The sequence below is a fragment of the Anolis carolinensis genome, chromosome 2, assembly GCF_035594765.1.
Source record: "Anolis carolinensis isolate JA03-04 chromosome 2, rAnoCar3.1.pri, whole genome shotgun sequence".
NCBI lineage: Eukaryota > Metazoa > Chordata > Lepidosauria > Squamata > Dactyloidae > Anolis > Anolis carolinensis.
The window spans coordinates 300,481,078-300,553,166 of NC_085842.1; the positions used below are offsets into that span (position 1 = coordinate 300,481,078).

At 39.6% G+C, this 72,089-nt stretch overlaps 2 protein-coding genes and 1 long non-coding RNA gene across 4 annotated transcripts; 2 read left to right on the top strand and 1 right to left on the bottom strand.

Moving 5' to 3' along the window:
• Nucleotides 1–548: 548 nt before the first annotated feature.
• Nucleotides 549–6,060, bottom strand: LOC134296756 (uncharacterized). Its single transcript, XR_010003606.1, has 2 exons — nucleotides 5,674–6,060; nucleotides 549–4,545 (listed from the first exon to the last, which is right to left on the bottom strand). It is a non-coding gene; the product is annotated as an uncharacterized LOC134296756 (long non-coding RNA).
• An 86-nt stretch (nucleotides 6,061–6,146) lies between these two features.
• On the top strand, nucleotides 6,147–30,816 carry paip1 (poly(A) binding protein interacting protein 1). Of its 2 annotated transcripts, none has more exons than XM_003216195.4 (11): nucleotides 6,147–6,520; nucleotides 13,302–13,450; nucleotides 14,481–14,669; nucleotides 20,299–20,411; nucleotides 20,988–21,099; nucleotides 22,399–22,524; nucleotides 24,395–24,501; nucleotides 26,866–26,983; nucleotides 27,078–27,132; nucleotides 27,711–27,804; nucleotides 29,312–30,816. In XM_003216195.4, exons 1-11 carry the CDS (start codon nucleotides 6,343–6,345, stop codon nucleotides 29,409–29,411), a joined length of 1,341 nt encoding a protein of 446 aa, XP_003216243.3. In that variant the 5' UTR covers nucleotides 6,147–6,342; the 3' UTR covers nucleotides 29,412–30,816. The 2 variants fall into 2 exon arrangements, with proteins under 2 accessions (XP_003216243.3, XP_062828500.1); XM_062972430.1 differs by having other exon boundaries at nucleotides 6,368–6,520; nucleotides 13,307–13,450.
• Nucleotides 30,817–32,533: 1,717 nt separating this feature from the next.
• c2h5orf34 (chromosome 2 C5orf34 homolog) lies at nucleotides 32,534–57,520 on the top strand. The gene is made up of 13 exons (XM_008102821.3): nucleotides 32,534–32,635; nucleotides 37,215–37,422; nucleotides 38,278–38,367; nucleotides 40,534–41,138; nucleotides 42,786–42,887; nucleotides 43,716–43,836; nucleotides 45,221–45,312; nucleotides 46,381–46,450; nucleotides 47,114–47,284; nucleotides 48,622–48,716; nucleotides 52,797–52,889; nucleotides 56,144–56,184; nucleotides 56,813–57,520. The coding sequence occupies exons 2-13, from the start codon at nucleotides 37,228–37,230 to the stop codon at nucleotides 57,052–57,054; spliced, it is 1,917 nt and encodes a 638-aa protein (XP_008101028.2). The 5' UTR covers nucleotides 32,534–32,635; nucleotides 37,215–37,227; the 3' UTR covers nucleotides 57,055–57,520.
• The last annotated feature ends 14,569 nt before the right edge of the window (nucleotides 57,521–72,089 follow it).

Genomic DNA, 72,089 nt, shown 5'->3' on the forward strand with positions numbered 1-72,089 from the left:
ATAAAGTTGTTTAAAATGTACAGTGAAAAAAGAAACAACAGGATCATATTGCCATTGCTAAAGTTATCATGCCATTGAAATTAAAGGGCAAGAAGTGTGAAACATCAAGCACCTCAAAAATGGCATAGATTTTTTCCTAACCACTCACTTTTTAAAAATGTCTTTTTATTGTTTATTTAATATATATATATTTGTGAGACCCTACATAGATGAGACAAAAGACAGAAATACTGAGATGGCCAATCCTGTTTTCACTCCACATGAAATATTTGTTGAAATGATTCACAAGATCGGGATGTATTTAGATAGAGGTAAAAAAAAAAAAACCTAGAGCTGCAAGACTATGATTACTTAGAATGAGACTAATTAAATCAGTCCTCACAGATAAATAATTAAATTAATTATTTTGATTAAATAAAGCATAAATAAGTCATATTATGATTCTAACTGTGTTGTGGTTAACAGGGACCACAGTTAACAAGGATCTGTGCCTGGAGAGCCGTATGCTAAAGCCAGATAGACCAGAACAGAGAAATCAACTCACTAAGTTGAAGACAAGTCATAGAGGTTTATTCAATTTGGCCAAAAGGGATGCAAGTACAGCAATTTGCTTCATAATAAACATACGGCGAAATACAAGATACCTTATACAGTTCTGATACAGGTATTCAGTCTTCCCGTCCCTCTTCTGGTTGGCCAGAAAAGAGGCTGGCTAGGATCCATGCCAGGATTGGCTGGGAGGGGGAATGGTAGCTGGGGATTGATCAGAGTGAAGGACCAATCAGCTGGGAGAGCACTCTCTGGGGAAAACAAATGATAAAGACATGGAGATGGGCCTCTGATAAGCTCAAAGTTCTGTGTCAAACAAAGATCGGAGCGTTAAACAAGGGTGTAAGACTCAAGGAACAAAGGTGCTGATCTTGGGCAATCAGGCTTGGCTGCTAATAAAGAGGTTTAACACATGCACATACTCTAAGCCTCTATTTTTGTGGACAGCAATCTCTCAGTTTCAAGTGAACCACATAGGGTCTATCTGGGCTGACAGGAAACCACCTCTCTCTGCATACACATGCAGAGATTAGGGTTAGTGTGCTTGTGAAAAGGCCCAGAGGGTTTGCCCATTCTTCTTGTCCAGGAAATCTTTCAGCAAGGAGGTGAATGTCTTTGGGCCTATCTGGTTATATTTTATTAAATAAGTTTATTCATGTATGTACATACACACACACACATATATATATGTTATTGAGCAATTTAGGGCAGTTCATGGCTAGTGAGATCTGGACCACGGATAGCGAGATGCAGTGCGCGAATAACAAGAGCTAGTACCAGGCTGCAGGGTTTGTGCCTTGCAAGACCTAAAGCTAAAACCCAATGTTCCCCAATCAAAGAAGTCTCACCACTTGAAGCAAAAGCCATGGAGGCAATTTATTTGATCCAGCCAGAAAGGATTACAGCCAGCGGTAAGCCACTCAAAGAAGCTGACGTGCCATGGTACAGATAAAACACACATTTTACACAGTTCAGTCTTTTGTCTTTCGCACTCATGCCCAGCTGGGGCCAGCCTTGCACTGATTGGTGAAGCTGACTCTGATGTCACAAGAAGCTGGGAGGATTCCCTCCACATGGAGGGGCTGCGGCACCCGGCAGCCAATCAGAGAGCTTTCCCCACTTCCGATGCCGATTATGATTCTCCAAAGACAGGCAGGGGGCAAGATGATCAGGAAAAACAAAGGACAATATAGTTTTATGAATGGGCTACAGTGTCTCAACCTCGAAACTAACAAAGCAGGATCATCAGGTCCCTGAGAATTATTGTTGTAGTGATTGTCTAGTGAATGACCCATCAGGTGGGTCTGGTGCCCACTGTGCCTATGTCCATTGTTGACCTTGCAACATGCTGTCCAGAGTGATGGGATTAAGAAATCCATTCCTGGGAAAGGGGTAAAGGGTAATCAGAAAAGCAGTGGCAAGACCTTCCAAACTCCAGGAAGGGTGCCAGATGATAATGAGCCCAATTCAGGGTCCGATCATCCTCTGTACAGCCAGTTCAAATGGGAATCAACATAAATGGATTGATTCCAAAGATGATGGGTGCTTGGGTCCTTTGTTGAGGTGAAGGCCAAGAAGACACAGGGGGAATTCCAGGGAAGGGAGTGCCGGTGAAAGGTCACCAAGGTCGTGGTGGCGGCTTTGTGGCTCCAAAAGCATTTTATAAAATAATAAAACATAAAATATTAAAGAATACATAAGTGATACTGGCATTGTCTTATCCGCAGATACCAGGGGCACTTAGTTCTGGATGCCGGGGTTTCTGGGTATGGAGGTAGACCAAGGATTGGGGAGCATACGGGGGGGGGGGGGGGGGGGCAGTGGTAATGGGAAGAGAAGGGAGAGAAACCCTCCCTTCTCTGAGGGACCACACAGTAATTGGGGCAGGCCATGAAAGTCAATAGAAAGACAAGGAGGAGATAATAAAGGTGTCTTATTAAGGAGTTATTTTGTAATTCATAAAGAGGGATTTGGAAACAATGTATCTTCTAGAGCTGGCAGCTGCCACAAGTCTTCTGGCAAGCCTTTGGGGCTCCCAGCCAGCCAGTTTTGAATCTCCCGCCAAGGTCCAAATGATTAATAGATTTGTTGAGTCTCAACAAATTTCCTGGTGGGCGGCCATTTTGATTTGACATGGCAAAAGCCAACAAGGAGTGCAGTGACATGTTGAAAGACTTAACAAGTCTCATTTCAAGTAAGTCTCCTTGAAGCATACTTCACTTCATTGTTCAAAGATAGGTCAGACTCTGGGTCCTTCCACACAGCCATATAACCCAGAATATAAAGGCAGATAATCCACAATATTTTCTTTGTACTAAGTTTTCTGAGTCCACACTGCCATATATCCTAGTTCAAAGAAGAAAATGTGGGATTTTATTCCGCTGTGTGGAAGGGCCCTGAGTGCCAGCGGATAAACTCTATCACTCCTTTCCACCTGCTACTAAGGAGGCTGTTCAGGTCCTGACCCAATGCTTGGCAGCTGTGACAGTGCGCATGAGGGCGAACAAATTGAATTTGAATGTAGGCAAGACATAAGTACTCCTGGTCAGGTGGAAGGATGAACAGGGTATAGGATTACAGCCTGTCCTGGATGGGTTTACACTCCCTCTGAAGGCGCAGGTTCACAGCTTGGGAGTGATGTTGGACTCATTGCTGAGCCTGGAACCCCAGGTTTCAGCGTTGGCCAGGGGAACTTTTACACAATTAAAACTTGTACGCCAGTTGCGCCTGTACCTTGAGAAGCCAGACCTGGCCATTGTGGTCCACACTCTTGTTACATCTTGAATAGATTACTGCAACACGCTCTATGTGGGACTACTGTTGAAGACTATTTGGAAGCTTCAAGTGAACCAACAGGCAGCAGCCAAGCTCCTTACTGGAGTGGAGTACATGGAGCATACAACCAGAGCCGGCCCTAGGTATTTTTCAAGTGTAGGCGAACAGAATTTTGGCGCCCCCAAACCAATCACTGAAAAATAAAAGCGTTGGATAAGCGAAAATGTTGGACAATAAGGAAGTATAAAGGAAAAGCCTATAAAACATCAAATTACATTATGATTTTAAAAATTAAGCCCCAAAACATCATGTTTTACAACAAATCAATAGAAAACGCAGTTCAATACATGGTAATGTTATGTAGGAATTACTATATTTGCAAATTTAGCACTAAACATTGAACAGGGATATAGGGCAGTGTGGACTTAGATAACCCAGATAGCCCTCAGTATTAAAAAAACCCCTCTAAAATCAGGACAATAAATAAAGAACAACACTCTGAAAACAGAAGAAATCCAGACAGTAAACAATCAGGGACAGCTAACTCCTCCCAAAAAAAGATTCTCCCAGGCAAGAAGAAGCCAGGCCTTGAAGCCACAGGGCCATTAAATGCTAATCAAGGTGATTAATTACAACATTCACACCTGCTTCAAAGAAAAGTTCTTTCTCCCACCCTGGACCTTCTACAGATATATAAACCCCACATACCTAGCTTCCAAGTTCCTACAGACCTCACAATCTCTGAAGGCCCCAAAGGTGGGCTTGCGTGGTGCGAAGGTGGGTCTGCGCTGGCCGGAAGGCCCAGTGCGGCCGCTGGAAGGCCCGAAAGAGAAGGAGGTGGAGAGTGGTGCCCTCCTCCCAGGACGATGGTGCCCCCGGGACGATGGCGCCACAGGCAAATGCCTATTTCGCCTTATGGTTGGACCACCTCTGCATACAACTCCCCTGTTATGTCAGCTCCACTGGTTGCCAGTTTGCTACTGAGCACAACGCTGGGCTTTAGCCCATAAAGCCCCAAACTGTCCCAGTCCAGCTTACCTTCTGAATATATCTCCCTCTATGAACCACCACAGAGGTTAAGATCTTCTGGAGAGGCCCTGCTCTTGGTTCCACCTCCTTTGCAAGTACAGTTGGTGGAGATAAGACAGGGCCTCCTCAGTGGTGGCTCCTCGGCTCTGGAACTCTATCCCCAATGAGATTGGATCAGTGCCCCCCCTTGACCTGCAGAAAGAAAACAAAGACATGGTTATGGGACCACACTTTTGTCCAGTAAAGTAATGCGGTGCAAGAAATAAATAGGGAATATGTGCAATTGACAATTGGAATGGCCCGGTCTATGATTTTGGATCATGTGATTTTAATGTTTATATTAGGTGTCTTAATTCTATGTTTTAATATCTAAATGTTTTATATATCTTATGTTTTGATGGTTTATTTGTTTTAATGCATAGTTATATATTTATTATTTAGCTATATGATTTGGTTTACATATATGTTTGGCATTGAATTTTGCCATGATGTTGTAAATCGCTCTGAGTCCTCCCAGGGGTAAGAAAGGTAGAGGTAAAGCTTTTTCCCTGACGTTAAGTCCAGTCATATCTGACTCTGGGGGTTGGTGCTCATCTCCATTTATTTTTCTTTTCTTTTCTTTTTACTTTCTTTTTTTATATATATAATGTTTATTTATTTTCATTCATTCAAATATATATACATTGCAGGTGTTTGTTGCATACAGTGCCATACTTTCATCTATTAGTCTTTCATAATCATTTCTCAGACAATATATTTTCAATAAGGGGTCACAGGCTTCTATTTGTATAGTACAAATAAAAAAATTTATACGTTCCAAATTTATATCCGTTTCCTCCTTGCCTTCAGTCTATTAGCTTCCTCTACGTACATTTTTAGATTAATTTTACATTGAAATATTGGATCGTTGGTGCCATTCATTAACAAAGTCCTCTAAAGGTTCTCCTCTTAAGTGCATCGTTATTTTGTCCATCATCAGCAACTCTATATTGTTCCAGTTCTGCTAAGGGAGGTACCTCTGAGGTTTTCCAATATCTAGCGTATACTATCCGAGCTGCCACTGTCACGTAAAACAAAATTCTTCCATATTTCCTTTCCAATTCTTCTTTGGGCATGTTCAAAAGGTACATTTGTGGTGTCATTTTAAAATTTGTATTTAATATCTTTTCTAGATGTACATGAATCTGTTTCTAATCTCATCTCCATTTCTAAGCCGAAAAGCCGGTGTTGTCCGTAGACACCTCCAAGGTCACGTGGCCGGCATGACTGCATGGAGCGCCGTTACCTTCCCGCTGGAGCGGTATCTATTGATTTACTCACATTGGCATGTTTTCGAACTGCTAGGTTGGCAGAAGCTGAAGCAACAGCGGGCGCTCACTCCGCTCCCGGGATTTGAACCTGGCACCTTTCAGTCTGCAAGTTCAGCAGGTCAGTGCTTTAACACACTTTGCCAGCGGTATACAAATACATTAAATAAATAATTGATAAATGAATGGGCATGAATCAAGACAGTTGCAGTGAAGGAGTCATGGATGTGTCTGCCCTTTCTGGAGAACATTTCAATGTCTCGAAAGCAGACGTGGGCCCACTGGGGCTCTCCCTCCAGGTGTTAGGAACTGTGGGAGTTGAAGTCCAAAACACCTGGAGGGAGAGCCCCAGTGGGCCCAGGCCTGAATTAGAGCCAGATTTAGTTGCTATGGCGACCCGGAAACGAGAGGAAGCCTCCTCGGCGGCAGGGGGCGCTGCGAGGGGAATTTGGGCGACGCAGCCAGTCGGGGAGGGAGGGCGAGAGAGCGAGCAAGGAGGCCGCCCTTCGTCGGTTTTTGTGCGAGGAATCGGGAAGAAGCGAAAGTGAAGCGGGTTCGCCTCGGGAGGCAGGCAGGAAGGAAGGGGCGGGCCTGGTGCGGAACCCGAGAGGCGGTCTCCTTCCCCGCCGCCGCCGCTACTGCTCATGAGGAGGAGGAAGCGGAGCAGCGCCTGAGGCCGAACATGTCTGGCAACGGCTTCGACCGCGCGCCCGGGGCGGGGCGGGGCCGAGGCGGAGGCGCCCCGCTGGCTCCGGAGAGCGGGCCCCGGATGGGAGGAGGAGGAGGGGCCGGCCACCACCAGGAGCCCCTGCGGCCCCCCAAGACCGCGCCCCCGCCAGCCCGCACCCCCGCCGCCTCAGGTAAGCGCCGCCATTCGTCCCAGGAAGGAGGACAGCCAGTCAGGATCAGAGCCAGAGAAAGGTCTTCTTCCCCAGACTATTCAGATCCAGTCATAATAATAAGGCCCAGAGTCACCTCAGGTGGATTGCGGGGAGTAATAACAATAATAATAATGAGGAAGACGACCCAATGTCACCTCAGGTGGATTGCAGTTCATAATAATAGTAAGACCCAGAGCTGCCTCGGTTGGATTGTCATTAATAGCCTCAGGTAGATTGCAGTTGATAATAATAGTAAGATCCAGTGTCACCCCAGGTGGATTGCAGGTAGCAATAACAAGAAGTAATAAGTAGTAATAAGAAGGAATAACAAAACCCGATGTCACGTCAAGTGGATTGCAATTACAGTAGTAAGAAGAAAAATAATACCCAGTGTCACCTCCAGTGGATTGCAATTCATAATACAGTAGAGTCTCACTTATCCAACACTCGCTTATCTAACGTTCTGGATTATCCAACACATTTTTGTAGTCAATGTTTTCAATATATTTTGGTGCTAAATTCGTAAATACAGTCATTATTACATAGCATTACTGCATACTGAACTACTTTTTCTGTCAAATATGTTGTATAACATGATGTTTTGGTGCTTAATTTGTAAAATCATAATGTAATTTGATGTTTAATAGGCTTTTCCTTAATCCTTCCTTATTATCCAACATATTCGCTTATCCAACGTTCTGCTGGCCTGTTTATGTTGGATAAGTGAGACTCTACTGTAATAGGAAGAAGAAGACTCAGACTCATCTCAGGTGGGTTGCAGTTCATAATAATAATAATAAATAGGAGGAAGAGGAACCAGTGTCAACTCAGGTGGGTTGCAGGTAGTAAGAAGAAGAATATGAGAAAGAAGAATACCCAGGGCTCACCACGTGGCCATATAACCCAGAATATAAAAGTAGAAAATCCCACAATATCTGCTTTGAATTGGGTTCTCTGAGTCCACACTGCCATATAACCCAGTTCAAAGCAGATAATGCAGAATTTTATTAAACTGTGTGAAAGGGGCCCCAGAGTCATCTAGGGTGGAATGCAATTAATAATATAATAAGAGGAAGAAGAAGACCCAGAGTCATCTCAGTGGATTGCAAATACTAACAACAACAACAACAACAACAACAACAACAACAACAACACATAAGAGGAGGAGGAAGACATCCGATGTCAACTCAGGAGAGTTGCAAATAATAAATAAGAGGAAGACAAAAAGCCAGAGTCACCTCTGGTGGATTGCAATTAGTAATTAGTAATGAATAATAATAAGACCCAGAACCGTCTCAGGTGGATTGTCATTAATAATAATGCTAAAATCCAGCATAGCCTCAGGTAGATTGCAGTTGATAATAATAGAAGATAAGGTAGATTGCAATTAGTAGTAATAATAATAATAAATAAGAGAAGGAAGAGGAACCAGTGTCGTCTCAGGTGGATTGCAATTAGTAATAATATAATAAATAAATAAGAGAAGGAAGAAGACCCAATATCAATTCAAGTAGATTGCAAAGAAGAAGAAGAAGAAAAAGAAGAAGAAAATAAGAGGAGGAAGAAGACCCAGCTCAGGTGGATTACAGTTAGTAGTAGTGATGATGATGATAATAATAATGATAATAATAATAATAATAATAATAATAATAATAAATAAATAAGAGGAGGAATAGGTAACAGTCTCCTCAAGTGGATTGCAATTAGTAATAATAATAGGAAGAAGAAAAGACAGTCATCTTGGGTGGATTACAATTAATAAGAAAAAGAAGAAAGAAAAACCAGAGTCATCTCAGGTGGAGAAAGAAGAAGATCCAGTGTTACCTGAGATGGATTCCAATTAGTAAATAACAACAACAACAACTGTAATAAGACCCAGAGTCACTTCAGGTGGATTGTTAATAATAATAATAATAAAAAAAAATAAGAAGAGAACCCAGAATCATCTCAGGTGAATTACAATTAATAATAATAATAATAATAATACCCAGAGCCGCCTCAAGTGGATTGTCAATAATAATGCTAAGATCCAGCATAGCCTCAGGTAGATTGCAGTTGATAATAATAGTAAGATCCAGTGTCACCTCAGGTGGATATTACCATTAGAATAATAATAAATAAGATTAACTATTGCCTCAGGTGGATCGTAGTTAGTCATGATAATAGTGAGAACGAAGCTCACTTCTGGCAAATGGGCACTAATAATAATACCAAGATCCAGTGTCACTTCTGGTAGATTGTGATTAGAAATAATAATAATAATAATAATGCCTCAGGTCAATTGCAGTTGATAATAATAGTAAGATTCTGTGTCACCTCAGGTAGATATTGCCATGAGAGATAATAATAAGATCCACATTGCTTCAGTTTGATTGCAATTAGTAATAATCATATTAAGTTCGAGCATCACTTCGGGAAGATTACAGTTAGAAATAATAAGACCTGATGTCACCTCAGGTGCATTGTAATTAGTAATAATAATAAGATCGAGCGTTGCCTCAGGTAGATTGCAAATAGTAATAATGATAATAAATAATAATAATTTGAAAAAGAGTAGGGTTGCTCCCAGTAGATTGCAGTTAGTCATAATAACAGTAAAATCCAGTATCACCTCAGGTTGATTGCAATTAGTAGTAGCAGTAATTGCAATTAATAATAAGATTCAGGGTTACCTATTTACTAATTTCAATTAGTAATAAGAAGCAGGGCTGCCTCCGATAAATTGCTATTAGTAATAGTAAGATCCAGTGTTGCCTCAGCTAAATTGCAATTAATAACAGCAACATCCACCATGCCTCAGGCAGATTACAATTAATAAAAGTAGTTTCCAAGGTCGCCTCAGCTAAATTGCTATTAATCTTAATAATATGATTCAGCACAGTCTCAGATAGATTGCCATTAGCCATAATGATAGTAAGATACAACATTGCCTCAAGTGGATTGCAATTAGTAATAATAATAATAAGCTCCACTATTGCCTTGGGTAGATTACAATTAATAATACTAGTAGGATACAGTGTCAAGTGAATTGTAAAGAATAATCTCGGTAATAATACGATTTGCACCACCTCGGGTAGATTGCTGTTAGCCACAATGATAGTAAAATACACCATCACCTTATATTGCGATTAGTAATAATAATAAGATCCAGGATTAACTCAGGTAAATTGCTATTATTATTGTTATTGTTATTGTTGTTGTTGTTATTATTATTATTATTATTATTATATAAAATGCAGCATCACCTCAGGTGGTCTGCAAATAAGATTCAGTGCAGTTAAAATTGCAGTTAATAATAATGATTCAGCATCACCTCAAGTAGATTGCAAATAATAATAACAGGTTCCAGGATTTCTCAGGTAGACTGTAATTAATTCGACAGAGAGAGAGAGAGAGAGAGAGTCACCTCAGGTAGATTGCTAAAAATAACAAGATTCACTGTGGCCCCAGGTAGATTGCAATCAATAATAATTATAAAATGCATTGTCTCTAGGAGATTGCAATAAATAATAGGATTCAGCATTACCTCAGGAAAGTTTCAGTTGGTAATAATTTGCATGGTACAACTTTATGTTCTTCCTGCTCTGCTTCACCCATCTGCTCTTATCTTTTCCCTCTCTTCCATCTGAGGCTCTTTATTTTAAAGGAGAAAAGGGTTGGCATGACCCCTTCACTCCACTTAATTGAACTTATCTGTATTGTAGAAGAGGCAGTCAATATGGCATGTTTTGCAAATGTAGGTAGAGTATTCCTTGAGATTAGAAGTGTTCTGTCCTTCAGGTTTTTAAATTTTGCATATACATGAGGAGATATCTTGGAAATGGGACCCAGGTCTAAACATAAAATTGATGTAACTTTGATTTACACTTTATACATCTAGCCAGTAGTTAATTTTATATGCAGTATATTGAACTATCAGAAAGCTGTCACTATCTCAGCCCCTCACCTGGACAATTTTGAAGTTTGAAGTATTTCAGATGTTCAAATTCTGGATAAGGGATACTAAGTCCAACTAAGATGGAATAGGGGCCAGGAAATTGGGGTGATAGAAAATATACATTAAATGCTGCAATAGACAGCTTTAATTTTTGCCCCAAAATTTGCTTTCTTTGAGCTTTTTTCTCCTTTAAAAACATGTAACTGGTAAAGACAAACACCTTACAAAGTAACTCAAAATACCTTTTGTTGAGTTTGAAATGCCATAGACTTATTGGAAAATTCAGCAGAATGTTGTATTTACATTGTCAAAATTATGCAGTTCCCCGTCACTTAACTGCCATGGTTTAATTCTGTAGAATCATGGGAACTGTAGTTTTGATGAAACACCAGCAGTATTGGCAGAGAAGGCTAAAGAACATATAAAACTGTAACTCCCATGATTCCATGGCCTTCAGTCATGACAGTTAAAGTATCAAACTGTATTAAGTTGATAGTGTAGATGCACCTGAAGAAGAAGGTTTAAATTGTTCCCCATCCTCTGCTAAGGCTGCTCTCCCCCAATTTGGGGTTGTGGAGGGCTACTAGTGAAATTCATCAACTGCATTTTCATTTTTTTTTCATGTCAGAAGCGACTTGAGAAATTGCAAGTTGCTTCTGGTGTGAGAAAATTGGCAGTCTGCAAGGATGTTACCCAGGGGACGCCCAGATGTTTGATGTTTTACCATCCTGTGGGGGGCTTCTCTCATGTCCCCGCGTGGGGAGCTGGAGTTGACAGAGGAAGCTCACCCGCTCTCCCCAGATTCAAACCGCCGACCTATCAGGCAGCAGTCCTGCTGGTACAAGGGTTTAACCCATTGCACCGCCAGGCATTTTGATGAGCCTCAGGAGCAGTCCATTACATTTTCCTTAGAAACTTTGGAAAGTTGTGTGGTTTACTTGCCTCTTAAAACATGGCTTTTTAAAAAAGCGAACAGGCATTGTATCAAACAGGTTTGATTGTTTTTTGTGGGAAGGGAGGTGGCTAGCTTGAATTCTCTTTCTTGCTGTGTTCCCTCAAGTTGTTTATGACTGATGGCAACCTATTATGTGGTTTTCTTGGCAAGATTTGTTCAGAGCAGATTTGCCATTGCCATCCTCAGAAGCTGAGAGTGTGACTTGTCCAAGCTCACCCAGTGGGTTTTAATGGCCAAATGGGGATTTAAATTCTGGTTTCCAGACTTGTAGTTAATTGCTCAAACCACTACTCTACCCTGACTTCTCTTGAATTCCTGTATCAGTAAAAAAAAGTAGTAATGGATGGGGGGAGTTCAAGCACATTTTACAATTAGTGAAGATTTTAAAATCCAGTTTGTTCAAATGTATGTCAGAATCAAATTGCAATATTTACTGAATCAGTTGGAGGGTGAATTCTTCAGCCTTCTGCAGGTCAGATGACATGGTGGGGAAAGGGTTGCTATATCCTAAGATTGCTATGCAATGTTCTCAATTACGCTCCTTTGTAAATAACTAACTAAAATCTAGACAATAGCAATCTGGTCTAGTGAGAGATTGGTACAAATCTCTATTTTAATACAGCCTTGATCATAACCAAGCCAGGGTGAATTCAGTGTTCATTGGCTGAATGACCACTTCTCAGGAGTGGTTTAGTTGTAGAGTTGGAATAGATGACCCTAGGGGTTTCCTTGAAGCGTATGATTAGATTTTTTTTTTATATTACACGTTCATTTGTCCTTCAAGTTACTTTGTAGACTCTCAGACTGTCAGTGATTGAGTTGATTTCTTTTGTGGATTGTTCTTGTTTTGTTATATTTGGAGATTAAGCCTTTCCTACAGTCATTCTTTTCTCTCTCTCATTTGTCTGTTGTGGTAAAATGCAAAATGCCCAAATTGATTGCTTATGTGTACAGATTCAAGTGAGTTTCATCTAAATAATCTAAATAATTAGAGATAGGAAATACAAGATGGAATGGAAGTGAATAAAACTAGATAAAATAAAGTAATCCTTTTTCTGGTGTAGAGTATTTCTTCAGAGAATTTTAGTCCTCTCCAGTGGAAAAACTGATTTTCACTGAATAGATACAGCCTGCTGACAATCAGAGCATGTCATTTCTGCTTTGCTGCATCATGGTTTGCTGAAGAACATAATGGAGCATTTTTATCCCATTACATTACATTGTCTAGGAGAAAGTTTTCCAGTGGCATAAAGAAATAGATTTGTTAGGGCACTTTTTAAATCCCAGTTTTTATTTGAAAGGAACATGTACTTAATAGATGAATTGATGTGGGATCTCTACATTGGAGATTGAACTCTGTGATATTCTGCTATAAAACGTGACACTGTGGATTGAAATATCATTTCCAAATATATGTGTTCAATCAAATGATATATTTTTCTGGTTTATTAATATTTTTAAAAAATATTTTATATTATTGTTGTGATCCTTCAAGTCATTTCTGATGTATGAGGATCCTAAAGCAGACTTATTACATAGTTATTTTGGCAAGATTTGTTTGGATAAGGTTGCCTTTCCTTCCCTTGGGGTTGAGTGTATGATCTGATTAAGGTGGGGAAGTAGGGCTTCAAACTTTGATCTCATAATTGTAGTGCAACGCTCAAACCACTGTACTATGCTGGCTCATAAAATTATATATTTGAGTTAAATTTACATGTATTTGTCTAGCTGGTGACTTTGAAATTCCATAATTCTATATTTTCTATCAGAATTTGTAAGTTATAAATATAATTTATTGTTCCTGGTTATTGTTTCCTTGCTTTATTGAAATACTCAACTATTTAATATGGTTTTAAACCATTTCTCAGAACAGGCAAGAGTTACATCTTTATCAGAAAATAATTGTTCAAGCTCTGCAATGACTAAACCTAAGGTGATTATGGCACCAACGTCAATATCAAAGCTGTCAGTGAATGCACCTGAATTTTATCCTTCCGGATATACTCCTGATTTTACTGTAAGTATTTAACATATTTTCTCGCACCTGTTTACAAGCAATTTAGGCAAATGTGGAAGAGATGTCATTGATCTTCAAAATCGTATTGATTTGTCCTAGAAATTTCCTTTGTTCCTGTGGAAATCTACCACCATTAGCTCAATTTTAAGATACAGTAGAATCTCACTTATCCAACCTTCACTTATCCAGTGTTCTATATTATCCAACAGGCTGCCTTTTAGTAGTCAATGTTTTTGTAGTCAGTGCGATGTTTTGGTGCTAAATTTGTAAATACAGTAATTACTACATAATGTTACCGTGTGTTGAACTACTTTTTCTGTTGATTTGTTGTAAAACATGATGTTTTGGTGCTTAATTTGTAAAACCATAACATAATTTGAATTTAATAGATTTTTCCTTAATCCCTCTTTATTATCTAACATTTTTGCTTATCCAACATTCTGCCAGCCCGTTTATGTTGGATAAGCGAGACTCTACTGTATTGCTTTCTCTTAGTCGCTTCAGAAGTGCTATTCTTCTGTAGTTTCCTTATAGAATCATACAGTCGTAGAGCTGGAAGTAACACCAACATTCATCTAGTCCAACCTCCTGCCAGAGCAGTAATCCATAGCAAAAAATCCCTGAAGGATGGTCATCCGACTTCTGTTTAAAAACTTCAAATGAATAGGAATCTAATCTTTTTACTGTGATACAGTTCTTCCACTCATGAAATGCTTCCTAATGTTTAAGTCTTGTAATTTGAATCCTGTTTATTTGGGACTTCCTCTATGGAGCAACAAAGGGGGCAGGTTGTTTTATGGTATCTTCCATGTTTATATTTCAGCTAAGCCACCTAGCCTGTTGAGGAATTGAATATCTGTTACTGCATAGAACTGTGCAGTTTTAAACCATGGGTATCTGGCATGTTTTGGTAAGAAAACAGCACTGTAGTGACATCTATTTTGGTTTGGCCCTCATGTTTCCTATATGTACAATATAAGACAAGTCACAAATGATGTTTTTTAAGCTTGTTGCCCTTATTTATTTTCAGGATTCTTCTTCGGAAGACGGGAGTGGTGGATATCCAACGCTCACAGAATATGTGCAGGACTTTCTAAACCACCTTGCAGAACAGCCAGCTTGTTTTGAAACTGAAATAGCACATTTTTCAGAAACTCTAAATGGTTCTGTTACTACAGATGAAGCATTGCAAGAACTAGTTGAACTCGTATACCAACAGGTAACTTCATGCATCTGTGCATGAGTGTAACTGACAAGTGAACATTACATTTATACAAAAACAGTAGTGACTTTCTAACACCTTAATGGAATTTAACAGTGCATTCCTTTAAATTGTATAGAAGACTGAACCAGTCAGAGAATTCAAAGAATGGGATGTTAATTGTTTGCACTGGGAATGTGGTGTTTCATATAACTTTAAAATAGTAATTAAAAAGCCTTTAAACACTAACCTGCAAAGCATTTGTGCTCACTTTATCTATCTTCAACTTCAAGTTAATTTAAGAACATCCTTTAGCAGGTTTTCCCTCCCTTCTCACTTGGAAAGGCAAGCATCCAAAACCAACCCAAATACTGCACACTAGCTCCTCCAAGAGGAAGCAGGACCCAGTACTAGTACTTGCATCCATTCCCAAGCAGATGATACTATGAGAGCTTAGGGGGGAAAGCTCTTTTTTGCTGTGCTAGCCTTCCATTCCCATTTCCCCCTCCCCTCCCCAGGTCCTTTCTACTATTGTTGCATCTCTTTTCCAACCCTTCAGGAATAAAAGCTTCCCTTACTTCTTTTTTACTCCCCCCCCCAACATCTGAACCCCTTTATTTCCTAAAACTATGTACAGAGAAATAGCCTAGGAATGTTGGGGGGTGGGCTCTGTGTTTTTTTACTTCAGCCCTTAGCAGGAAGGAGACCTGCTCTGTGATGGCAGAGCATGAAGAAGATACCTACTATGACTATATGACCTTTGGTCTCTCCCGATTCTATGTCCTACCACCAAAATTGTCATCTAGAAGCCATCATATAGGTCACAGTCTCCCTGCCCTCAAAGAAAGTGGAGAAAAAATAAGGCTGGCAGTCTGAAGGGTTTAGAAGTTTTCATTGTAGGACCTGCTTTTCCTAGCACATCTAAAGGGAATAAACAGCATCCTCTGAGCAAAATTCTACTTGTGCCCCTCCAGTAAGCCCTCCTATTATGTTTCTATACAAGAAGGAGATAAAGCCAGAAGAATAATGTGTGTAAGTAACATTATGATTTCAAAAGTTACTGATACATTCTTAGACACTAGTGCTGTGCAATCGATGAAAAAAATGCTTCAAAACTCATAAAATTAGAGGGTGCTGACATTTCTTTTCTAAAGTATTTCTAAAGTATTAGTGAATATTTTGTTACTTTTTCATTATAGTAATTGCACAAGTGGGGAAACGTCAAGGGCTCCTTTCTCCTTCATTTTTACAGATATTGGGTGAAACTTGCTACAGTGGTAGAACACATTTACCACTGTTAGCCCATCAAGTCTCAGAACGTTTCACTTTTCCATGGATTTTTGGGGAATTTTCAAAGTTTTTATAAATTCTCCTTGAGTTTTCTATACAGTGACACAAGATAATGGGATCATTCCCCCCAACTTTCAGAAATATTCTTGCATCTACTGATTTTAGGAAATTTTTAAAATTTTGACAAAAACATGTTTTAAAAAAAGCCACAACAGCTATCTCATTGAATGTCTCTCATATTAACCAATAGAACTTCCATTTAAGGATTTCTTCCCAGCCCAGCACAGAGATTTACTTACTTGAAGTATCAGTCAGTCCTCCTCTTTGCAGATTCAAAAATGTATTGAAACACTGGCTAGCTGCTGCTACAGAGGAACAAATCTTTCCCTTATCCTGGTTTGGACTTTCTGATGTTGAGCAAAATTTTGGGAAATGAAGATTCAGGCAGGGCCTTTTGTGTTCTCTGGCATAGGGCTCCTCAACGTCCCAAACGACATATCCCAGAACTCGTTGCTTTCTCAGTCTCTTTCCCAGTAAACTCTGCTTTCTCCATGCTGCTTTCCTCTCCTAATGATCAGAGGCCATTAATTTAAAGAGAAAAGGCAGCATTTTGGTTTTGCTTTGCTTGCTTGCATTGAAAATGAAACTGACTTTGGGAGGCTTCCAAGATTTACAAAATGCAAATGAAAAGTATTGGGCACGTTTAGATTCTTAAGTTTTTGGCATAGGCCATGCCTGAGTGTCAGATATTGCATTGTAAGTACGAATTTAACTAATTTGATACGACTAATGAAAAAATTGTACATCCCTATTAGACACCTTCAGTGATTTATAAATGTTTTACACGCTGCAAACCTTCCAGAGTCTTGAGATCCTCGTATCAGGATTTCTTTTGCTCCCACTGGTTGGATGAGAGAACTTTCTCTGTGCCTGCTCCCACCCTGTGGAATTCCCTTTATCAAGGGGCTAGGATAGAATTCCTTCTGTTCTATGGCTCAGATCCAGGCTATTTGGCAGATCATATCTCCTGGCATGAACCTGCCCGAATCATGAGATCCTTGGGAGAGGCATTCTCGTGGTGGGAACACAAGAGAGGGCCTAATTGATGGTTGGCCTGCAACTCTAGAACTTCCTGCCCAGGGAAGTCAGAATGCCCCCCTCCCTGCTGTACTTCCGGCAGCAGGCTAAAACCTTTTTATTCAGGAAAGCTTTTAAAGAATAAAGTTTTTAAGACCAAAATGGGCATGCTGTTTTACATAGTTTTAACAGGTTTTTACATTATTTATTTATTGGTTTTAACTGTATTCTTAATAAGTTCTGTGTTTGATATATTTTAATGTTCGTGCCTAGGGGATAAAAGCCTTGTGACTTGAAGGTTGGGTTGCTGACCTGAAGGCTGCCAGGTTCGAATCCCACCCGGGGAGAGCACAGATGAGCTCCCTCTATCAGCTCCAGCTCCATGTGGGGACATGAGAGAAGCCTCCCATAAGGATGGTAAAACATCAAAAAACATCCGGGCGTCCCCTGGGCAACGTCCTTGCAGATGGCCAATTCTCTCACTCCAGAAGCAACTCAGGTTGCTCCTGACATGAAGAAGAAAAAAACCACTTCGAATTTCCTTTCAGCAAGAAGAGGCAGGATATAGATGATGATCCACTTGAACATCAGGAAGAACTTCCTCACTGTGAGAGCTGTTCGACAGTGGAACTCTCTCCCCGGGGCTGTGGTGGAGGCTCCTTCTTTGGAGGCTTTTAAGCAGAGGCTGGATGGCCATCTGTCGGGGGTGCTTTGAATGCGATTTCCTGCTTCTTAGCAGGGGGTTGGACTGGATGGCCCATGTGGTCTCTTCCAACTCTACTATTCTATGATTCTATGATGATGATGATGATAATTCTATTTTCCTTAATAGGCAGAAAGTGTTATTATTCAAGTACATTTTTAAAAGTAATTGCTTGCTTATAAAGGGCCTTTTATGGCACATGTATGCTCCCTTGTAACTTGGTTATGATTTTATTCCTTTTCAAGATTTTAATGGTTTTACTGTGATTCAAATTGTGCGTTCATTTTACTTTTTAGGTTTTAAAATTATTATGTTTTTAACTTTGTGAGCTGCCTTGGTTCCCATGTTGGGGGAAAGGGCAGTGCCTAAATGGAATAAACAGTTAAGAATTATATCTGTGACTGTGTAACAATGAGACACATGTTTTGTCCTTTGGCTTCTTCAGATTACATTGGGCCCTTGGCATTCAGCGGAGTTTAATTCCACTATGCTCAGTGAATACGAAAATCTGCGAATTCTCAGGTCTCATTATATACAATGGCGTAGTACAATTGTGTCTTTCTGCAATATGGCAAAATCATGTTTTGCTTTATGGATTGCTGTTACTGAATATTTTCAAGCTGTGGGTGGTTGAACCTGTGGTTGCAGAATTTGTAGATATGGAAGTCCAACTGTATATTTTTAAAATACCCTTTCTAGTAAAGCATCCCATCATAAAAATTTGGTCAGTGATCAGAAGGGTATCACAGGATTACTGCTTACATAATGATTCCATCCTCCCATTTCCACCTTGTAACCAGAACTTGTTGTGATGCCCCAGATGGTGTTATTTCTTGATGGTTAGAACAACCTTTAAATGATTCATCTGATTATGTTTAGATCTGTGTGGAAGGAGGGAAACTGGAAGGGAAAAAAAAGCTGTATATGAGCCAATGACTTGTTTTATGGTATAGAATGGTTTAGGATTGGACTAATTTGAGCCACAATCATGCACACTTAAATCCTGCTGAAATAACAGTTTTGAGTTTCCATTCAAGGTTGTTTGAACTTAAAATGAGCAAGGAAGCTGCCATCTTCTTAAGGACACATGCTTGAAAGAATCTAAATCCACAATTTCCACTAACCATGGATCATCACTTTCCATATTCTATTTAAGTTTTTACAAAGTCTGTGAATAAACTGGGACCTAGGCATCCTCTTTGTGTCCTTTGTATCCTTCAGTAAAGATTTCCAGAAAAAACTGTCTCTGTATTCACTTTCATTTTCCTCTTTTCCATTCATGAAGGTTAGCACTGATGTGGTTTTGTGATTTGAGAAATAGAGATATTTTAGAGGCAAAATTATGCTCTAAATAACTTAAATAGAAGGAAAAGGATGCACACTTAATTAATGTGTTCACACAAAGGAATCTTAATCGTCTGAAGAAACTGTAGATCTTTTAATCAACAGGCTGGCACTGGAAAACAACAGTTGCATGTGCCATTTAAAAATAAATTAGATTTGTACTTTGTTTCTAGAAGAGAACTAGGCTTGTAGGAAAATAGCACAGAGATTCTATCTTGCAAGCTGTAACTCTCTTTCCAGGAAATAAACAGCTACAGCATGCAAGACAGAATCACTCTGCTATTTTCTTGACACTTGATATTCTTGACCTGATGTTGTGCCCATGAAATTATATCTATGGAAAAACTTGGAGGAGGCCTTAGGCATCTTTGTTCAATGCCTCTCCTTTCATAAGGAGATATGAATAGATAATAAACCCAGGGGTTCTCAAACTTTTAAAGCCACAGAGCCCTTTTTTGAAGGAAAAGTTTCTTGTGGAACTCCAAGAAACTTTTGAACACAGGGGCCACACTGCATTTTAAAATTTGATAGGTGAGCTGAACTAGTGGCAGATGGATGGAAAATATTTGTGTGAACTAATTGAAAAAAACGAACAATTCCTATGAACACTGCACATATCTTATTTGTAGTGCAAAAAATAGAAGAAAGAATTTTAATATTTAAAATTAAGAACAATTTTAACCAACATAAACTTAACAGTATTTCAGTGGAAGACCCCATGGTCCACTCAGTCCAACTTGTTCCTGCCATGCAGTAAAAGCACAAATGAAATCACCCCCAACAAATGACCATCCAGCCTTTGAAATAATAATAATAATAATAAGCATCATCATCATTGGAGCAACCCAGGGGTCACCCAGTCCAACCTGCTTCTGCTTTGCAGTAAAGGCGCATTATTTGATACCAGTGACATGAACATGCATGCTTCCGCCATGTAATAATATGGAATGTGATGACCCATGGTCAGTGGAAATTGTGGATATGGAGGGCCCACTGTATACATTAAAATAAGAGCTGGGTTTCTGACCCTTTAGTGAAGGGCTGGATGGTGGGCTGTTATGAGAGCCTTAAAAGCTAGTTAATGCACTGGATGTTATTCAGTTGAAATTCAGGTAGTGCATTCCAGGAGAATTTTTTTCCCCAGAAGAATGTTTCACATAAGTCCAAATCCTGTCTTCCCACAAAATCATCATGTTTTTTATTTTACAAATAAAATTGTTCTTTTGTTTTAAGGCTACATCTGTTCCAAATTTTTCATATATGGGTGCAAGGCTGTGCAATTACCTCTCTCATCATCTCACCATTAATCCACAATGTGGTAACTTCAGACAGTTATTACTTCTCAGGTGAGTATGTGTTGCACAGCATGCTCAAAATACTTTTTTGGAGGGGGGAATTGTGGCATTTGGTTAATTAGATGATTTCAAGAAAGATTGTCCAACAGGCATTCACAACAGTTTTTTATGTTCTCTAATTTCTGATCACTTTACATCCAAGGGCTTTTTTTTTGGAGACTGAAAAACTAATCAAACCTCTCCTTATTTCCACTTGTATTCAGGTGTTTTGTCTTGAATGTTATAGTAAATAACTTTCCCAAATTCCATTGGAAGAGACCCTGGTACTAATAGCAGTACAAGTGGTGTCAAATTGGGGCAGCCCTCTGCCATTCCACAGTTTTGCCCCCATAGCAAAACTCTGAATAGTTATTTAATAGACTAGATCATGAACAGCTGCATTCATGACATGAAACACACAGATATGTAATTAATTTTCCATAAATCAACCCATCTTTTTCCTTGGTATCTATTTATAACTTTATATTTTTACTCAGTATTTTTATCTTGATTATTGCTTTTAACAGCAAAAACTGAAAACATTAAATTATGGAAAAGCAAAACCATGATGCAAGTTTTCCTTTTTAGGTGCCACAAAGAGTTTGAAAATAGAAATGAAGCTGCAAAGGGAGATGAAGCTGCACGAAAAAGATTCCATGCATTTGTGCTATTTTTAGCTGAACTTTATTTAAATCTAGAGGTAAAAACATTTTTATCTTAGTTAGAAACATTTTTTTAATTCATAGCAATCAGAAATTTATTGAGGAAGGTGGCATCAAAGTACACTGTAACATGTATCCAACCCCAAGAATGTTTGGAGCATGACAGATTTCTAGGGGAAGAGCATTCAATGTAATAGGTGCCACCACATTAAATACCCTGCTCTGAACAGCTCCCAAGCAGACCGTAGGAGCTTGTAGCATTAACAGGAGGGTTTCTCCAGATGGCCTTAAATACTGAGTTGATCTGTAAAGAAGCCAATGACTTCTCAGATATCCTGGTTTGTGTCTTAACAAACAATAAAACATTAAGCCTGACTTGTTAGGAAATAGGCAGCCAGCATAATTCCCAGCTAGAGTAGTGTCATTGAATTGGTAAGGTTTATGTAAGTGATACATTGATATGCTTACTGATTTAGTCATGCTACTCCTTTATTCTGCCTTGGTCAGACCAAACCTGGAACACTGTGTCCAGTTCTGGGCACTGCAATTTAAAGAAGATGTTGACAAGCTGGAATGTCCAGAGGAGGGCGACTAAAATGATCAAGGGTCTGGAGCAAAAGTCCTATGAGGAATGGCTTAAAGAGCTGAGCATGTTTAGCCTGCAGAAGAGAAGGCTGAGAGGAGACATGATGGTCAAGTATCAATATGTGAGGGGAAGTCATAGGGAGGAGGGAGCAAGCTTGTTTTCTGCTGCCCTGGAGATTAGGATGCGGAACAACGGCTTCAAACTACAGGAAGGCGATTCCACCTGAACATTAGGAAGAACTTCCTCACTGTGTGAGCTGTTTGGCAGTGGAACTCTCTGTCCCGGAGTGTGGTGGAAGCTCCTTGGAGGCTTTTAAGCAGAGGCTGGATGGCCATCTGTTGGAGGTGCTTTGAATGCTATTTTTCTGCTTCTTGGCAGGGGGTTGGACTGTATGGCCCACGAGGTTTCTTCCAACTCTATGTTCTATTATTCTAGTGTGTTTGCTGTAATTGGAAATCATAATTAGACCAAGGCTTTATTCTTTTACTTTTTTCGTGTACAACTAAATTGCTGTAGTGAATTAAGAACTTTTTCTAAACAGAAATTCCTAAAACGCTTCCTTTTATATCCTATTAGATTGCAGACCAATATATTTTCTGTGTGCAGTTTGGTTAATATGGGGAACTACAATTCCAGATACATATTTTTTCATAATTTCCAATATTTTTAATTTGACAAGGCAGTGGTTTCTAAGATGACAAGACTAATCTTAACATCTTGTAACTGTTCACATTTTTTTATATATTTATAGATTAAAGGAACTAAAGGCCAGCTAACCCGAGCAGAGATTCTTCAGACTGGACTTCAAGAATTATTACATACTCTATTTTCTAATCCTGTGGACAACAATTTAACATGTGCAGTAAAGCTACTAAAAGTATGAGCTTTTTATTATTTGAGAATGTTGCTGGTTGCTTTACACAGACGTTTGATTTTTGCACACTTAGAAGAGTACTGTATACAAAAGGTGAATTTGATTGAGATCATCAGTCATTCATGAAGTTCATGTATAGATATGCCACAGTCTCTGAGTAAGCTACTTCATCTGATGGTTGTGAAGATGGAAAGGGTTGATCCATCATATACCATTCTCTACTTTTCTTAGAGAAAAGTGTAAAATAAAAACTGTGTTGTCAAAGGCTTTCATGGCCGGGATCACAGGGAAGTATTCTCTCCTGACGTTTCGCCCACATCTATGGCAGGCATCCTCACAACCTCTGAGGATGCCTGCCATAGATGTGGGCGAAACGTCAGGAGAGAAAACTTCTAGAACATGGCCATGCAGCCCGGAATACATACAACAACCCAAAATAAAAACTATTTATGCTATTCATATTGAACTTCAGCCATTCCATGAATGGAAGGCACTGATTTTTTTTTCTCATCCAATACCATGATACCTTCAAAAGGGAGTCAAATCTTGTCTATATTTATTAGGAAATAAACCTGAAAATTTAAAATGTGTCTAGTCATTATGCATAGTTGGCCACCACTTCAAAAAAATACAACAGTTTTCCAAGCCCTTCCCCCCCCCAAAAAAACCAGCATTTTAATCTAGTTCTTTGTGAATTTAGCATATCTGGCAAGCCATTGACAAATGTTATTGGAGTTCTTTATGGCATGATTATTCTTTTAAAAATATTAATTGTGAATGCTATATAGCTTTTCTGACTGCTATATATTATAATAATAATAATAATATATCCATGTGTAACCTATCTAATTGATATTTTTGCAAGTATTTCTTTAAAGATTTTTAGAAAAGAGTAAAAGGTTTTATACAGGGAATTGTTATCTGTAGTATGTGACATAAATTTTGCAAGTATATCTGAGCCACATTTACTTTTTGTGGATAAATAAAAATATATTATTAATAAAAATATGCTCTTTTCACATTTCACCACTTAGTTCACAGGATCTTGCAGACATTTTCACTCCTCATTGACTTTTCCACATTTTGATGAAATATAAACTGAAAAAGGTTTTAATTGGCATTGCTGTACACAATGTCCACAAGAAACCCAACACTGTTTTTTTTATCGTGCCAGAAGCTAATTGAGAAAATGCTGTAAGTCGCTTCTGGTGTGAGAGAATTGGCCATCCACAAAGACGTTACCCAGGGGATGCCTGGATGTGTTACCATCCTGTGGGAGGCTTCTCTCATGTCCCTGCATGGGATGCTGGGACTGACAGACAGGAGCTCACCCCGTCTTGTGGATTTAATCCACCGACCTTCAGGTTTTAAGGTCGGCAGTTCAGCTGTCACAAGGGTTTAACCCATTGTGCCACCATGGCTCCTACTCAACACTGTGAAAGTGCTACATACTTTTGTTGTGAAACAAAAGCTAAACACATAAACCAAACTGGTACTTCTTTGTTGCATAGTACTCTCACCCACTGAATCAATACTTGGAAGAACGTCGCAGTAAAGGGGGTGAATTCTTATTTAACCAATAATTGCAACAGTTTTTGGCTCCTGCACAGTGTTGAGTATCATATAAACATCAAGTGTTAACAATGCCAAATTCATCCATCTCAGTTCTGGGTTTACAAAAAAATGTGAAGAGTTTAAAGTATTGGGGAGGGGGTGTGAATATTTGTGCTTCATATTACAGAATTACATTTCTTTAGAGTTAGTGAGAAAATGCTTTTGAAACAGGTTGAGCACACAATCAATGATGTAGAAATTTTACTGATTTTTGAAATCACTTTTGAAAATGCCTTTGCTAATGGCATGCATTCCCCAGTTGACAGGTTCTGTGCTCGAAGATGCATGGAAAGAAAAAGGGACAAGTCATATGAATGAAATCATACAGAAAATTGAAAATGTTGTTTTGGATGCAAATTGCAGCAGGTAGTATGAAAATTCTAGCGGCCTTTTTAAAAACCTTTTATTTTTGCATGATAATAATCCCCTTCTATTTCTTAAGAGGTTTGTAGCAAATGGAGGTTTTTAAAGCTTTCTGCTCAAATCTTTAGCTAAAGATTGCCATTGTGTTGTTTGCAGTACAAATTATAGTAACATATCTGCCATGTTTAATGCTATTGCCAAGTATAATTTAGTCTTGTATTGCTTAACTGCCTGGTTTATGACTGTTCATTTTACGTGTGCAGTAGAGTCTCGCTTATCCAACATAAACGGACTGGCAGAACGCTGGATAAGCGAAAATGTTGGATAATAAGGGATTAAGGCAAAGCCTATTAAACCTCAAATTACGTTATGATTTTACAAATTAAGCACCAAAATATGTTTTACAAAAAATTGACTGAAAAAGCAGTCCAATACATGGTAAAGTTATGTAGTAATTACTGTATTTATGAATTTAGCACCAAAATATTGCAGTGTATTGAAAATATTGACTACAAAAGCATTGACTATTGAAAGGCAGACTGTGTTGGATAATACAGAACATTGGATAAGAGAAGTTTGGATAAGTGAGACTTTACTGTATTTAAAGTTATATTACAGAATGCCAGTACAAGTATGCTCTAGGGATCCTGCAAGAAATAAATGACTTCTACACATCCTAGAATAGTTCTCTATAGTATCTCCATCATTTAGATACTGGTTTAATAAAGGTCAATTTGGCATTGTCAGTGTGGGCTAGCCAGTAAAAGGAATTGATACTTTTGGAATAAACCAGTATGAAATAAACAAGCAAATATTGGGATGGACAGGACTAATCCTTTTTTGGTACATGAAAGATAACAGACAATACCAGGCTGTGGAGCAGGCTGGTAAACAGCTGCTGCAATAAATCACTCTGACCATGAGGTCATGAGTTCAAGGCCAGCCCGTAGTGGGGTGAGCACCCGTCAATTAAAAATAAAACATAGCCCCTGCTCATTGCTGACCTAGCAACCCGAAAGATAGTTGCATCTATCAAGTAGGAAATAAGGTACCACTTATAAAAGTGGGGAGGCAAGTTTAACTAATTGACAATGTTGGAAGTGAGGAAGTGCCGTCAGAGGGGATGATGAAGCAGTTGCTCCCCCCTGTGGCCAGAATCGAACATTCCCTCAGGAGAAGGTTAAATTACCTCTGCGTCTGTCTGTCTCTGTCTCAGTTCGATGTGTTTATGGGCATTGAATGTTTGCCCTATATGTACATAATGTGATCCGCCCTGAGTCCCCTTCGGGGTGAGAAGGACGGAATATAAATACTGTAAATAAATAAATAAACAAACACCAGCTTGCAAGGTCTGTTACAGGAAGTCCTATGGAATAACTTAATGGACCTCCTTTTAAAAAAAAGCCAGCTTGAAATCCATGTAGATGTACTGTACTATTGCATTGCTTTTTATAGCTGTTTTTATTGTACAGTTACATTTTTATTGCTGTTGTTATTGTTGCACCGATATATTTGTCCCTCTTTTTTCCTAGTTCAGGATTCAAAGCAGCTGATAACAGTTAAAACAAACACAGCTAAAAGTAAACAACATACAAAAAGTTTTAACTGTTGTTTAGCTATCAAAAATAAAAACCTGTTAAAACATAAACCATTAAAAACAAAACAGCTAATTTAAAAAACCCAGCACATTATGAAAGACCCAGCCTTCTCAGGCCTGCCAAAATAAAAAAAGTATTTTCCTGCCTATGGAAAGATAACAAGAAAAATGCCAGTCTGACTTCTCTGTGAAGGGTGTTCCAGAGTCTGATTAAATTATTACCATATTTGGATTCTCTCTCCCCCCCCCCCCCTCTGCTTTGTAAATTGTAGAATACATTGTTATGCACAGATGAAGCATATTTGTTATGCTAGCTTTGTTAACAATCTGACTGCTATAGTCTGAGCCACCTTGGGGTTTCCAAACACATTTCAGTTAACTGGGGATATTCTTTCTTCAACCTTTAGAGAAGGACAGGAAATAAATCTAAAGAGCTGTAGCTGGCAAATGCAAACACTGAAATGTTTTTGTGTCACATTTACTTAATATATATATGTTGATAAGTTGCATTTATATCAATTGCATGACAATAGTGACCTCATTTTAAAATCATAGAAAAATGTGAATGATTATTACTTCTAAGTTTAATTCCCTTTGACGATGAGTTAGTTTCTTATTTAGTTTACTAACAACTATGAATTAATTACAAAATTATATCAAGAGTAGTTTTTATACCTTCCTTTCATTAGTTCTGATTGCAATTAGTATGAATAAATTTCCCCTTAGTGCTGGAAACATTGGTTTTTATTTTGTATTTTTGTCTGTTTCAGAGATGTAAAGCATATGCTTCTGAAACTAGTAGAACTACGGTCAAGTAACTGGGGAAGGGTACATATAACTTCAACATACAGGGAAGCAACTCCAGAAAATGATCCCAACTATTTTATGGTAATACTTTTAGATAGATTTTATCAGAATATACATGAGTGCTAAGTTTGAGAATTTAGTGGAAACTTATAAATAGTTGTGTTTTACATTTTAGAATGAACCAACATTTTACACATCGGAAGGTGTGCCATTCACCGCAGCAGATCCAGGTATGCCAACGTTTCATTTTTGTCTGGGTTTTTCAGCAGAAAATAGCTGTAGCTTGGATTGCTAATAACCGTATATATCAGGCTTGGGCAAACTTCAGTCATCCGGGTGTTTTGGACTTCAACTCCCACAACCGGCTGTTAGGAATTGTGAGAGCTGAAATCAAAAATATCTGGAGGGCTGAAGTTTGCCCAGACCTAGTATATACAATATGCTAAATATTAGCAGTTGCTTTTTATATTTTTTGCAGAGTTTAAATTGTTTGTCAAGGAATGCTGCTATGGGAAGATTATTTGGATACTTTACTGTATATCCATCCATGATAAAACACTAGCATGAGAAGCTTAGAGGGAATTGTCTTTGGAAAACGCATAGTTCAGAATAAGTAAAGATGATGAAATGGAATGAAACAATGATACACCTAAATAAAGTCTCATGATAATCATAACATAGGTCAAGCTTGTGTGTTTTGTTGTCTCTGAGCAAGTATCAATTGGTATATTGTTGTGTTTATTATAGATATTTTGAATAAAATACTTGAAAGAACAGTCTTAATTTTTTAAAAATATCACTGTCCTAGATTATCAGGAGAAATATCAAGAACTCCTTGATAGGCAGGATTTGTTTCACGAATGTGAAGAAAATGGAACAGATTTGTCAGGAACTGGAGACTTGTAAGTTCTGTTTTTCATATTTGTTTCATACCTTCAGTCTGATGTTTAGAAGCACTGCGTTAGGCACTGCTTTTCAAAAACTAACAAGCTTAAAATAATTTGTGGCTTATATTTTTTTAAAGTCCTTTTCATTTCTAATATGTTTATCTTCTTACATTTTTGCCTTGTTGTTTACTTTGTTATGACATCAAACTATCGCAAATATAGATAATAATAGTAATTCATTCCCTTGCACAAAAATAATGCTGAATTTAAAAATATTCTCTGAACAGCTGGCCTTTCAGTGCAGCATCTCTTCTGTTTCCAGAATTACTGTTTGTACAATACAAGGAAATGGAAACCAAGACCTAGAAGTGTTGAACATTTGCCCAAGCCATTTTGCTACTACGTGCACAAAATAATTTATCTTCTTCGTCAGTTATTATATACTTATTTATAGTACGACTTCCTCCCAGGAAGTACATTCTTCCCCATTACAAAGCAAATCTTCAAAATTGGAACACAAATCATTCCAAATCAGAAAGCAAGGCTAGTTTGCATTGCAAGGATTCCATTCTTAGAAACAGCTGCATTGGGACACTCGGTGAATCCCATTGATGGAATATATTAGTTGAGGATTCCATGATACAGACTTGGATAGTGAAGCACTAGCAGGATAGTTTACAAAACAGAGCAATTCTGCATCTTTCAGCTTACTTCTAAATTTCCATTCAGCAAATCCATCTGTAGCATAACTGCCAGCAATTTTATTCCTGGTGAAATTGAGCTGCACAGAACGTTGTTGCATCATATTGATATAATCAACCAGAGATGTGAAGGCTCAGAAGAAGAAAATTTAAGGGGGAGAAAGCAGGTTTATCAATACTTTCCAAATCCTTTCCTCCCAGAAAAATGTTCCTTTTGGAATCATAAATAATTTTTAAGACAAAGATGTTCAAATATGTACTCCTCCCCTTTTTTGTAAAAACTATGTAAACCTATGTATAGTATGGGATCATTGAAATTCCTGACTTCGGTATCATTTTCTTGGGGTATTTTAATATATATATATTGGATGGAATGCTTTGTGGTTCCCTTTGTGGTTCCATTCATATCAAAGGAATCTGAAAAAATAATGTTCCTTATCAGAATAAGCTGCTCTTTTAATACTCCAAACATTATTCTATTTGGCCAAACAAAATTAGATACAAGACACAATAATAGATTGTATGATTCCTAAAGTAATAAAGTGAATTAGCACCTGTAAAGGATATTAATACTACTTTTTTTCCAAACATTTTCATTTTTTCTGGGGGGAAATGAGAATAGTTTTTTATTATTTCCATAGCTTCAAAATTTGCAGAAATGTTATGTCTCATGTGGAGGTTAATATTTTCATATTGGTATTTTCTTTTACCTCAGAGATTGGTGTGTGTGTATATATATATATGTATGTGTGTGTGTGTGTGTGTGTGTGTGGGTGGGTGGATATGGCAAAATAAGAAACTAACAGATGCATTTATTACAGATACTTTGACGATGATGATGATGATGATGAGATGGACCCAGAAATTGAAGAAGCATATGAAAAGTTTTGCTTAGAATCAGAACGCAAGCGGAAACAATGAAACACTGCACATAATTATTAATGTTTGTGTTTTTTAAGGAAACCAGCATAGGTTTGAATAGCAAGTAGAAGGGAAGCAAAATCCTGGCTCAAGTAAAGCAAATTAAGTTTTTCCAAGTTATGCAATTATCATTTTGTCAAAATTCTGCCAAAAAATGTAAACAAATCCTGTAACTTAAAAACAATGTGTATATATCATAGTTTATTTTCTGTACAGGTAAATAAACCATGCTTAGGCTGGAACAAGTTCCTTTTTTTTGCTGAAAGTAAAACCCTTCAAACCATAAAGTAAATTTTGACTTCTTTGTGGAATCAAATTGAACTACTCTCTTCCATATGGTACATATTTTAAATTTATGGGACTGTCAGATAAGTGTTTAATTTTTTTACAATCATGAACATTGGAAGCACCCAAGGAAAAACTGCAAATAAGTATTTTCAAAACAGCTAGATATTGAGTAGACATTATATCATTCATTAACATTATCTTCATTAACTTGATTTAGTTTGGATCTCATGCTAATGATTCTCCCACTAGGATGAAGAGTGCACAAAAATTATAGCTTTCCATAATGAACTAATAGGCCGAATCATAATCAGGATTGCTTTCAAACAGTGTTTAACCAACCCACTTCATAAGGAAACTGAGAGCTCCCCATTTTCATGTTTTAAAGCAGCCTTTCTTTCCAAGGCTTAAGTTCAAAAATGCTGCCACACAACTAGCTTCATCATGAATCATTGGCCTTTTTGGCTGGAGAAGATGGGAGTTGTAGTCCAAAATCTAGAGACATTGGTTTTAGGAAAACTGGTTTTAGAGGATTCAGAACCTTCTGCCTCAAAGGAGCCATTCTCTATTAATTTCCACTCTTGAAAATACTTTAATTGTTTTTAGTTAAAAGTGGCACAAGCATCTACTTCCAAAATGCAAATACTGCATTGTAATGCAACATAGCATTTCTGCTGCTCTTAGTTTTTGTTAATTTAGATATATTATACAATCACAATCAGAAATAAAGCAGTTTCATGCTACAGAAAATAACCCATTCTGAATGAGTCTGTTGGTCACTGTATTTTCGCTTGTAATCATCTGTTTTTGTCCCTGTAAAAATTATCCCAGGAGACTTCTAAATTGTTTGTTCCTCATTATATTGAATAGATGAAGTAGAGTCTATTTCCTAACACCAACTGTGTGTGTAGACCTTTCCAAGAAGTAGGTTAAATAGCATATATAAAGACAGAGATTGTAAATATGCATGTAAATAGTGCTCTTTAATATTGCACTGTTATAACTCGGTACGGTTTGTGTCTGTTAATGCAGCTAGCATCTACTACATCTGGTTCTTCCATTTCTTTAGTTAACAGCATATTTTGGAGAGAAAAAATAAACAACTTTGTTTTGTTGGGTATGTTTTGGTCTTCCTGTTTGTTCACTTATATTCTTAACACAGAATCTTCCCAAAGTTTCCTTTCTCTGCTTTCATGCTAAAGCAGCCTCTCCATACTTGCTGGCAAGTGCTTCCTTAACATTTCATTTTTCATTATTATTATTATTATTATTATTATTATTATTATTAAGCAAACAAGATAGATATGCTGGATTTCGTATCACAAAATCACAAGCCGAACACTTCCCAAGTGTCTAGGACTGTGTGATGTATTTTCGGATGATGCCCGCAGATCCCAGTAGGGTGGCCTTTTGCAGTTGGCAGATCGTAATTTTGTCAATGTCCATTGTTTTCAAATGCTGGCTGAGATCTTTTGGCATGGCACCCAATGTGCTGATCACACCGGGACCACCTGTACTGGTTTCTGCCAGAGTCTTTGAAGTTCAATCTTGAGGTCCTGATACCGGCTGAGTTTTTCCTGTTGTTTTTCGTCACCTGGGATGGCAACATCAATTATTCAAGTAACCTTTTTCTTTTCCACAACTGTGATGTCTGGTGTGTTGTGTTCCAGAACTTTGTCAGTCTGGATTCGGAAGTTCCACAGTATCTTTCCGTGCTCATTTTCCATTATTATTATTATTATTATTATTATTATTATTATTATTATTATTAGTTTTAATAGATAACACTACAATTAAATATGCAGCGCTGTACCATTTAATAAATTAAAATAAAACAATATTGCAGATCAATTTTTTGCAGTACCTCTTTGAGGATGTGTCAGTGGCCATTCTCATTTTCACACAGTTGCATCCCTCCTGATACACACAACCTCATACATACATACATACATATGTCCTCTATGGTGGGTTATTTTGTATATTTGCAGCCGAAAACACAGCTAAGAAATATGAATAATAAACAACAATTCTCTGTCCAGTGACTAATCCACCAGAGCCTTTGACTATTCAAATGTCTTGCTGAGCTTCCAATTCACTCCTTGCATGTTTTCTTTTGTGCTTCTCAAATATTAAGAGTTTAAAGTCTAGAAAAACATGGGCCACTAGTATTTCTGATTTAGGGGGTGGGAAGGGGGTTAAGAAAGCAGATCTATAGAGACTAAGGGTGCATCTACACAGCAAAATGAATGCAGTTTGACACTGCTTTCGCTGCCTTGACTCGTTGATAAGGAATCATGGGAATGATAGTTTTACAAGGCTTTTGGCCTTCTCGTCCAAAGGATGCTGATACTTCTCCAGACTGCAAGCCAGGGTTCCATAGCATTTAGCCATAGCAGTTAAAAATAGTGTCATTTTGAATTTAATTTACAGTGGAGATGCACTCCCCACCATTTTAGTGGATGATCCAATGTGTATTGTGATTGTTGCGATGCCAGCCTAAAATTATGTTTACACTCAACGCAAAGGTGTCATTGACTCAAGCCACCCAAGCGAACCATTTTTGGATTTTAGAGCATTAGAAAGTCCTGTATTGCAAACTTGGCCCTCCAGGTGTTTTGGACTCCAACTCCCACAATTCCTAACAGCCTACCGGCTGTTAGGAATTGTGGGAGTTAGAGTCCAAAACACCTGGAGGCCCCAAGTTTACCCATCCTTGTTTTATAAGGTTCCTGAGTGCTTCGAGTCGGGGGCGTGGCTAAAGATGAAAAGTGGGCGGGGCCTCAGCTTTCCCAGGGATTGGCGACTTAGTGGCTGGCCCTTGAGAACGCCCAAGCCACGCCCACTCCTCCGTAGCTCCGCCCCTCTGCCATTCTCCCGCGCTCTCTGGTTGATTTACCCGCCTTTGGGCGCGCCGGTTCGAAGGTGTTGCAGGAATTTGGGTAAGACGCTTTACACCTGATCCATTTCTATGTTCAGATTTGGGAGGGAGGTGTCACGGGGCTTGGGATTCCCAGCAGTCTTCCTCTGAGGCAGAGAGTGTAACCCGCCCACGGTCACCCATTGAGTTTACATAGCTGTAACCCTTTTATGCTTAAGGTGAGGAGCCTAAAGACCACTACTTCTTAAACACTGCTGTGTTTGGGTTGCTGTGAGTTTTCCGGGCTGTCTGGCCATGTTCCAGAAGCATTCTCTCCTGACGTTTCGCCCACATCTATGGCAAGCAGCCTCAGAGGTTGTAAGGTCTGTTGAAAACTAGGCAAGTGGGGTTTATACTTCTGTGGAATAATGTCCAGGGTGGGAGAAAGAAAGAACTCTTGTCTGTTGGAGGCAAGTGTGAATATTGCAATTGACTAGCTTGATTAGCATTGAATGGCATTGCAGTTTCAAAGCCTGGCTGCTTCCTGCCTGGGAGAATCCTTTGTTGGGAGGCTGGATGGCCATCTGTCGGGGGTGCTTTGAATGCGATTTCCTGCTTCTTGGCAGGGGGTTGGACTGGATGGCCCGTGAGGTCTCTTCCAACTCTATGATTATTTATTTATTTATTTATTTATTTACAGTATTTATATTCCGCCCTTCTCACCTCGAAGGGGACTCAGGGCGGATCACATTATGTACATATAGGGCAAACATTCAATGCCCATAAACACATTGAACTGAGACAGAGACAGACAGACATTATTCTAGGTGTTAGCTGGCCATGATTGTTTCATGCCTGGAAGTCCTCTGTTTTCTGAGTGGTGTTCTTTATTTACTGTCCTGATTCTAAAGGTGTTTTTTTTTAAATACAGTAGAGCCTCACTTATCCAACACTCGCTTATCCAATGTTCTGGATTATCCAACGCATTTTTGTAGTCCATGTTTTCAATACATCGTGATATTTTGGTGCTAAATTCATAAATACAGTCATTACTACATAGCATTACTGTGTATTGAACTACTTTTTCTGTCAAATTTGTTTTATAACATGATGTTTTGGTGCTTAATTTGTAAAATCATAACCTAATTTGATGTTTAATAGGCTTTTCCTTAATCTCTCCTTATTATCCAAAATATTCGCTTATCCAACATTCTGCCGGTCCATTTACGTTGGATAATCGAGACTCTACTGTACTGGTATCCAGAATTTGTTCATTTACATCAGGGGTCCCCAAACTAAGGCCCGTGGGCCAGATGAGGCCCTCCAAGGTCAGTTACCTCCTAATTAATCCTAATTAACTTGACTATCTCATTGGCCAGAAGCAGGCCCACGCTTCCCATTAAAATCCTGATAAATTTATGTTGGTTAAAAAAATTATTTTTAAATATTGTATTGTTATTTCATTGTTGTTGTTTTTTCTTTTGCGCTACAAATAAGACATATGCAGCGTGCATAGGAATTTGTTCATTTTTTTTTCAAATGATAATTCAGCCCCTCAACAGTCTGTGGACCGGGCCTCTGCTTAAAAAGTTTGAGGATCCCTGATTTTCATGGTTTCCTCCTTTCTACTGAAATTGTCCACATTCTTGTGGATTTCAGTGGCTTTTCTGTATAGCCTGACACGGTGGTTGTTAGAGTGGCCCAGCATTTCTGTGTTCTCTAATCATATCCAGTGTCCAGGTTGGTTCATCACGTGCTCTGCCATGGTTGACTTAATCTGCAATGCCTTTCATGTTTCTATTGTGCTTAATTCTGTTTTAAACTTCCCCTTTGGGGAGATAAAGCAGGGTATAAATAAGTATACTAATAATTAGAACAACAATTATTATTAAAATCGGGTCCCCTTAGCGCAATATTGGGGGTCACAAAGAAATGGGCAACTGTACAAGATTTCTGAATGCCACCTATTGCCTCATCACACCAGAGCATGGATCCACTTTAAATCCAGTTTCTGCCTCCTGCAGAATTCTGGGGTTTGTAGTTTGGTGAGTCCCAGGACCTGTCTGGCTGAGCTGTTTAAAGGTCCCTCCCTTAAGTGGATTTAAAGTGGATCCAAGCTCTAGTGTAATGAGGTCCTTATTTAATTTACATGAATCTATTAGGAACCACAGAGCCCCTAGTGGCACAGTGGATTAAGCCACTGAGCTGCGGAAATTGCTGACCAAAAGGTCAGCGTTTTGAATCCGGGGAGCAGGGTGAGCTCCTACTGTTAGACCCAGCTTCTGCCAGCCTGGCAGTTTGAAAACATGCAAATGTGAGTAGATCAATATGCTCCAGCGGGAAGATAACAGCACTCCATGCACTAATGCCGGCCACATGACCTTGGAGGTGTCTACAGACAACCCTGGCTCTTCGGCTTAGAAATGGAGCCACATGCAGAATTTACAACAGGCATGGGCAAACTTGGGCCCTCCAGGTGTTTTGTATTTCAACTCCCACAATTCCTAACAGCCTACCGGCTGAAGCCCAAAACACCTAGAGGGCCCAAGTGTGCCCATGCCTAGTTTACAGTACAGAACAGTGGTTGTAAACCTGGGGTTTCCAGATGTTTTTTTGGCCTACAGTTCCCAGAAATCCCAGCCAGTTTACCAGCTGTTAGGATTTCTGGGGCTTGAAGGCCAAAAACATCTGGGGACCCCAGGTTGAGAACCACTGGTGTAGAAGATACTTCACAAAAAGGAAACATCAGCCTGTTCACCAAGCCAAGATAGGTTATGTAGGTTTGTATGTCAGAATAGGTACATTTTAAGTGTAACTCCTGGCAAATGTATTAGATAACATAGGGAAGGGTTAACACCCCTGTGATGTTTGTTTTGTTGTCTGTGCCCCTGTTCAGAAGATTTCAGCTCATTTTCTGTCCCTGTGTTAAATGGATTTTGAAAAAAAATCCACTTGTGGAAACAAGGATTGGAATGAAGCTTCAGTGGAGACACCCCTCACGATAACCCTTTCAGGAGTGAATTTCCCTTCTGAGGGGCAGATTTCTCTCACTCCTATTCTTAACTATGAATCATTTGTAAGTCGGATGTTTGTAACTCATTTCTCTTGCCACTGTTTCAGAATCCCTGACTAATAATTTTACCCCATGAGCTATGCTTATTGGGTGAATTATCTAATATGCCATATTAATACTGAATTCTTTGGCCATGCCTTGATGTTCAAAAATGGTATCACATGCACATAAGAGAGCGATAGCAGCAAGATCCAGGAAACCATCCAGGAAAATTAACAGCCTGTCTCCAGACAAAGAAAAACAAAAGGGAAGACCTTTGCAAATGAAATGTTCAAGGCTGATGTCTTGAAACAATCAAGTTAGCATCAAGAATAGTAAGTAGAATGAATGCAGTTTAGCACTACTTTAACTGCCATGGCTCAATGAAGTAAAATTGTGACAATGTGTTGTCAAAGGCTTTCATGGCCGGGATCACAGGGTTGTTGTATGTTTTCCGGGCTGTATGGCCATGTTCTAGAAGTATTCTCTCCTGACGTTTCGCCTGCATCTAAAATTGTGACAGCTGCAATTTGGTGTCACACCAGTATTATTTGGCAGAGAAGGCTAAAGATATTGTAAAACAACAATTATCTTGATGCCATAGCATCAAGCCATGGCAGTTAAACTGCATTAATTGTGAAATTGTATTAATTAACCAGCTTAGATGCAGCTACTGATCGAGGGTTGCAAAGGGGCATGAAGGCTAGGTTAGGGGATGCTGGGCTGTTTTCCCTCTTGTCTTGCTGGAAGGCTTCCCAGGTGTGTCTGAATGGCCGCTGTAGATTATAACAAGATGGTGGACTAGTGGAGCCTTACTCTAACCAAGCAAACTTCTTATTTCCCCTCCTTATAAAGGAGATGCAGAAGAGTACACCAGAAGGATGGTGTGAGTGTGGCGTATCTGATTCTGTGAATGCTGCTGGTTTTTCTTGTTCAGTATATAATGAGAGGCTAAACTGAATTTATGGGTCAATATCTTAGATATGCAGTTTCATGTAAACTAGTTCTCCATCAGTCACCATCTCATCCAAAACCCTTTGAAACCTGTTATTCCTGCCAGACTGTATGGTGAAGCGGGAATTATGTGACCTCTGCAACCCTTAAGACTACCACTGACTTTCAACCTTTTAAAAGCCCCCTCCAAATTGGCCCAAATCTCACATTTGAGGTCTGATTAATTCTTTTAAAGGCTTAAAGACACTGTATTTTCCGGCGTATAAGACAACCCCCAACTTTTCCAGTTAAAATATAGAGTTTGGGATATACTTGCAGTATAAGACTACCCCTCTTCCAACGCACACCAACGAACTTTGATTTGCTAATGCTTACAAATTATCTTCAATAAACAGCTTGCATTGCTTATATCCTGGGACTCCAGTGTGGTTTTAAGGTGTCTTTGCAGCCTAAGGGATGCAACAGCTTAAGTTTTCAGTATGCAGAACTGAATACAAAGAATACCGTTTTGCACTCTCCCAGGAAGTTAATTTTAGTTCTTAATTATGTTGGATATTCTGCACTGTTGACTGCACTGTGAATGAATGCACAAAATTAAAGCTGGAACATGTGTTACATATCTGTACCCCATTAATTCCCTGTCTCTTCTGTGCAGGTTCCCTGCCACAATGGCACCCGAGAACCTCATGATCCTCTATGAGGATGATTCAGTAGAAGTGCACTATATGGATGGCTCCAGGTTGCTCCTTTCTCCTTGTGGGTCTGAGTTTTTGTTTGAAAAGGCACCTCCTGCCTCTGCCCATCCCATGCAGCCGCCAGAAAGGGTTCGCCAGAGGACACCCTTTGCTATTAGCGTCTACCGGGTAAACAAGGACATTCATTCTTTCTTTCATTCATTTTTCCAAGCAGAGTGCCAGGAGGAGAAAAGGGAGGGGAAACAGTGGGATAATAAGGTGGTATTCGGGTGAGACTTTTATCAGCTCAGAAATAAACTCCAAATAAAGGTTTGTTTTCAACATGCTTGAACATATGGCCAAAGCTGGCATTTCAGAAAAGTAAATCGAACTGATAACTTAATGTTGTAAAGAATTTGTACAAATATACAAGCAGCTCAAATAACACATATACAGTACTATGGACTGTCTGACCTTGTTGATGCAATTCTGTTTATTTCCAGAATTATGGTTGCAAGTATTGTTGATGAGACAGTAGACCTTCTACTTTCACAGGGGTTGGGGCACAAGACCCCACAGAAATGGAAAAAACATATTTTAATGCATTGTTTTTGTCTATAAATCCCTAAGGCCTCCAATACGACTTTATAGTCAATGTTTAAACCAGAAATAATTAAAACCAAAGAACTGAGTCAGACCGTCGGTTGCCCTAGAAGCGTCCTTTTTTTCTGGCAGTTAAAATACAAATTGCAATGACTTAAATAACAAGGACTCTGATGATTCCTAAACTCTGATAACTTTTTCTGCCGTATGGTGGGCTTTGCGTCCTTTGTAATTCTGCAGTTCTGCATGTTCCGAGGCATGGCTCACAGTCGCTGAAATGTATAAACCAAACATATAATATAAATACGTATAAAAGTATAAATATTGCATGTATACAATTATTATATAGATATAAAAACATTATAGAAATGGTGTCTGTGAGCTAATTGGATATTTTTGGTAACCTACACATTCAGATATGCATCTACCAACTTTTTCTAGGTGCAGCTTTTGCGAGCATTAGATTTCCGGAATCAATATTCAGATCATCCCTATTTACCTTCAAGCATTATACCTGCTGAAAGAAAGAAAGTAAGTTTTTGCTTTATATGTTTTTACAGTCACAAAAAAGGTTCTAACTGCAATATTAATTGATTGGTGGTCTATCCTTTTCTTGATTTAAAGATAAATCATTGTGCTGCAGAAAAATCCTAACGATCAAAAGGTTGGCAGTTTGAGCCCGGGTCAGGGGTGAGCACCATTCGTCAGCCCCAGCTCACCTGCCTACCTAACAGGTTGAAGGCAGAAATGCAAGTAGATAAAATAGGTACCACTTTTAGCATGGAGATAATAAAGGACTTTGATCGGGGAAAAACTCCTTTGCATGAAAGATGGAGTGACAGCATTCCCCCCCCCCCCCCCCCCCCGGGGTGGCCGGAGTCAAGCACAGCCTCCAAGATGCTGGAAATAAGATGGGAAAAACTACCTTTACATTGGTTTGTGTTGTCTGTCCTGTTAATTGTATGATCAGCCTTGCATGTTTGCCGTATGTGTGTTCTGTGAGCCGCTCTGAGTCCCATTTAGGGTGAGAAGGGCTGGGTATAAATACTTTAAATAAAAATAATAAATAAATATCAATATGGAATCATTTGAATCCATTGTTTCTTTCAAGTCTTAATTCCTGGAATAGATACTGTATGTACATATTAACCAGAAGAAAGCAAAATGGAGTCTCCAGGCTGCATTAAGCTTTTAGGGCTGTTTTTGTGGCCCAAAGACCTCCAGACATGAACATTAATTAATTAATAATTGGAGGTCTTAAATAGTATTCATGGCCCAGAGCAGTGTTAGTTTAAAGGGAAGTGAATAGGCCTCTATCAGACTTTGAAAAGCCTGTGACAAAAATGCCCCCATCTCCCCATGCACCACACATTTCAGCCATTTGGAATCAAATGTTTGGTTTTATTTTTCCTCCCTAGAGAGTATGGTAGAATGGTGAGACATTATTATTACTATTATTATTATTATATGGTGAGATTTCATTATTATTTTTATTATGTTTATTTATGCCCCACTTTTCTCTCCACAAGGAGACTCAAAATGACCTATGAGGAGCATCTAAAGCCCACTATACCATAATACGTGCCCACTCCTGTTATACATGCTTATTCTTTGTCATTCACAAATATAAGTACTTTGATTCTTTAGTATAGCTATCAGAATCATTAGGGACTCTTATTTAAGGCCTCTTCTTAGGAGAAGTTAAATTTATTATACAAACCACAAAATACAATAAGATTGTGCTAAAACACAAACAAACAGCAAAAACAATATTTGGTACAATTTTACTCAAAACCAATTTTCTCACCAACTTAATCATACCCATCAACAGGTAATTTAAACATAGCATTAGAATTCTTAAATCTTTTCTATCACAGACTGGGATAGGGTTAACCCGTCATAGCTGGAAATGTCTCCCTTCCTGCAAAATATAGACTGTTTTTCAGTAATTATGTCAGTCCTTTTAAATTGCCAAACTTCAGGCACAGATTTATGATTAAAATGACATTGTGTTTAAAACTGAATTTATTTATTTATTTATTTATGATGTTTATATCCCACCCTTCTCACCCCGAAGGGGACTCAGAGCGGCTTACAAGTTAAATGCACATACAATGCATTATATTATTAGCATAGCACAATATTACTTTTATATATAACTACAGTAGAGTATCACTTATCCAACACTCGCTTATCTAACATTCTGGATTATCCAACGCATTTTTGTAGTCGATGTTTTCAATACATCGTGATATTTTGGTGCTAAATTCGTAAATACAGTAATTACTACATAGCATTACTGTGTATTGAACTACTTTTTCTGTCAAATTTGTTGTATAACATGATGTTTTGGTGCTTAATTTGTAAAATCATAACCTAATTTAATGGTTAATAGGCTTTTCCTTAATCTCTCCTTATTATCCAACATATTCGCTCATCCAACGTTCTCCTGGCCCGTTTACGTTGGATAAGCGAGACTCTACTGTATATTGTACTGGTCCATGAGGTCACGAAGAGTCTGAGATGACTGAGTGAATGAATACACATTGTACTATACCACAATACTGCAATATTATTAGTGATATTATAATATGTAATACATAATTATTATATTACTATATTGTATTATTATTAGTATTATATTGTATTACAATATTATGATCAATATTACAAATGCCTCTGCTCTCCCCTTTTCAGGTTATTTTCATGGATATCTTTAAAGCCAAGTGGCCCAGTCCTGATAATGCTGAAGGGACAATAATTGTGCAGAATGGCAATGTGACAGTCACCTCTTTAGATGGTCATGCTTGTCTCTTCTTACCAGAGCTTCAGCAAGAATTTACAGTAGAGTTTTTATGCAAAGTCAGCCAGAAGTGTTTGACATCATTGCCACCTTTGGAAAAGAACTGCAGTAAATTGATCCAAGATTGTTCTGGAACACCCAGCCAAAATGCTGCCTTAAAACTGTCTTCTAAGCAGCTGGCAACTAAAGGGAAGGATAATATCCCTAGTGCAGAAAATCCTGTTCAGCAGAGTGATTCAGGATATATGAAGCCGGATGGGATTTCAGGGGCTTTCCAGAACTCTTCGTCTGAATATTGTAGAGTTACGCAGCACATGTCTGTGTCCTCCTGCCCCAGAGAATGGGAGTCCCCTTTGTCATTGGCATTTATGTTTTGTCAGTCCACTCAATCTGAGGAAGCAAACAAAGACAGTGATGCCTCCAAGTGGGACATATCTAGGGCAGTCACCTGTTTACCTTCAGCTTTACCTCTCAGCTGCCATGCTCCATATCTGCACAGGTAATTTTTTTTCTCCAGACTGAGCATTTCTTCTGAAATCTGAAATACTCTAAAATTGTCCACATGGGTGTCTGAAATAGTGACACCATTGCTTTCTGGGTTTTCTAGGTGTCTAGCTAATCTGTGTTTTATTCCAACGTGCCAGATGATCTCTTCCAGTAAATTCATCTTGGATATAGGTAAAGTGTAAATACAGAGAGCGACAGCTGTGTTAGGGAATTCAGGCCTCTGAAATATCAGCATGCCTGAAGAAACTCTTTCTTCCCTTTGCATTCCATTGCGTTGTTTACTTATACCCTGCTGTTTCTCCAGAGCTGTATTGCATGGTCACCATGCTGAGACTCTTTTACTTAGGAAAACAAGAAAGCTAACATAATGGCAAACTGTAATAGGAAGGAAAGCAGAAGTCCTGCTTAACTAAAGCAGAGATCTGAGGATCCATGCTTGCTTCCAACCTCTCTAGAACAAAGCCAAGGTGTAAGTTCCCCATTTAAGGGTGAAAGGAAGGTCGAAGCAGACAAAAGAACAAAATCTAGCTACCAGTATTAAAAAACTCTAAAATCAGGACAGTAAATAAAGAACAACACTCAGAAGACAGGGAAATTCCAGAAGAAACAAACAGGGCCAATTAAAACCTCCCAACAAAGGATTCCCTCAGGCAGGAAGCAGCCAGGCTTTGAAACTGCAAGGCCATTAAATACTAATCAAGCTGGCCAATTGTAACATTCAGACTTGCCTCAAACAGACAGGAGGTCTTTCTCCCACCCCTGGACCTTCCACAGATATATAAACCGCACTTGCCTAGTTTCCAACAGACCTCACAACCTCTGAGGTTGCCTGCCATAGATGTGGGTGAAACGTCAGGAGAGAATGCTTCTGGAACATGGCCATACAGCCTGGAAAACGTACAGCAACCTATAGATTCCGGCCATGAAAACTCAAATAGGTACTCCTCCCTCCCTCCTATCAAACACAATTATCACCTACAACATCAAGTGCTGATAGAATAATACTGTTTGTTTAAATAAAACAGTATAGGATCAAAGTGTATCAATACAGGCCATCCTCCATGTCCTCGGATTTGGCATCCACTGATTCCATCATCCATGACTTGAAAATAGAATTTTAACCCCCCCCCCCCCCACACACACACACACCAAAAGGTTGATTTTGTCATTGTATATAAGGGACATAATTTTATGACACCATTGTATATAATGGGACATGAGCCTCCACAGATTTTGATATCCACAAAGAGTCCTCAGCAGATGCCAACAGGATGCAGCCATGTGTTAAACAAACTATTAATTGATTACACTATAAACAATCATTAGTATTATCAATAAATTTCCAATTAGTAGAGACGTCTTGCACAGGCTCAGGTAGCTAGAAGTTTTTTTCATTGTTAATAAATTTGTATCCATCCACTTTTGATTACAATTCTCTTAGGCTGAAATGTAGTCTCTAGATATACCAAGAATAAGTCTCACCAAATGCAGTGGAACTTCTTCCTGGGAAAGAAAAAATAAGAATGAAGTCCAGTTGCAGTTGGCCAGAGGCTTAAAAGCAACATTTATTGTATGTTTCCAGATTCTTTTAAGGATTCCAGTTGGATTTTGCATAATGTTCTGTCCCTTTGATCCTCAGGTGGAATTTCTCCAACTTCTTCCAACCAAAACAGGAAGACAGTGACTATTATTTGCACTCTCAGCCAATCAAAGTACTGTGGAGCAAGGATGTCATTTACAGGTTTTCAAAAAAAGCAACAAAAACTTGTCTTGTGTGTTTGTGTGTTTGCTTGTGAGCACAAGCATGACTGTTGGCAAAGTTTTAAAAATTAAGAGATGTGTTTCCTTAGTTTAAAGAAAACCGGTTTGGGCAGCACTCGGAAAATCATGTTTAAATATATCACCATGGATCTAAAATTCCTCAGAGTAGACCCCCAATTTGGTACTAGAGTCAATGTTTATTACATTCCTGCTTCTCAATGCGATGTTCTGAAGGGCAGTGCAGAAGGGATTCAGTTGAAATAAAGGATTGATGAGAAACAGAAATGTAATGGAAAGAAGGCTGCTTCTAAAATTTCCTATTGATGAACATTTTTTCAGAAGGTGAGTTCTTTGTATTGTATTATTTCTAGATTAATGCTAGATTTGCATATATTTGCCTAGAAATAAAAGTTAAACAGCAAGTAGATTCACTATGGAAAGATCAACATGTAGGATTTAAATGTTTTCTATGTGTTTGGTTTATTATAATTCAATTCGCTTCTGTGCAAGAAGAGGCAGAAAATTAAGAAAAGATTGTATTAAACATGAAATTAAAACTAGAACCAGAGTCTAGGCCAATTACATATTCTTACATCATGCAGGACTCAATGGAGCAAAAGCCCAGAAAGTTATATTGTAGACAGTGTGACTTCCACCCAGTAAACACAATTCTGATTGTGGTCATATTTATAGCACATCCATTATTTTCTTGGATTGCTGGCTCCTATATTTTATGTACAGTTTTTCCACATAATATCTCACAGTAATAAATAATGTAGAGATCTTAATGAAGCATACTTTTTCTTAGATTTTTTCTTAGATCGAGAAGCATAGAAATTTACCCGGGTGATGGATCAGTTTTCAAATCAGAAGGTACCTTCTGGGGGAAATATTTCACTCGTTATTATATCCAGGAGCAAACAAAACAGGCAAGTGGCAGAGTTTTATCTTTTTTTAAGAAAGCCTGTTCAGATTCAAATAATTTATAAAATGAATCGATAAAGTTGGATGCAGATATAAATTACAACAGTTCAGTGGTTGGTGTTATGATTATGTACCAAATATACTACATTTTTCTTTTTATATTTTTTGCTTCTTGAGGGATGGAATGAGACAGAACATGCAGGAATTTGTTTAATACTAGGGTATATTTAATAGATGCAATAAGGCATAGTTTCCCCCATTAGACTTTAGCTGGTATTGGCAGTGGAGTCCAACACTATCAGAGTGTATTACTGGTTTTTGGAGAATTCTGGATGTCAGTCCTTCCAAGGAATTAGATTGAAAACATTCCCAACCTTATGTTGGAGAGATGAGAAGAGATTGAGCATGCTGTATTCAAAACCTGAACGTTTTCATGGAAATTTGTTTTCACTAGGATGTCTGCAATTGTCAACAATGCAATCTTGCATGCTATGTTCTCTTGTTTTTCTGAAGGCTACCACAGAGACCTGCGGATTTTACAATAGCTTGTCAAATACATTTCTTATAAACACTGGTTTTCCCTAAACCAAGGCCCATTCACACTACACAATTATAACACTACTATTACAGTTTATGTACTATGCTGAATCCTATGGAATCCTAAAAACCCTTCCTTAAACTGACAATCCCAGGATTTCACAATACAAAACCATAGTACGGTAGAGTCTCACTTATCCAAGCTAAACGGGCTGGCAGAACCTTGGATAAGCGAATATCTTGGATAATAAGGAGGGATTAAGGAAAAGCCTATTAAAAATCAAATTAGGTTATGATTTTACAAATTAAGCACCAAAACATCATGTTATACAACAAATTTGGCAGAAAAAGTAGTTCAATACGCAGTAATGTTATGTTGTAATTACTGTATTTATGAATTTAGCACCAAAATATCATGATACATTGAAAACATTGACTACAAAAAAGCCTTGGATAATCCAGAACCTTGGATAAGCGAGTCTTGGATAAGTGAGACTCTACTGTAGTTACAAAAGTAGCATAATAGTGATTGAGTAGTGTGAATGTGCCCCTGGTTGCCTTCCTGATGGTTTGGGGATGCTGAACACATCTGGAGAGTGCTAATTCTGGAAAGATTAGTGCATCCAAGTGTTTGGAGTGGCTTGCTATTGAATGGACAATTTGTTAAAACCAGCTCTTAAAATCATAAGTTAACAAATGTGTTCTTTGCTTCTGTTTTGGGGAATTCCTGAAGCAGGCTAGAACTGTGTTATGATGGGGAAAACTTTAGGATTTAGGTAAGATGCTTATAATTACTCAAATGGGACTCATGCTTAGTGTTCATCTAAATATACTATGTTTTTTTCCTTCAAGAGAGAAGAAACCACGTATTCTGTAAGCAGTCTGCCTCCTGATACACCTGGAATCCGCTACTCTGTGTGGGGCATTATTACACAAGCAGTAAGGTGAAATAGTTTGACTTTGTACTTTGAAAGGATGCTTATCCATTACTGATTAATTAATGATTGGCCTGTATTGTTGTTGTCGTTGTGTTCCATCAAGTTTTTTCCAATGCACAGCAGCTCTAAAGGTTTTCTGGGGCTGAGGGTGTGTGACTCATGCAAGGTCACTCTATGAGTTTCAGTGGCTGAGCAGAGAATCAAACCCTGGTGTCCAAAGTCATTAAAACATTAGCAGGAAAACATTACTATTATACTAGTTTATAATAGAAGCTGTGTACAAAAATTCATCACAAGATCAATATAAAAACAACAACACATTCAAAATGCTTAATTCAAAAATGGAAAGCCAAGAAGTGAAAACCACAGAGTTAGGTCAATTTCAAATAGAAAACAGAGTGATGAAAATCCATAGTGTTATATTGTGCAATATTAGAATGACAACCTGGGAATATTAAAAAAAGTATTTGGCTGGTGCTGAAAAAGTATTAGAGTAGATACTGGGCAGCCTTCTTTGGTGAGGCCACTATCAAAATGGCTTTTCAAAATTAAAACAGCTTCACATGTTGATTACTGAGAAGACATCCATATACCTGGGTAGCATACTATGAAGGGCTTAGAATTGGGTCTAGAAAAGGATTGGGTAGAGCAGATAGAGTACTAAATAAAGCAGAGTATTGGCATGATATATTTATACTCCACTGCCTCATTCATATTTCCTTCCCTGAAGAAACTACAGGCTTTTATTATTTGCGTAAAATCCCAAAGTGTGTGAGAGGGTGGAGCCAGTTGTCCGGAGTATTTCATAAGCGACTGGTATACGCAAGTTCAAATCTTCATCCCAAATTATTACTGATCCCAAATTGGGCCAAAGCCATAATAATTAAACAGCTGGGAGTCAGAAAATGTTGCTAATCTATTGCTGATCATCCAGTGGCTTACCAGTAGATCTCAGTTTGCATTCCTCCCATTCTGGAAGTGAAGCACTACCAACAGTTATCCATGTTTACTGAATGATAATAATATTTTAAACCCTGTACTCATGAAATATTTGTTTATTTTATTTTTACCTAGAGTTCTTCAACATGATCTTGAGAACATACTGTCATTAACACATAATTTCAGTGCCTGCTGCTGGAAGATGGTAATTAAGTGTGAAAAAACTGATTATTTTGTTAAGTAAGGATGGGCAGCTCTGGCCTTCTTAATGTTTTTGGGCTGCATCTTTTGGCAGCCCAGCCAGGATTTCCAATAGTTATAAGTCATTATAGTAGTAGTCTATGGCTTTTCAATATCAGGACAGCCACATTTTTGCCCATTATAAAATATTGCCTGATCTTTCCTTGTGGGGAAAATGCTAGGCTGTTAGGAATTATGGGAGTTGAAGTCCAAGATACCCAGAGGGCAGAAGTTTGCCCATGCCGGGTTTAGATGCATATCCCTAGGAAACATGGAGATTCAGAGCAGACGACAAAAATATGTGCATTTTTAAAAGGTCAACGAAAATGAGATGAAATTAAAATTAGAGTGCTTTCTGAATATAACTGAGAAACCACACCATAAAATCAAGGCATGCAGTTCAGAGTGTTGAAATTAGGGGAAAAGTCTGGGAAGCCATCATGTAATAGTGGGACGTTCATCTGGTCACCTAGTAGAGCTGGATTTTGCCTCTGTCCCTGAGGTTCCTTGTCCCTTTCTTGGATCGTAATCCAAAGCTTTGAAATGGCCAATGAACATCACATACAAGCATTAAAATGTATCTTTGTACTGAACTTCATTTTGTCTCATGTGATTTCTTTTGCAATAGTCTCCTGAAACAGGTGGAGGAGAAATGCTGCCAGTCCCTTTGGCTTCAAAGGTTTTTCCTAATGTGGGAAGATTTTTTGCATATTCAGATAATAAAGTACATGCTGCTTTTAATGATGGAATGGCCTTGAATATGGTGTGGGATTTTCATTCTCGTGATGGAGAAGCACAGGTGAGCCTTATAGAGAGTTGGCTTAATTTATGCCATGTCTGAAGGGAAAATGCATCCCGTTTTTCTCTCTGTAGAATGTGTGGCAAACACATGAGTGACTAAACGTCCCCTAACACCCTGTATAGGTTGCTTGGAGTATTGTCATTATGAACAATCTGGATAATCTTAGGCCCATCAGAAGATTAAAAAAAAATACAATAAGTGATGAGAAGTCACTTATGGCTTTTTCCCATTTTTTTAAAAGTTCGTTTCCTGTATATTTGCAGTACCTTGTCAGCCTTCCTGGTCTGCACTGAGCTCATCAGCGCAAGCCCCTGAGGCTTTCTATATCCAGATAATAAGTACAGTCAGCCCTCCACATTCGCTGGACCCCTATGAAAGTGAAAAGCTGTAAATCAAAAATTGCTATTTTTATCATGTTTGTCTGTTGGTATTATATACATCTCAATAAATACTTTTTTTCAAAAATATACATTTTGGTCTGGGAGAAATCCTCTTCAACAATTTCTAGGTCCTCCAGTATGATTCTGTAGTCAATTTCTGCTGGAAGGTGAGCATAAAATCTCACTGGAGGATCTAAATTTTTTTAAAGAGAACTTTCTTCTTTATTCGGTCAGTCGTTTCCGACTCTTCGTGACTTCATGGACCAGTCTGTGCCAGAGCTCCCTGTCATCCGTCGCCGCCCCCAGTTCCTTCAAGTTCATGCCAGTAACTTCAAGGATACCATCCATCCATCTCGCCCTTGGTCGGCCTCTCTTCCTTTTTCCTTCCTTTTTCCCCAGCATCATGATCTTTTGCAAACTTTCCTGTCTTCTCATGATGTGGCCAAAATACTTCAACTTTGCCTCTAATATCCTTCCCTCCAGTGAGCAGCTGGGCATTATTTCCTGGAGGATGGACTGGTTGGATCTTCTTGCGGTCCAAGGCACTCTCAGGATTTTCCTCGAGCACCAAAGTTCAAAAGTGTCTATCTTCCTTCATTCAGCCTTCCTTATGAACGATCAATTCCACAAAAGTCAGAACCACAAATATAGAGAGGCAACAGTATTTCATTTCTGATGATAGGATTCTCCAGTAGGTGGCAATCAGGGAACTTTTTAAGGAACTCTGCTATTACAGCAAAAGGAGAGTTTTTCATACTCTTGGAAAACAGAAGAATTCAGGAGAGATAGTCTCCCTTGGGCTCCCAATCTATTCTTAGGCATAGTAGAACATATTCACCAATCCTACTGATTTCAGCTTCAAAATAGAAAACCAAAAACAGCTTTAAACAAATTATGATGAACAGAAAGGAGCTGAGTGGGGAAAGTAATAATATTTTCATTTTTCCTTCCAAGAGACCTCAGGAAGCAAACACTGGCTGGTGTAAGCTGACGTCTCCTGATGGAGCACAGCAACTTATCCAGATAGATCAACCTGGGCTTTATGAAAGGTATTTGGAGAATTTTTATATGCTTTCAGGAATTTCTGCATGACTCTGACATTTGAGAATGTTTGAATTTACCTCAAAAAATTAGAGATCTTTCTCACCAAATTGCATAATTAGTGGCAAAAAATTTTTCTAACGTCCCAAATGTTGGGAGGTCAGCAATTTGTAATTTTCTGTGGTGCTACAAGATCCTTTTTCATACCAATATTCTAGATTAATACTGCTATATCTTTGAACAGTAAATTATATAACATTTTATATCAAAAGTCCATGATATCACATGCTGCTTCAGTCAGTGGACATCTTTGCCTTTAGCTGTTGTTATGGATCATATCCAGACTGGAAATACTGAGAAAAATAGGAAGGGGGCACCTGCATCTATTTCCAGGTTTGATGAGGAAAAGGGCTGATTCCTTTAGTGGTTAAAACTGTTGGGAGATAGCAGTCTTCTCAAGCCTTCTCAGTCTAATGTTTTGCCTGTTTATAATGTGTTGTTTTATTTCCTGAAGTGTATGTCTTCTTTGGTTTGCAGTTTTCTTAGCTCTATGTACTTAAGACAGCGGGAGGGGCTGCAGGCCATGTGACTGGTTCAGTGACGGTCTATAATGCATTTTTAAAAAGGATGACATTTGAGGAATGACAGTTCAGGCATGAGTCTGTTTAAGTACAGAAGCCAGTGTTAAAAGTTAGAAGTCAGTTGAGACTTGAGTTCCTTGGAAGTTGGCTGTTGTTAAAGAGAGCTGTACAGAGCAATATAGTTTTGAAGAGACTGTCAAAGACTATAAGTTAAAGATACAAACTGAAACATTTTAAAGCTTAACTTGAGAAGATGTACCTGTATATTTAAATACATGAAGTTGTGAGTAAAACAAACTTGTTATTTTAAAGAATCCTACTTGAATCTTTGTCTGCTGACAGCATTGAATAGAAACAAGATATTTATGCACCCAGTGATCTTCCAATAAACTAAAGGAACATTCCTGAAACTCTGCTACCCAATAGGTTATGATCCTAACAAGTCATAATCCAAAAGTCCAATAAAAACAACTCCCCTTTCCTAGAGGTCCCCAGGTGTCAAGTTAAAGTGGTGTCAAGCTGCACTGCACTGATTCTACAGTGTTCATGCATATGACAGTGAAGGTCACAGAAATGTCCCTGGAGACCACGTTTAGTCAGGCTTGCAGTCTTCTCACTCCTGATCTACCCCACTTCCTTCTGTTCCCTTTCTCTGAAAGATAGAACATAGGGCTAAAATTGTGCCATCAGTTGCTCAGAAGGGCCTCTACACTGTTCTGATACCGCCTTGTGATTAAGTTACTGGCTTACTTTTCTCCTTATACATATCTTTTCATTTATATAAGAAGCTGACAGAGAAAGAACACTTTATTTCTTTCTGTGCTGGGTACAGGGAAGAGGGTTTGATATATACGGCATGGTCTCTGAGTCACTGAAGGAAGGACAGCTCCATGGTTTCCACATAAAGGGGTGCTACACTTCCTACACACCTAACATAGGAACACCATCAACCCCCATGGTCTTCCCAGGGTCAGAGGAAGTAAAAAAAAGCCCTCCATTTTGTACATCAAAGTAATGCATTCAGCCACTAAAAGGAGATAAGTACCAAGTCTTCAATCCAGCAGCCCACTTATCTGTATCTTCTTCTCAGATGTGTCATGTAAGTCAAGTAGTTAAATAAAAAGCTGCCCGTTATAATTTTTGTAGATGGCAGTACAAAAGCAGTATTAGTGGATTGATGGTTATACATTGGGCGCTTGGTATCTGTTCCAGGAGCCACTCACCCTCTTGTGGATACTAAATTCCTTGGATGCTCAAGTCCAGTGTTGTACAGTGGCATAGTAACATGGTGGTCCCTTAAGCTATATCTATACTGTACAATTAATGAACTTTGACACCACTTTATTTCTCATGGCTCAATGTTTTGGAGAATTAGGATCTTTGGAAAGGCATGGCCTTGTTAGAAATCATAACCTTTTGAAAAATGATGCCATAACCTTTTGGGAAATTGAAATCTCCATAACCTTTTGGAAAATGGCATTCTTAATCTTTTTTGGAAAACCAGGAATCTCCCTGAAAAGAGATAAAAACTCACTTGAGCCAACCTTCTCCTTAGTAGTAAATATCCACTAATATTCATGCAAGGCAATTAGGTTTCTCAGCTGTTAGATTGATATACCTAGATATCTCCTTGAACTGATAGGGTCAAAGATATGCCAAATACACAAAAACATATATATGTAGCAGAGTTTCAGAAGTGTTCTTTCAGTTACCAAAAAACATCTACTCACATTCAAAACACCTTGGTTTAAATCAGGGATCCCCAAACTTTTTAAACAGGGGGCCAGTTCACGATCCTTCGGACCGTTGGAGGGCCGAACTATAGTTGGCCACCGAGCGATAAATAATAATAATAATAATAATAACAACAATAATAACAACAACAACAAAAAGAGGGTTGGAAGAGACCCTTTGGGCCATTGAGTCCAATCCCCCTCTGCCGTTGTGCACCGAAAGCACAAACAAAGCACCCCTGACAGATGGCCACCCAGAATCAATGTTAATAATAATAATAATAATAATAATAATAATAATAATAATAATAATAAAAATAAAGAGGGTTAGAAGAGACCCCTTGTGCCATTTAGTCCAACCCCCTTCTGCCTTTGTGCACCAAAAGCACTAGCAAAGTATCCCTGACAGATGGCCACCCAGACTCAATGTTAATAATAATAATAATAATAATAATAATAATAATAATAATAATAATAAAGAGGGTTGAAAGAGACCCCTTGAGCCATTTAGTGCAATCCCTTTCTGCCTTTGTGCACCAAAAGCACAAGCAAAGCACCCCTGACAGATGGCCATCCAGCCTCAATGTTGTTAATAATAATAATAATAATAATAATAATAATAATAATAATAATAATAATAATAATAATAATGGTTGTAAGAGAAGAAGAGACCCCTTGGGTCATTTAGCCCAACCCCTTCTGCCCTTGTGCTGTGGGGGCCGGATAAATGGCTTTGATGGGCCGCATCCGACCCCCGGGCCTTAGTTTGGGGACCCCGGGTTTAAATCATGCTCTCAAGAGACCAAAAATAAATAGACTTCTTTAAAAGGAACATAGTTGGTTTACTCACAAACTTCATGTATTCAGCATACAGCTACATTACATATCAGTCCAGTTACAGATAGTATCTGAAGTAGTTTCTCTGTGCAGGTAACACAGGACATCTTTCTTATAATCAACAGTCCAGTCTCTGTTCTGAGAGTCTAACAGAGTCTCATGATGTCAGTTCTCTAAAGCTTACTGTTTCCACATTGAAAGTCTAATGGGCTTCTGCCTCTGCTAGCATCTGAAAGCATATTATTTCTAAAATGGAGTCTGAATCCTGAACAGTCCCAGTTCTGATCACCTGGTCTGCAGCCCTTCCCACAACATAGAGTTAAGGGAAAATGCATACCAATATACACATACACAATACAGTAAGTAATATGAATTATATACAAACAAATAATTAGTGGGAGGTTTGAAGGCTGCTTTTTCCAACACAACACTATGGAATCATAGGATTTGTAGTTTGTAGAAGCACCAGTCCTTTGGCAGCAAAGGCTAAAGACCTTGTAAAACTACAACATCCCAATTCCATGTCACTGAGCTGTGGCAGTTAACATAGTGTCAAACCAAATTAGCTCTACAGTGTAGATGCATTCTTATATATAAAATAGCAAAATCGAGGTTTGCTTTTGGGAATTTATTTGGAATATTTTCAAATTGATAGCAGATACAGAGGACCAACTGTACATAGGTTGAATTCATCACTCAGCCAAAGACTAGCCTTTGTAGGCGTTTCTGCCTGAGTTTTCAAGGTTTGCTTTGGGGCTACATGTTTGAGAGGAATCAGTACAGGCTCTGAATGTCTGAACATCTTTGGAAGAGAACTTGATTTATTGTGAAATGTGTGCATGCTGAGAGTAAGAGACTTGTGCCCCTGCTACAGCTGTCATGGGTATTCAATTGCCTCATTTAGTGAAATAACACATTGTCTTCTTTTCTAATGCAGATACATTACAGCAGTGGTAGATTGGTGCAGAAACTTGAATGAGGACAGAGATAAATGTACTGATACAACACATCTTATTCCGGAAGAAAACTGGTATTTTTTTCCTGTCTCTTTCATTAACACAAAACTACTTCTGCAAAGTCTGCAGTGTTTGTGTGAAGGAGGGAAGCCTTCTGTTGGATTCATTACATTGAAGGCCTTTCTATAGCAACAGAGCTCTTTTTCCCCCAAAAGAGACAGCATGTTCTGCCAACAAGTTGACAAGTTGTCCAATATTTCAGTGCCTAAATGTGTTGGGGGAAAAGGCAGCAAAAATCCCTCTAGCATTTGTGAGTGATCTTATTTCCTTGCTGTATTTAAATATTTTTACATTTTAAAAGTCAGGGTGCTTTAAAATAAAACAGTAACATCAATATTGTAATATAAAAAGAGGCAATAAATTCAACTGTCACCATCCCATGCTTTGAATGCCCGGGGTGTCGGATTATGGGGAGGATATGCTTTGTTGGACAAAGGCTATTTGTAAGTAAAACCACAGGAAAATTACAGAAGCATTTTGTTGTTATTTGCTGGCGAGGCAGCTTTGACTTATGACAGTCCTATGGCATATTAACACTAGGTAAAATAGAAGATAGTAGGAAAAGGAGAAAGACCATATTACAATAATCACAACCCTGAGCTTGCAAGAACTGAGCGAGTCTGTTGATGGCCTCTGCTCATTAAAGCTTCTCATTCATTGGATCATCAACAGCTGTGTTCAAGTTTTATAAGCTCAAGGTTGTGACTTCTATTATTGAATCAATTCATCTGTAATGTGGTACTGTCCCTTCTACTTTACCAGGCATCATTGTGCTCTCCAAAGAGTAATTTTGTCTCATGATATGTCCAAAGTACAATGACCTCAGTTGAGTCATTTTGACTTCTAATAAGAATTCAAGTTTGGCTGGTTCTAGGGCCCATTTTTTTTTCTTTTTGGTAGTCTGTGGCATCCATAAAATTCTCTACCACCCTGTTTAAAATAAGCTGACACTCTCCTTCACTGTCCAACTTTCTCACTCATGCATAATTTTGGATAGTCTTACAGGGTTTTCAAGAGAAAACATGTTTAGGACTAGTTTATCATTGCACCATTCTCCCTTGAGATCCTTTGCCAGCATCATGTACATGTATGCAATTACTACTGCTTATTAGTTTGCTTGGTTCCTCGGCAAAAGGCCATTCTGACTTAGGAGACCCTATCAGTAACAATACCACCATCATAGAATCATAGTTGGAAGAGACTACATAGGCCATCTAGTCCATCCCTGCCATGCAGGAAAAACACAATCAAAGTACCCCTGACAGATGGCCAGATGGCCTCTGTTTAAAAGCTTTCAAAGAAGGAGTCTCCACCGCACTCGGAGACAGAGAGTTTCACTATTGAACAGCTCTTACAGTGAGGAAGTACTTCCTCATATTCAGGTGGAATCTCCTTTCCTCCAATTTGAACCCATTGCTCCAAGTCCTAGTCTCCAGGGAAGCAGAAAACAAGCCTGCTCTTTCTTCCTTATGACATCCTTTCAAATACATTTATATATGGCTATCATGGCTCCTCTCAATCTTCTCTTCTGCAGGCTTAAATTCTCCAGCTCTTTAAGCCGCTCATCATAGGGCATGGTCTCCAGACTTTTGATAATCAATGTAACCTTTTAGCACACAGCAACACAGTATGCCATCGCCATAGATTGCAATAGTATCAAGACAGGATTACTATCCTTCAAATGCTTCCCATCTAAAAGCTTGTTCTTCTTAGAGGAAATGATTACAAAGCCAGGGTGCCACTGAAAGAGTAGCTTCTGATATTTCAGACTTGCCGTGTCTCCCTAAATAGGAATATCAGCAGGGAAAGATAGCAAGCTTAAATAATCTTTGATCTAAGACTTTCCCCCCACCTAAAGAACAACCAAGCCTTTCTGTCATTAGTCAAGAGGAATGGTTTATTGATTAAAGGCAAAGAACATATAACTTCATATTGCAATGCCCTTATGGGGTTAATTTATTTATTTATTTATTATTTCAAATATTTCTATCCCGCCCTTCTCACCCGGAGGGACTCAGGGCGGCGTACAATTGGCAACAATTCGATGACGATACATCATTAAAAACAACAACATATAAAAATATATTACAACCAATTAATACAGTAGAAAATATAAAACATAAAACATATGCTTAAAATCCGTTCGTCCAATATCCTCCAACTTTATCCATATAATAATCTGGGTCGTCTTTATCATTTATTCGTTAAAAGCCTGGGCACATAGCCATGTTTTTAAGGCTTTTCTAAAACTCAAAAGGGTTGGGGCTTGCCGTATATCTCTGGGGAGGGTGTTCCACAGCCGGGGAGCCACCACCGAGAAGGCCCTGTCCCTCGTTCCCACCAGCCGCGCTTGTGAGTTAACACTGTGTGCATTAAAAATCTCAGTTTTCCCATGCTTGTCATTCTGTGAAAAGTCACAAATATAGGTTCTTGTGAACAATGAAGAATTCATACTGCCCTAGTTACCAAAAAGAGATAACAGTGCCAATGGGAATCACTGTAGCTAAATTCAGTACTAAAAACAGATGGGTTGCTGTGAGTTTTTTGGGCTGTATGGCCAAGTTCCAGAAGCATTCTCTCCTGAGGTTTCACCCACATCTATGGCAGGCATCCTCAGAGGTTGTGGGGTATATTGGAAAACTAAGCAAGGGAGGTTTATATATCTGTGGAAGGTCCAGAGTGCAAGAAAGAACTCTTGTCTGATGGAGGCAAGTGTGAATGTTGTAACTAAAAACAGATGTTTTCTTTCTTCAAAGAAGGGCAGTGGACACTAAATGAAGAGTTATGGTTTACTTTTTAAAAAATATATCTGGAATTTGGTTCAGATTAAGAAAGAGTTAAGGGGTTTCTTGCCATAGAAATCAATCCTGCTTTTCTGGCAAGGTTCAGTCTCAGGTAAACCAAGTAACAAGGGAACTCTGTAAGATGCTGAATCCTGCATAAGCTTAAGTTGAGGGGACTCTCCCTCAACTGAATTCTTAACTCTCCTTACACAGTACCACCACTGAAATAGACCTCTTTCTTGTAGTTAAGATTGTCCATTTGCAATTATGAAGTCAGTTGGAGCAGCACATGAGGAGCAGCTATTAAATATACTATTCAATAATCATAACCGTTGTATCATATTGTATGTGAAGGATAGATGCTATAATTGTTCACCTCTCAGGGAATTACGTCTTTCATTTGTATAAAATTGTAGTGGAGAGCAAAGTGAAATGGCACTTCCAGAAACAAGTTCTCAGTTCTATTTTTGTTTTGTTTTTAATAGGTCTGTTGCTGCCGAACTTGAAAAAATAAAGAGATTCAATTGTATCCTTTTTGAATACATGTTTTGAATACTACCGGTAGGCTTTTTCTATACAGTCTACCCTTTTGTGAGTCAAAGTAGCAGTGAGGTATCTGTAAAATATCACAGCTTTTTTTGCATAATGATGTTTGCCATGTGCTCAGCTACTAAATGTAATAAAAATAATAATAATAAGAATAAGAAGAAGAAGAAGAAGAAGAAGAAGTTTATTTGTATCCCGCCTCCATCTCCCCCGAAGGGGACTCGGGGCGGCTTACAGCAAAATCAAAATACAAACAATGATAAAATATAAAATATAATAAATATGATAATATATGATAATATAATAAAATATAATAGAAGCTTTCAGTATTTTTGTTTGTTTGGTTAATCACTTATTTATTTGATTTTGCTGTTTGTATTTGCATTATATCTTGTAGTATCCATTGGAGGTGTTCTGTTCTGTGATCCTGCTGATGGCTGGTAAGACCTCATTGACTCCATGGGACTTACTCCCCAGTGAGTCTTTATATTATGCACATGTTGGATTCTTTAATGGTGACACAAACAATGCAAAATAGCTCTGTCGGTTTCTCCTGTTGGTTGAGTTTTGGTCTTATTTTCATTTCTTCCTTAATTACACAACTACAGTCTTAGTGGAAAACAGCAATATTCCAAATATGATTTCCACTGTGAAAAGAATTCCATCTGTCAACATAAATATGCAGAAGGATTCGGAGGCAATATTTTTATCTGAGGATATTGATGAAAAGAGCATAGCTGATATTTTACACAAAACATCAAAGATTATAAATGATATTGACTCTCTTTTATCTTCCTCCGCAAAGCAAAGCATGGCCAGAAGCATTTCACACGATACTGCCTTTCATTAATTTGACCTGTAAATGAAACAAAAAAGAACTCAAACTTCACAGTTAAGCAGTAAAATGGTTTATCCTGGTTTTGCTACTCCATAAATAATCAAAGCATTTTCATAATGGAGCCAAAGGTGACAATATTTCTTTTCTAATATCAAACATGGCTTTTTAAAAGTATCTCTATAATTCATTAATTAAAATGTAAGATTCAATCAAAATTTCTGACATGAAAATCTTGCTGCATGGACTGAATTTTCCATTCTATTTCTTAATAACATTGTTTTCTAATATGGGTTGTGTTGATCAAGGAAGCCTGTAAAACTATTCAAAATATAATTCCTAAACGTCTCAGCTAGATCTCAACATTTTCCTAAACTTTCCATTCTATTATCTGATTGTCAAGTAAACTTAGAGCAATGTTTCATTGCCACTTTTATTTATTATTATTATGGACTTGCAAAAGATTTGTTCTAGTTTCATTGAACATTCTGGCAAAGAAGCCAGAATGGATGTCCAAAGAACTTCTAACTGAGCTAAAGCTCAAAAGTGACATGCACAAGAAGTGGAAAAGGGGAGAAATCACCAAAGAAGAATTCAAACGTATAGCCAACTCCTGTAGGGAAAAGGTTCGCAATGCTAAAGCGCAAAATGAGCTCAGGCTTGCCAGGGACATAAAAAACAACAAAAAAGGTTTTTTTGCTTATGTTGGTAGAAAAAGGAAGAAAAAGGAGGCGATAGGGCCACTGCAAGGAGTAGATGGGGTGATGGTGACAGGGGATAGGGAAAAGGCAGAACTGCTTAATGCCTTCTTTGCCTCGGTCTTCTCACAAAAAGAAAGCCATCTTCAACCTCAGCAACATGGAATGGACGAAGGATTGGGGGAAATCCAACCCCAAATAGGGAAACAAGTTGTCCAGGAACACCTGGCCACTCTAAACGAATTCAAGTCCCCAGGGCCAGATCAGCTACATCCAAGAGTATTGAAGGAACTAGCGGAAGTTATTTCAGAACCACTGGCAATCATCTTCGAGAGTTCTTGGAGAACAGGAGAAGTCCCAGCAGATTGGAGGAGGGCGAATGTGGTCCCTATCTTCAAGAAGGGAAAAAAGAACGACCCAAACAATTACCGTCCGGTCAGCCTCACATCAATACCAGGCAAGATTCTGGAAAAGATCATTAAGGAAGTGGTCTGCAAACACTTAGAAACAAATGCGGTCATTGCTAATAGTCAACACGGATTTACCAAAAACAAGTCATGCCAGACTAATCTGATCTCTTTTTTCGATAGAGTTACGAGTTGGGTCGATACAGGGAATGCCGTGGATGTAGCATATCTAGATTTCAGTAAGGCCTTCGACAAAGTCCCCCACGACCTTCTGGCAAACAAACTAGTAAAATGTGGGCTAGACAAAACTACGGTTAGGTGGATCTGTAATTGGCTAAGCGAACGAACCCAAAGGGTGCTCACCAATGCGTCGTCTTCATCATGGAAAGAAGTGACAAGTGGAGTGCCGCAGGGCTCCGTCCTGGGCCCGGTTCTGTTCAACATCTTTATTAACGACTTAGACGAAGGGTTAGAAGGCACGATCATCAAGTTTGCAGATGACACCAAACTCGGAGGGATAGCTAACACTCCAGAAGACAGGAGCAGAATTCAAAACGATCTTGACAGACTAGAGAGATGGGCCGAAACTAACAAAATGAAGTTCAACAGGGACAAATGCAAGATACTTCACTTCGGCAGAAAAAATGGAAATCAAAGATACAGAATGGGGGACGCCTGGCTTGACAGCAGTGTGTGCGAAAAGGATCTTGGAGTCCTCGTGGACAACAAGTTGAACATGAGCCTACAATGTGATGCGGCGGCTAAAAAGGCCAATGGGATTTTGGCCTGCATCAATAGGGGAATAACGTCTAGATCCAGGGAAGTCATGCTCCCCCTCTATTCTGCCTTGGTCAGACCACACCTGGAATACTGTGTCCAGTTTTGGGCACCGCAGATGAAGGGAGATGCTGACAAGCTGGAAAGCGTCCAGAGGAGGGCAACTAAAATGATTAAAGGTCTGGAGAACAAGCCCTATGAGGAGAGGCTTAAAGAGCTGGGCATGTTTAGCCTGCAGAAGAGAAGGCTGAGAGGAGACATGATAGCCATGTACAAATATGTGAGGGGAAGTCATAGGGAGGAGGGAGCAAGCTTATTTTCTGCTGCCCTGCAGACTAGGACACGGAACAATGGCTTCAAACTACAGGAAAGGAGATTCCACCTGAACATCAGGAAGAACTTCCTCACTGTGAGGGCTGTTCGGCAGTGGAACTCTCTCCCCCGGGCCGTGGTGGAGGCTCCTTCTTTGGAGGCTTTTAAGCAGAGGCTGGATGGCCATCTGTCGGGGGTGCTTTGAATGCGATTTCCTGCTTCTTAGCGGGGGGTTGGACTAGATGGCCCTTGAGGTCTCTTCCAACTCTACTATTCTATGATTCTATGATTCTATGATAAAGTTATAACTTCATTGAGCCAGAATATGGTTTATCCTTATTCAGGCATCATTTGGACTTTCATCAATGCATCAGTTATAGCAACCATAATGTGTGTATGTGTGTCTGTGTGTTTTTTTCCTAACTGAATGTTACTAATAAGATGTTGCAAGAGTAAACTCCTGAATATTCTATATGTTTCCAAAATGACACTGTATCATTGCTTTTATGCCTGGTTGACCAGTTTGTCATTTCTCTTCTTTTATAATTTGCATATAGCAGGAAGTTCCTGGAGCAATATTCCTCATTATTTCTTTCTTTCTGGTCCTCTGCAGCAAAACTCTTGCCTTGCTTGTCACTCTCATGCAGGCATCTCCAAAAAAACATATGTATCTCACAGTCCCTACCATGAAGCCCAAATCAAGAAAACAGTAAGAGAGATTTTGCACAACAAGGAAGAAAATCAGTGGCCTTACTGCTTTACAGAACCTTTCAGAGAAAGCAGGAACCCAAGTGATAATTTTAAACCAGTATTAGAAGTATTCATGAGGAACTAAACTAATAGTATAGTATAATAGTTTGAGTGTTGGGCTACAACTTGGAGAATAGGGTTTGAATGCCCCCTCAGCCATAACAGCCCATTGGGTGACCTGGGGCAACCTCAAGAAACATCTTGAAAGGGTCCTCATAACTCAAAAAAGACTTGAGGGCATAAAACTTATCTTTGTGGCACTCCAGATATTGGTGTTCCCAATACTCTAGACCAGCTTTGGTCAAGCAGTTTATCCTAAAGTAACCCACAGAAATCATTTCCAGGTCTTGGGGAATCCCTTGCATAAAATGGATATATCAACAATTCCAAATATTTTTTCCAACTCAGTAACCCCTTGCATAATTGTATTCTACTATATTATCTAGGGTTGATGGGAATTGCTGCCAACAGCATATGGAAGCTACATATTTTCTTCCCCTCTTAACAGTTTAGGAAACAGGTCCCTGAATAATACTTGCAAAAAACAGGTGGAAAGAGCAGCTGGCCTCATGTCCTGCTTGTAGATACAGGGCCATGTGAATATTCTTGAAATGTAATAATATATATTATGTATGTAGAAATAGATAAAGGATCTGGAAATAGATCAAGGGCCAGAACCTTGGAGAAGCCTATCTTGGAAGAATACAGTGGCCTCTCCATATTTGTGGGATTTGACATTTGCACATTTCATTTAAAATGTTTTCTTTGGTCCTCCTGTGTGAAATCTCCTCTAGAAATCTCTTAATCCCCCATTGTGATCCTGTGATCAGCTTCCAGCAGAAGCCAACTATAGGGTCATGCTGGAAGACCTAGAAATCCCTAGAGAGGGTTCTCTTCGGTTAAAAAAGAGCAATTTCATTATCTGTGCTTTTTAACTTTTATAAGGATTTTGTGATCCCAACCCCAGCAAATGTGGTGGACAGTCTATGGTTTGCTAGACTGAAACCTGGAGAGGACTCCCATACTTTTAATGGTTGTCTAGAAGAGGGAGTTTCATCAGGGGTTGTTTGTTTATTTGCTATGTAATAAGCAACCGCTGCTGAATTTCCTCTCTCTAGACAGCCACTGAAAATATAGGAACAGTCTCCAGTTTTCAAGCTGGCAAACCTAGTGGGAAATAGGACAGGACCAGAAAGCCTTTGATTTGACTGTGAGGTTGTTTCCATTATCTTAAGCAATCTGCGCACAAATCCTTTTTGACACTTTGTGCATTATTAAATATATTCCTTCAGAGTACCTTCTAGACAAGTAAAACAGTATGTGTTTGGTTGCACCTCAAAAGAGGAACAAGGTTTTTTTAAAAAACGTAATTGGTAATTCATTAACAATAAACACAACAAGATTAAACAAACAACATAACAGATGGGATGTAATCATATGTGACGGTTCCTCAATAAAAGGCTAAAACAGATGGTGACAATATTTATAGTAAGTAATCCGGTGCTAAATTGAAAACAGATCTTTCCAAAGGGGAAGTTGATGAGAAGGTGGACGAGAAAAAGCTATTTACATCATTAAGCATTTGTAGATAAGAGGCCATTTCATCGAGTGTTTTGTACCATAATGCATTTCTAAGCCATTAAGACTCTTGTTCATTTTTATGGTAAGGGTTGTTTTGTGGAAGGGACCTCAGAGAAGGCTTATCCGGTCAACTCTGAACCCTGAGTTTTGGATTTGTTTTCTATTGCTGCCCTTATTTTGATATTTGTTTTTTGGATTGCAGTAAGGTCTTTGACAAGGTCTCCCATAACCTTCTGGCAAACAAATAGTCAAATGTGGGCTAGGCAAAAATACGGTTAGGTGGATCTGTAATTGGCTAAGTGAATGAACCCAGAGGGTGCTCATCAATGCTTCCTCTTCATCTTGGAAAGAAGTGACAAGTGGAGAGCTGCAGGATTCCGTCCTGGGCCCGGTTCCGTTCAACATCTTTATTAATGACTTATGAAGGGTTAGAAGGCATGATCATCAAGTTTGCAGACGACACGAAATTGGAAGGGATAGCCAATACTCCAGAAGATAGAAGCAGAATAAAAAACGATCTTAACAGATTAGAAAAATGGGCCGAAACTAACAAAATGGACTTCAACAGGGACAAATGCAAGATACTCTACTTAAGCAAAAAAAAATGAAATGCAAAAAGATACAGAATGGGGGACACCTGGCTCGACACCAGTACGTGTGTCTTGTCCTCGTGGCTAACAAGTTAAACATGAGCCAACAATGTGATGCAGTGGCTAAAACGGCCTATGGGATTTTGGCCTGCATCAACAGGAGTCTAGATCCAGGGAAGTCATGCTGCCCCTCTATTCGGCCTTGGTCAGACCACACCTGGAATCACACTGTGTCCAATTTTGGGCACCGCAATTTAAGGGAGATGTTGACAAGCTGGAATGTGTCCAGAGAGCGACTAAAATTATCAAGGGTCTGGAGAACAAGTCCTATGAGGAGCGGTATAAAGAGCTGGACATGTTTAGCCTGCAAAAGAGAAGGCTGAGAGGAGAGATGATGGCCATGTATAAATATGTGAGGGGAAGTGATAGCGAGGAGGGAGCAAGCTTGCTTTCTGTTGCCCTGGAGACTAGGATGCGGAACAATGGCTTCAAAATACAGGAAAGGAGACTCTACCTGAACATTAGGAAGAACTTCCTCACTGTGAGAGAGCGCTATTCAGCAGTGGAACTCTCTGCCCCAGAGTGTGGTGGAGGCTCCTTCTTTAGAGGCTTTGAAACAGAGGCTGGATGGCCGTCTGTCCAGGGTACTTTGAATGCGATTTGCCTGCTTCTTGGCAGGGGATTGGACTGGACAGCCAATGAGGTCTCTTCCAACTCTATAATTCTATGAGTTTTGGATTTGCGGTCTATTGCTGCCCTTATTTTGACCTTTGTTTTTGTAAACTGGAATGTTCTGTATTATTGAACCTCAGCAGACTGAAAGCCAAAACCTATGTTCTATGTTATAGAACTCCAATATGCTGATGATGACATAGTCTGTGTGCATTCAGAAGAAGGCCTACAAGCCACTCTAAATGAAAAGCATATGAGAAGCTTGGCCTCTAATTGAACATTGAGAAACCCAACGTGCTTTTCCATCAGTCACCAACCAATCCCTCTGCAATGCCAGAAATATAGCTTAATGGTGTAACATTAGAAAATGTTGACCACTTCCACTACCTTCTAACGGGAGCTGTCTATAGGGAGCATATTAAAGCAGCTTCATTGGCTGCTGACAAGCTGCCGGGCCCAATTCAAGGTGCAGGTCATCTATATATATAAAAGAGTAATGGCATCAGGGCAGTGGACAAAACAACAAAAGTACAGGCCCCCCAACCTCAAAATTTGACAACACAACCCATCATCCACGGCACTAGGTTGATACAACAAAAAGAAAAGAAAAATAAAGTCCTAATTAGAGAGAGAGAAATAATTGTTTTTATCCAATTGCTGCCAGTTAGAGTGCTAAGCTCCGCCCACTTGGTTTCCTAGCAACCTACTCAGCTCACGGGACAGGCACAGTTAGACCTCACTTAGGCATTTTCCAGAGATTATCTGATTTTAACTGGATTAAATGGCAGTGTAGACTCAAGGCCCTTCCACACAGCTATATTACTCATCTATAATCTTATATTATCTAATTTGAACTGGATTATCTTGAGTCCACACTGCCAGATAATTCACTTCAGTGTGCATTTTATACAGCTGTGTAGAAGGGGCCTGTGACGGCGCGAGTGGCGCCATCTATATGTTGGAACTATAAGTTTCAAGATTTGAATTGTTGTATCATGCCTGATTTTGCCCTTACCCTGTAAATGTCGTTGGATTGGTTATTTATATCTGTCAATCAATGTTGTTTGTACCTGTTACATTGCTCACTCAGCAAAACTGTTTGGCTCCACCTCTTCCTGGAGTAGGACTGTGTTTCCTCCTTTTCATTCCACTCTATCGGATGGACGTGAAAGAGAGGCTTGGCTCTGAAAGCCCTTCAAAAGTTACCTCTCAGCACCAATTCTGAGGTTCTTACCCTTGGGACTCACACTTCATGTTCAGGGCCAACCTGAACAACGTTGAGGAGTCTCAAGCGCCTTCACATCAGTCCTTTGGCAACAGAGGAAGACTCTTGTCTTCAGATATAGGTCATTGGACTGAGGCTGAGTTTGCTCCGGCATTCACAGCCAGAGAAAGAGGGATCTGGACAAGCTTCATGGACTTAAACAACCAAAGACTGTAATGTATATTTTCTTTTACCCCCTTTGTGAAGAATAAACCCAGTTTTTGAGTTAACTTCAGTGTTTTGGTCCTTGGGAGTTCCAGTTTCCCTAAAGGAGGGCAAGAAGCAATCCCCTGGGGAAAGATGTCACGTCCATGCCTCTTTCACTAAGAGTTTACAGCCCCAGGCGCGACGGCACAGTGTTGAGAGGACCCTTCTTTTCCAGCAGTGCTGAGAGAAGCCTTCTTTTCCAGAAGTACTGAGAGAGAAGCCTTCTTTTCCAGAACTGCTGAAAGAAGCCTTCCAGAAGTGCTAAGAAGGGAAAAGAAGGAGTGAAAGGGCCTTAAATTTGCCAAGCCCATAGTCTCCTAAAGATAAAGAAGTCAAAAGAAGCCTGCCTTTGCCTCCAGAGGGAAGCCCAGCCTTCACAAAATTGAGTCATTTGCAAGCTTTCCCGCTCTTTTTGCATCTCAAGCCACCAGCAAATTGCTACATTCAGCTCTTGTAGCTGCAGCAAGTTCAAGCCTTCTGCAAAGTGGATACATTTGCTAGAAGCCTAGCCTTTGCAAAATTGAGACATTTACAAGCTTTCCCGCTCTTTTGCATCTCAAGCCACCAGCAAATTGATACATTCAGCTCTTGCAGCTGCAGCAAGTTGAAGCCTTCTGCAAAGTGGATACATTTGCTAGAAGCCTAGCCTTTGCAAAATTGATACATTTGCTAAGTTTCCCGCCTTTTCTGTTTCTCAAGCCAGCAAATCGCTACATCCAGCTCTTGCAACTGCAGCAAAATCCAGGTTTCTGCAAAGTAGATACATTTCTCCAGAAGCCAGCCTTTACAGCAACCAAGCCTCTTCCAGAAACCAGTTTGCAAAGCAATAAATTCCAACCTTCTGCAGTTCCTGCCATTTCTTCAAAGCCTGCTGCAAGTTTATGAAAGCCCAGGCTTAACTTCCCAGTTAAGCAGCTGTTTTAATTGTCTTGTTTAAAATATTGCATTGCCCTTTTGTGTGCCTTTAATTGTATAGTTAATTAGTATTGCATTTTGTACTGTTTGAAATTTGGGATAAGTTTCCTTTTGAATTACAGAATGTCAAGTCATAGCAATGAGATTTTGCAAACAAGGGTCAAATCTCCCCGCCCAGTCAGAGAAAGGCACCCCACAGTTAAAACAATGCTCTGCCTTTTGCAGCAGGAAGGCCAGCTTAGGCAGAGGTTTAACAGAGCTTGGGAAAACCTGCCAACCATAGCTGATGCAATAAAGGCATCCTTTTGCCCAAAGGAAAAGGAAATTCTTAGGCAAGAATTTGTAAAGGCCTTCAATAATGGGAGTGCTATTGCAGAAGAAATAATCTATGTACTGAACAAAATTAACACTCCAGAGTCTTTAGATAGGGCTAAGGAAATTTCTTTTAGCCTACAAGAAGAGAGGAGGCGCTACAGCGCAGTTCTATTTGAACCAGAGCCCAGTTCCTTATTCAAAGGTGCAGAAGAAAGGGTTCAAGGCTCCCCATGTGTAAGCCTTAGATCCAGTCTGCTCAAGATTCCATCTAATGATGCTAGCCTTAAATCCAAGCATTCATCTAGGCATAGCAGTTCCTCCCAATCCACACACTCATTCATCAGTACTTCTTCCAAAGCAGCCCACTACAACAGAGAGGCTGTCCGTTTGAAAATTAGAAAAGAGGTTTTAGAAGCAGAGGCGTCTGCAGAAATGGCTAGGCAAGACTTTGCCTTCAATGAAGAGGAACTCCTCCTTCAACAGGCTAAAGCCAAGCAGAAACTGCTTCTAGCTCAGGCTAGGGCCCAGCAAGAAGCTGATCTAGCGCAGGCTAGGGCCCAACAAGAAGCTGACCTAGCGCAGGCTAGGGCCCAACAAGAAGCTGACCTAGCACAGGCCAGGGCCCAGAGAGAAATAGAGCTTGCAGTGGCTGAAGCCAAGCAAGAGGAGCTGCAACGGGATCTAGATCTGCTTCAAGTAAAAAGAGACACAGCACAAAAGATAGTCAGAGCTAACGTTCTAGCCAAAGCCCTATCACAGGAACTAACCCAAGAAAACCTTAGTTTCCTGCCAACACAAGAGCCTACAGCAAAGGTTTCAGCACATCTGCAACTGGAATCACCTGTAGTGCAGAGTCATATCTCCTTTCGCCACCTTGAAGATCGCTCACCTGTTCCAGTGTTCGCAACTTCAAGGCCAGCCCATTCCTCAGAAGTACAGCAAAGCACGGCCGGGAGAGTGCCATCATCTCTGTCAGAGTCCATCCCTGTACTTAGGCCTCAGAGATACCACTTGTCTACTTGGGAACGAAAGGATGACGTCTTTCAACAACATCCAGATGTCCATTCAGATTGGCAAGGCATGGCCGGGAGTGAACCACCACATTCATCCCTGCATACCAAGTCAATTCTCCCATCGCTGAAGATGAAGGCTTCAGAGGTGCTGCCTGCCAGCAATCTGCTGAACCCAGCATCGCCTACCATCGCGACAAGATGTGTTCAACCGAAGAACATTGAGTTTGTCACGCCACATCACACTACTCAGATGTACCCTTACACACTGGAGTCTCAATTGGGTTCCCTCTTGCGAAATCCAAGAAGAGACATCAGAGACAAAGGCGTCCAGAAATTCACTGACCGACCGGATGACTACCTTCTGTGGAAAATCACCTTCATGAGGGCCATTCGAGATTTCAAGCTAGAAGCGGATGAAGAACTGTCCCTTCTTATGGCGTGGCTTGGACCCAGCTCAGCCGAGCAAGTAAAAAGACTTTATGCTGCTCATGTAGCAGACCCCCAAAGAGCTTTGTCCACAGCGTGGTCTCGCTTGGACCAGCGCTTCGGTGCGAGCACTGACATAGAAGCGTCCCTCATGGATCGACTCAACAGGTTCCCATCGCTGAAGATGAAAGATTGCAAACAGCTTTGGGACTTTAGTGATCTTTTACTAGAGCTAGCTTCAGCCAAAGGAAATCCAGAGCTGCCAGGTTTAGCATGTCTGGACCAGCACACGTCGCAGAGTGCCATTCTCTGCAAACTTCCTTTTCCTCTTCGAGAAGCTTGGGGGAAACAGGTGTTCAAGTACAAAGAGGAGAATGCAAATGTATACCCGCCCTTCACCTTTTTGGTGGATTTCATCACTAGAGCAGCCCGTGAGAGGAATGACCCTCAAACAGGTCTTCTCGCTTTGTACCAAGACCTAAAGCCTGAAAAGACCTCCAAAGAAGACAAAGCCCAGGGCAAAGATCTTAGAAGGAACCTGAGTGTCAAGATGACAGACGCAACTCCTGCAACTTCTGCTCAACCAGTCAGCAACAACACCATATCCTGTCCCATTCATCAAAGGCCACACAGCCTAGCTGAATGCAGAGAGTTCGCAAAGAAGCCTTACAAAGAACGACTCCAAATAGTTCAAAAGGCCAAGGTGTGCTTTAGATGCTGCGGCGCCACTATTCACTTCTCCAAAGACTGCAAAGAAAAGGTTAAATGCCAACACTGCAACAGCATCAAGCATTGCTCTGCAATGCACAACTTCGATTCCCCTCAATTCAAAGCAAAGTCAAATTCTCCTGCCAAAGAAGAAACCAAAGAAGACCAAAAGCCTACAGAACCTCAGGTAGCCCTCAAGGCTCCTGCGGTTGCCTGCACCAAGCTTTGTCAAAATAGCCACAAGCCAAGGATTTGCCACCCAATCTGCCTGGCAGAGGTGTATCCAGACAAGCAGCCGTGGAATAAGAAAAGGGTCTACGTCGCCTTGGATGCCCAAAGTGACGCATCTCTTGCAACCCCAGAGTTCTTCGACATGTTCAACCTTCATACTGAGACAATAGATTACACCATATCCACTTGTTCCGGAAAGAATAAGATGAATGGCAGAGTTGCAACAAAGTTCAAAATCTCACCTGTCGGACAAAAGGTCAGGTACGATCTTCCTGACCTTATAGAATGCAGCCTGATTCCCAGGAACAAAGAACAGATAGCCACGAAGGAGGTGGTACAAGCCCATCCTCATCTCAAAGGTATTCAAGACCTAATTCCAGCTTTGGACTTAGAAACAGACATCGTAATGCTTATCGGTGCAGATTGTCCCACACTGTTCCGTGTTAGCAACCAGATTGAAGGTCCTAAGGGATCACCCATGGCCCAGCAGTTGCCTTTAGGATGGACGGTGTTAGGCCCAGTCTGCCTGAACAAGATGTTCCAACCTGTCACTAAAAGGCCTTCACTAATGCAAGGATGTGCCAGCCACATCTCAGTTTGCTGCCAGGGAGTAATGCCCGATTACTCTTCCATCATCGAAGTCACAGAGAGAGATGAGCAAACAGCCTTCTCTAAAAATGAACAGAAGTTCCTTGAGATGATGAACAGCCAAGTCACTCAAGTCTCTGAAGGTAATTGGATAGCACCTTTACCTTTCAAGCCGGAAAGACCATCTCTACCCAACAACAGAGATGTTGCCCTTCATCGTCTCCTGTCCTTAAGAAGAAGGATGCTAAAGGATCCGAAGGTAAAGACCCAGATCACCCAGTTTGTGGAAGACCTCTTCAGAAGCAACTACGCTGAACCACCCAGCGTGTGTGCGGAGGGAGAAGAGCAGTGGCATTACATATCCACTTCAGAAAATCCGGCAGATGTAACATCCCGAGGAACATCAGCCGCAAAGTTGTCCAAGTCATCCTGGATCACTGGACCCAAATGTCTTCAAAATCCTTCCTTTCCAGAAAGCATTTCCGTGCTCAAAGACACTGAGTTGCCAGAAATTCAGTCCTGCAAATCTACCATCGATGGCCAAGACTTATCAAGGCAAGGTTTAAATCCAGCCAAGTTTGAAAGATTTTCAAAATGGACTAGACTTCAGGCAGCCATTGCCAGGCTCATACATTACATCACTACAAAAAACAGTGGTGCAATTCAGTCCCAAGATCTTTCAAAAGCCTCAACAGTCATCCTGAGATCCACTCAAAGACAGTGTTTTTCAGAAAGAAAAGCATCCTTGCCCAAAAATAGTTGTTTAAAGGACTTGAACCCCTTCCTGGACAATGAGGGTCTCCTTAGGGTTGGAGGTAGACTAAAAAGAGCAAAGATTAGATCCTGTGTTAAAAATTCTGTTATTCTGCCACACCATAGCCACATAGCTCTGCTGTTGACACAGCATTTCCACTCAAAGGTCAAACACCAAGGAAGGTCATTTACTGAGTCTGCCCTAAGAAACTATGGGTTTTGGATTGTTAGGTGCCAACGTAAAGGTTGGGGATTTGGTGTTACTTAATCAAAGATGCTCCTAGATACCAATGGGCTAAGGGTATTGTGTCAAAATTATATCCTAGCTCTGACAATAGAGTGCGCAAGGCCCAGGTTAAGGTCATCTCTAACGAAAAGGTTTTTTTTTTAATTTGACAGGCCTATTAGCGACATGGTTGAGTTATTTTCACAAGACGTACAGTCTTAAAGTTATTAGAGTTAAAGGTATTTAACTCCATTTTGTTTAGATTTCCGAAAGTCCGTAAATCTAGGCCGGGAGTGTGACGGCGCGAGTGGCGCCATCTATATGTTGGAACTATAAGTTTCAAGATTTGAATTGTTGTATCATGCCTGATTTTGCCCTTACCCTGTAAATGTCGTTGGATTGGTTATTTATATCTGTCAATCAATGTTGTTTGTACCTGTTACATTGCTCACTCAGCAAAACTGTTTGGCTCCACCTCTTCCTGGAGTAGGACTGTGTTTCCTCCTTTTCATTCCACTCTATCGGATGGACGTGAAAGAGAGGCTTGGCTCTGAAAGCCCTTCAAAAGTTACCTCTCAGCACCAATTCTGAGGTTCTTACCCTTGGGACTCACACTTCATGTTCAGGGCCAACCTGAACAACGTTGAGGAGTCTCAAGCGCCTTCACATCAGTCCTTTGGCAACAGAGGAAGACTCTTGTCTTCAGATATAGGTCATTGGACTGAGGCTGAGTTTGCTCCGGCATTCACAGCCAGAGAAAGAGGGATCTGGACAAGCTTCATGGACTTAAACAACCAAAGACTGTAATGTATATTTTCTTTTACCCCCTTTGTGAAGAATAAACCCAGTTTTTGAGTTAACTTCAGTGTTTTGGTCCTTGGGAGTTCCAGTTTCCCTAAAGGAGGGCAAGAAGCAATCCCCTGGGGAAAGATGTCACGTCCATGCCTCTTTCACTAAGAGTTTACAGCCCCAGGCGCGACGGCACAGTGTTGAGAGGACCCTTCTTTTCCAGCAGTGCTGAGAGAAGCCTTCTTTTCCAGAAGTACTGAGAGAGAAGCCTTCTTTTCCAGAACTGCTGAAAGAAGCCTTCCAGAAGTGCTAAGAAGGGAAAAGAAGGAGTGAAAGGGCCTTAAATTTGCCAAGCCCATAGTCTCCTAAAGATAAAGAAGTCAAAAGAAGCCTGCCTTTGCCTCCAGAGGGAAGCCCAGCCTTCACAAAATTGAGTCATTTGCAAGCTTTCCCGCTCTTTTTGCATCTCAAGCCACCAGCAAATTGCTACATTCAGCTCTTGTAGCTGCAGCAAGTTCAAGCCTTCTGCAAAGTGGATACATTTGCTAGAAGCCTAGCCTTTGCAAAATTGAGACATTTACAAGCTTTCCCGCTCTTTTGCATCTCAAGCCACCAGCAAATTGATACATTCAGCTCTTGCAGCTGCAGCAAGTTGAAGCCTTCTGCAAAGTGGATACATTTGCTAGAAGCCTAGCCTTTGCAAAATTGATACATTTGCTAAGTTTCCCGCCTTTTCTGTTTCTCAAGCCAGCAAATCGCTACATCCAGCTCTTGCAACTGCAGCAAAATCCAGGTTTCTGCAAAGTAGATACATTTCTCCAGAAGCCAGCCTTTACAGCAACCAAGCCTCTTCCAGAAACCAGTTTGCAAAGCAATAAATTCCAACCTTCTGCAGTTCCTGCCATTTCTTCAAAGCCTGCTGCAAGTTTATGAAAGCCCAGGCTTAACTTCCCAGTTAAGCAGCTGTTTTAATTGTCTTGTTTAAAATATTGCATTGCCCTTTTGTGTGCCTTTAATTGTATAGTTAATTAGTATTGCATTTTGTACTGTTTGAAATTTGGGATAAGTTTCCTTTTGAATTACAGAATGTCAAGTCATAGCAATGAGATTTTGCAAACAAGGGTCAAATCTCCCCGCCCAGTCAGAGAAAGGCACCCCACAGTTAAAACAATGCTCTGCCTTTTGCAGCAGGAAGGCCAGCTTAGGCAGAGGTTTAACAGAGCTTGGGAAAACCTGCCAACCATAGCTGATGCAATAAAGGCATCCTTTTGCCCAAAGGAAAAGGAAATTCTTAGGCAAGAATTTGTAAAGGCCTTCAATAATGGGAGTGCTATTGCAGAAGAAATAATCTATGTACTGAACAAAATTAACACTCCAGAGTCTTTAGATAGGGCTAAGGAAATTTCTTTTAGCCTACAAGAAGAGAGGAGGCGCTACAGCGCAGTTCTATTTGAACCAGAGCCCAGTTCCTTATTCAAAGGTGCAGAAGAAAGGGTTCAAGGCTCCCCATGTGTAAGCCTTAGATCCAGTCTGCTCAAGATTCCATCTAATGATGCTAGCCTTAAATCCAAGCATTCATCTAGGCATAGCAGTTCCTCCCAATCCACACACTCATTCATCAGTACTTCTTCCAAAGCAGCCCACTACAACAGAGAGGCTGTCCGTTTGAAAATTAGAAAAGAGGTTTTAGAAGCAGAGGCGTCTGCAGAAATGGCTAGGCAAGACTTTGCCTTCAATGAAGAGGAACTCCTCCTTCAACAGGCTAAAGCCAAGCAGAAACTGCTTCTAGCTCAGGCTAGGGCCCAGCAAGAAGCTGATCTAGCGCAGG

Bases quoted from the DNA above. Each gene is read 5' to 3' on its own strand.
- paip1 (XM_003216195.4), top strand. From the start codon at position 6,343: ATGTCTGGCAACGGCTTCGACCGCGCGCCCGGGGCGGGGCGGGGCCGA. The intron at 20,412-20,987 runs GTGAGTATGTGT...TTTCCTTTTTAG, and splicing joins AGACAGTTATTACTTCTCAG to GTGCCACAAAGAGTTTGAAA. The intron at 26,984-27,077 runs GTAATACTTTTA...TTTACATTTTAG, and splicing joins ATGATCCCAACTATTTTATG to AATGAACCAACATTTTACAC.
- c2h5orf34 (XM_008102821.3), top strand. From the start codon at position 37,228: ATGGCACCCGAGAACCTCATGATCCTCTATGAGGATGATTCAGTAGAA. The intron at 52,890-56,143 runs GTATTTTTTTCC...TGTTTTTAATAG, and splicing joins CTTATTCCGGAAGAAAACTG to GTCTGTTGCTGCCGAACTTG. The intron at 56,185-56,812 runs GTATCCTTTTTG...ACACAACTACAG, and splicing joins AAAAATAAAGAGATTCAATT to TCTTAGTGGAAAACAGCAAT.